General features: G+C 43.9%; 1 protein-coding gene across 1 annotated transcript; it reads left to right on the top strand.

Annotated features, from left to right (window-relative positions):
- Positions 1-29,982: 29,982 nt before the first annotated feature.
- LOC109893953 (bcl-2-modifying factor) lies at positions 29,983-56,565 on the top strand. Its single transcript, XM_020487161.2, has 4 exons — positions 29,983-30,143; positions 34,934-35,130; positions 35,549-35,739; positions 50,481-56,565. The coding sequence occupies exons 2-4, from the start codon at positions 34,959-34,961 to the stop codon at positions 50,595-50,597; spliced, it is 480 nt and encodes a 159-aa protein (XP_020342750.1). The 5' UTR covers positions 29,983-30,143; positions 34,934-34,958; the 3' UTR covers positions 50,598-56,565.
- Positions 56,566-72,089: the final 15,524 nt, after the last annotated feature.

Raw genomic sequence — 72,089 nt, 5'->3', positions numbered from 1 at the left:
TTATAGTATTTTATTTGAATTTCGTCCCACCTATCCCAGAGAGGTTTAACCTTATCCTACAGACCAGGTTGCCAATGTAACAGTATAACTTTAGACCGTCCCCTCGCCCATACCCGGGCGCAAACCAGGGACCCTCTGCACACATCAACAACAGTCACCCTCGAAGCATCGTTACCCATCGCTCCACAAAAGCCGCGGCCCTTGCAGAGCAAGGGGAACTACTACTTCAAGGTCTCAGTGCAAGTGACGTCACCGATTGAAACGCTATTTAGGACGCACCACCGCTAACTAAGCTAGCCGTTTCACATCCGTTACACCAAAATAAGAAGGCAGACGCACTGTCCAGACTGTATGACACAGAGGAGCGGCCCATGGATCAGACTGCCATACTCCCGGCCTCCTGCCTGGTAGTGCTGGTCGTGTGGGATCTGGATGCGGACATTGAGCAGGCATTGCGTACGGAGCCCGCTCCTCTCCGGTGTCCCGTTGGGCGTAAGTACATTCCGTCTGCTGTCCGTGACCAGTTGATCTCTTGGGCCCACACGTCTCCCTCCTCTGGTCATCCGGGGATCGGTCGGACGTTGCGCTGTCTGACTGGGAAGTAATGGTGGCCCACTTTGGCAAAAGACGTGAGGGTTTATGTTTCCTCCTGCTCGGTGTGTGCCCAGTGTAAGGCTCCGAGACACCTGCCCAGAGGTAAGTTTACATCCCTTTCCCGTTCCACAACAACCTTGGTCACATCTGTCAGTGGATTTCTGAACAGATCTTCCTCTCTCACAGGGAAATACCACGATCCTGGTCGTTGTGGATCGTTTTACATGTCCTGTCGTCACCTGCCTCTGCCTGGTCTCCCTACGCCCCTACTGACTGCGGAGGCCCTGTTTACACATGTTTTCCGGCACTACGGGGTGCCTGAGGATATAGCGTCGGATCGGGGTCCCCAGTTCACGTAGAGAGTTTGGAGGGCGTTCATGGAACGTCTGGGGGTCTCGATCAGCCTTACCTCAGGTTTTCACCCCGAGAGTAACGGGCAAGTGGAGAGAGTCAACCAGGATGTGGGCAGGTTTCTGCGGTCCTATTGTCAGGACAAGCCGGGGGAGTGGGTAGCGTTCGTGCCCTGGATGGTACAGAACTCGCTTCGCCACTCCTCCACTAACCCCCTTTCAGTGTGTATTGGGGTACCAGCCGGTTCTGGCACCGTGGCATCAGGGTCAGGCCGAGAAAAAAAACACTGCGGACCGTCACCGCAGTGAGACCCCTGTGTTTGCACCGGGGGACCGGGTCTGCGTAACCTGCCCCTCCGCATGCCCTGCCGGAAGCTGGGTCCGCGGTTTGTGGGGCCATTTAAAGTCCTGAGGAGGGTGAACGAGGTTACAAATTACAACTTCCCTCTGATTATCGTATTAACCCCTCGTTCCATGTGTATCTCCTCAGGCCGGAGGTGGCTGGTCCGCTCCAGGAATCTGAGGTGCGGGAGGTCCCTCCTCCCCCTTTGGACATCGAGGGGGCCCCGGCGTACATCTTTTGTTCCATCCTGGATTCAAGGTGTCGGGTAGGGGGCCTCCAGTACCTTGTGGAGTGGGAGGGGTACAGACCGGAGGAGAGGTGCTGGGTTCCGGTTGCAGATATTTTGGATCCTGAACTGCTGTGGGAGTTTCATGCAAATGAATTACTTAAAAATCCTACAATGTGATTTTCTGGATTTTTGTTTTAGATTCCGTCTCTCACAGTTGAAGTGTACCTATGATAAAAATTACAGACCTCTACATGCTTTGTAAGTAGGAAAACCTGCAAAATCGGCAGTGTATCAAATACTTGTTCTCCCAACTGTATATACAGTTCTCCCACTTAAAAAGATGAGAGAGGTCTGTAAGAAATCAACTGTGGGAGCAATTATTAGGAAATGGAAGACATACAACACCACTGATAATCTCCCTCGATCTGGGGCTCCACGCAAGATCTCACCCCGTGGGGTCAAAATGATCACAAGAACGGTGAGCAAAAATCCCAGAACCACACGAGTGAATGGCCTGCAGAGAGCTGGGACCAAATTAACAAAGCCTACCATCAGTAACACACTACGCCGCCAGGCACTCAAATCCTACAGTGCCAGACGTGTCCCCCTGCTTAAGCCAGTACATGTCCAGGCCCATCTGAAGTTTGCTAGAGAGCATTTGGATGATCCAGAAGAAGATTGGGAGAATGTCATATGGTCAGATCAATCCAAAATATAACTTTTTGGTAAAAACTCAACTCGTCGTGTTTGGAGGACAAAGAATGCTGAGTTGCATCCAAAGAACACCATACCTACTGTTAAGCATGGGGGTGGAAACATCATGCTTTGGGGCTGTTTTTCTGCAAAGGGACCAGGACGACTGATCCGTGTAAAGGAAAGAATGAATGGGGCCATGTATCGTGAGATTTTGAGTGAAAACCACTTTCCATCAGCAAGGGCATTGAAGATGAAACATGGCTGGGTCTTTCAGCATGACAATGATCCCAAACACACCGCCCGGGCAACGAAGGAGTGGCTTCGTAAGAAGCATTTCAAGGTCCTGGAGTGGCCTAGCCAGTCTCCAGATCTCAACCCCATAGAAAATCTTTGGAGGGAGTTGAAAGTTCCTGTTGCCCAGCAACAGCCCCAAAACATCACTGCTCTAGAGGAGATCTGCATGAAGGAATGGGCCAAAATACCAGCAACAGTGTGTGAAAACCTTGTGAAGACTTACGTTTGACCTCTGTCATTGCCAACAAAGGGTATATAACAAAGTATTGAGATAAACTTTTGTTATTGACCAAATACTTATTTTCCACCATAATTTGCAAATAAATTCATAAAAAATCCTACAATGAGATTTTCTGGATTTTTTTTCTCATTGTGTCTGTCATAGTTGAAGTGTACCTATGCTGAAAATTACAGGCCTCTCTCATCTTTGTTGGGAGAACTTGCACAATTGGTGGGTGACTAAATACGTTTTTGCCCCACTGTACATAGAGTTGAAGTCGAAAGTTTACATACACCTTAGCCAAATATATCTAAACTCAGTTTTTCCACAATTCCTGACATTTAATCAGAGTAAAAAGTCCCTGTCTTAGTTCAGTTAGGATCACCACTTTCTTTTAAGAATGTGAAAAGTCAGAATAATAGTAGAGAGAATGATGTATTTCAGCTTTTATTTCTTTTATCACATTTCCAGTGGGTCAGAAGTTTACATACACTCAATTAGTATTTGGTAGCATCGCCTTTAAATAGTTTAACTTGGGTCAAACATTTTTGATCGCCTTCCACAAGCTTCCCACAATAAGTTAGGTGAATTTTGGCCCATTCCTCCTGATAGAGCTGGTGTAAATGAGTCAGGTTTGTAGGCCTCCTTGTTCGCACACGCCTTTTCAGTTCTGCTCACAAATGTTCTATAGGATTGAACCAGACTTTTTATTTATTTGATTTATTTTACCTTTATTTAACCAGGTAGGCAAGTTGAGAACAAGTTCTCATATACAATTGCGACCTGGCCAAGATAAAGCAAAGCAGTTCGACAGATAAAACGACACAGAGTTACACATGGAGTAAAAACAAACATACAGTCAATAATGCAGTATAAACAAGTCTATATACAATGTGAGCAAATGGGGTGAGAAGGGAGGTAAAGGCAAAAAAGGCCATGATGGCAAAGTAAATACAATATAGCAAGTAAAATACTGGAATGGTAGTTTTGCAATGGAAGAATGTGCAAAGTAGAAATAAAAATAATGGGGTGCAAAGGAGCAAAATAAATGAATTAATTAAAATTAAATACAGTTGGGAAAGAGGTAGTTGTTTGGGCTAAATTATAGGTGGGCTATGTACAGGTGCGAGGTGGAGGTCTACAACAGTTTTTCTTAGGTCTTTGCTTATTTTTTTAGATTTTCCCATGATGACAAAGACGCACTGAGTTTGAAGGTAGGCCTTGAAATACATCCACAGGTACACCTCCAATTTACTCAAATTATGTCAATTAGATGCTTAGATGCTTCTAAAGCCATGACATCATTTTCTCAAATTTTCCAAGCTGTTTAAAGGCACAGTCAACTTAGTATATGTAAACGTCTTACCTTCTGGAATTGTGATACATTGAATTATAAGTGAAATAATCTGTCTGTAAACAATTTTTGGAAAAATGACTTGTGTCATGCACAAAGTAGATGTCCTAACCGACTTGCCAAAACTATAGTTTGTTAATAAGAAATTTGTGGAGTGGTTAAAAATGAATGACTCCAACCTAAGTGTATGTAAACTTCCGACTTCAACTGTATATACAATACAAAATGTACAATACAAAATGTATAATACCACCATACAACAATATTACAATGTATGCATATGCGTGTGTCTGTACCTTTGTATGTGTCTCGCCACAGTCCAGGTTGTTCCATAAGTTGTATTTTTACCTGTTTTTTAAAATCTGACTCTAATGCTTGCATCAGTCACCTGATGTGGAATAGAGTTCCATGTAGTTGTGGCTCCATGTAGTACTGTGCGCCTCCCATAGTCTGTTCTGGACTTGGGGGATTGTGAAGAGACCTCTGGTGGCATGTCTTGTGGGGTATACAAGGGTGTCCGAGCTGTACGCTAGTAGTTTAAACAGACAGCTCGGTACATTCAGCTTGTCAATACTTCTTACATAATCAAGGAGTGATGACGTCAATCTCTCTTCCACTTTGAGCCATGAGAGATTGACATGCAAATCATTAATGTTAGTTCTCCATGTACTTTTAAGGACCAGCCATCCTGCCCTGTTCTGAGCCAACTACAATTTTCCTAAGTCCCTCTTTGTGGCACCTGACCAAGTAGTCAAGGTGCAACAAAACTAGGGCCTGTAGGACCTTGTTGATAGTGTTGTTAAGAAGGCAGAGTAACGCTTTATTATGGACAGACTTCTCCCCACCTTAGCTACTGTTGTATCAATATGTTTTGACCATGACAGTTTACAATCGAGGGTTACTGCATCCAGTTTAGTCACCTCAACTTGCTCAATTTACACATTATTCATTACGAGATGTAGTTGAGGTTTAGGGTTTAGTGAATGATTTGTCCCAAATACAATGCTTTTAGTTTTGGAAATATTTAGGATTAACTTATTCCTTGCGACCCATTCTGAAACTAACTGCAGCTCTTTGTTAAGTGTTGCACTCATTTCAGTTGCTGTAGTAGTTGACATGTATAGTGTTGAGTGATCTGCATACATAGACACTTGCTTTACTCAAAGTCAGTGGCATGTCTTCAGTAAAGATTGAAAAAAGTAAGGGGCCTAAACAGCTACCCTGGGAAATAACTGATTCTACCAGGAATATGTTGGAGAGGCTTCCATTAAAAAACACCCTCTGTGTACTGTTAGACAAGTAACTCATTATCCACACTATAGCACAGGGTGTAAAGCCATAACACATATGTTTTTCCAGCAGCAGACTATGATTGATAATGTCAAAAGCCGCAATGAAATCTAACAAAACAGCCCCCACAATCTTTTTATCATAAATTTCTCTCTGCCAATCAACAGTCATTTGTGTAAATGCTGTGCTTGTTGAAAGTCCTTCCCTACTAGCATGCTGAAAGTCTCTTGTCTATTTGTTTACTGTAAACGAACATTGTACTGTATCTTGTCAAACACATTTTTCTAGAAGTTTCCAATGGATTGGTAACAGGCTGATTGGTCGGCTATTTCAGACAGTAAAGGGAGCTTTACTATTCTTGGAATGACTTTTGCTTACCTCCAGGCCTGAGGGCACACACTTTCTAGTAGGCTTAAATTGAAGATATGGCAAATTGGAGTGGCAATATTGTCAGCTACTACCCTCAGTAATCAAATGGCCACCAGATTATTTACATTGACCCCCCTCCCCTTTGTTTTTACACTGCTGCTACTCGCTATTTATTATCTATGCATAATCTCTTTACCCCTACCTACATGTACAAATTACCTTGACTAAGATGTACCCCCGCACATTGACTTGTAACCGATACCCCCTGTACATTGCCTCGTTATTGCTATTTTATTGTGTTACTTTTTATTATTTTTTATTATATAGTAAAAAAAAAATCTCTATTTTCTTAAAACTGCATTGTTGGTTAAGGGCTTGTAAGTAAGCATTTCAAGGTAAGGTGAAGGTAACCTGTTGTGTTCGATGCATGTGACAAATGACATTTAATTTGATATGGTTAAATTCCTTTGAAGGATGGGGATACATTTTTTGAAGGGAAAGGTCACGGCGATAATGTTGGGATCCTCACAGAAGGTAAGAAAACAAAGGTTTTAGATTCTAATTGATCTGACCAGTTAGATTAAAACAAAGAAACGTGACCACTGCTGAGCCTGTTCAGCACACAGCGCTCAGAGCTAGCTGAGGTGGGGGGTAGGGGTGGTGGGATTAGAAACACAAGAACCCTTCAGAGCATATTTGCCTGGTTTGATAAATCAATAAAGCTGCTTTCATTTGAACTTCTCAAGGAAGAGTGACCCAGAAACGGTGTCTAGCTCATTAGCAGTAGATCTGCTATGCCTGTGTTCATGTGTTCCCTGCTATAGCTACTGTGGAGAGCTATTGCCTATGGGAAAAGTGAAAGGGCAAATTGAGAGGATTTGAGTGACGTTATTATTGTGAAGGTAATTGGCACAGTAAAGAGAAGTTAGTTTGCCATCTGGCCTCCCATCATCAAATATTTAGGTTAATCCATATGTTGTAGAGGTTTTACGCATGAATATTTAACATTCCAGCAGCAGAGATGCATATGATGAGGACTCCATACCTTCTCTGACTGACACCCATGGTCATGAGAGGTTGTAAGTGCACTCCCAACCCCTCTTTTCTGATTGATTATAGCATACATTGATATTAATAAATTATGTTTTGAGAAGATAAATCGAAATACATCGATTTCAAAAAAACTGAGCAGCACTACAGAAATCAAAACTATTAAACATGACTTTGTTGGCCACCTGACACAATGCAAACCAAGCATCAAAGGCAAAGCTGGTTGTCTATGGGGAAAGGTCGACAGTTCAGGTACACAGTGGGGGATCCATACATACATCCACAGCTGTATGTGACAGATGTGGGGAACATCCAGGGGTGCGCTGCACAGGTTCAAGCCCAAGGCTACCATGAACGTAGGTTGTATCATGGTTATGTATATGGCCTTTCCACAGAATTGGTCTAACACCCGAATATTCAAGGCGCTTGTGGATGGATTTGTTCTCAAAGGATGTTACAGATCCTACAGTGCTTATTACACCTGCTGCTTACTGTATTAGGTTTGTCTGTAAAGTAATATGGAGCATACCACTATAATTGATGTGCAAAAAATATAAAATGTGCAACTGTGTCTATAGGAGATTAATTGTGTTGGTTCAATGTTCTCAACTAAATGTTGTCCTACTTTCTCTGAGAGGAGTGACTGTCCCGCTCTATTAATAATAGACATGTACTACTGATCCAACTCATCAGGCAGCACTATCATGCTTTGATGTTTTTTTTAACAACCTACCGCCACTATTGATCGTAGAGCACATAGAACTGTCATCAAAGGGATTCCTCTCAGGGCGGTCGACACCAGGTCACTTCATACACCAGGAATGTGGTAAAGCACTGGTCAAATATTCTCTTTCTATCCTATTTATCAATCTAGCTCTTCTGTCTTTGGTCCGTCCTGTTTTCCAATGCTGCTGGTATGGGTGAAAAGTTCAGAAGGATAAACAAAGAACCCACAGGCATGGAAATGACATCACCTGACCTCCAGGCATAGGATGAGTTAAACAGCAAGGCATGCTGCTGAAGGGTAATCCACCAAAAAAAGTAATTACTTCTGGAGCTTTTTTAAAGTTAACATGGCATTTTCCCTGTCATGTGCATGATCACATACCCTAACTGCACATGTCTCTGGATGATGACTTCATTAAAACGCTGATTATGGCTTGCCTAGTTAAATAAAGGTTCAATAAAAATATGGTTCACTGATCATGTTTTTTTTCCTCAAATAAACAAAATAAATCCATTTAAGTAATGTTTTTCCTTCCTGGTAGTAGTTATGTTTATGTATGGCCTTGATCCATGTGCCAAACAATTATGGACATCTATACGGTATACAGTATTAGTGCAGTAATGTACTTTATCATCAAAGGATTATGCACGATACATACCATAACATCACAAACCTTCAATGATGCCCAGAGGTTAATGTATAGCCTTATAGCAGAGATCAACTAGATTCAGCTGCAGGCTGATTCTATCAAGAGCGGCTGGTCAGGCGCCGGAACATAATTACAAATCATTTGTAGACTGCAAATTGGCCACAAGAAGCCCGAACAGATATAATATTTGACTAAAACATCAGTTCTAATCTTGATTACATTTGTATACAATCACGTGTCTCTATATTATGCGTGGGAATACATTGGAAAAGTCTTGCCAACGGGCTGCCAGTTAGGGAACCATGCTATACAGGTTACCATACACACAAGGAGTGGGAAAGAGTTTAGGCTAATTCTATATTCCATATTGATATAGAAGACGTCACACACGTTCCATATGCTCTCACATACTCACTACTGGGCACCCCATGGTTGAATCAACGTTGTTCCCATGTCATTTCAACAAAATTACTTTGAACCAACGTGGAATCGACGTTGAATTGACGTCTGTGCACAGTAGATCCATATATATTAATACATTCATCTCATGAAAATCTCATCAGTAGTTGTTGATTTGATTCCAGGATTTTTCTTTAATTGTGAAACAGCAAAACTTCCAATTGATGAAAGCACTTGCAGTGGGATGACAAGAATTACGATGTGCATATCCAATTCATCTGAAGACATAATGGTATCTAAGTACCTGTGTAAAAACACACATGGCAATATACAGTCCATTTTCCTTCGACAACACTTAAAGTCATAATCATTACTGTAAAAGCCACGCATTTTTCCATTATCAATATCACATAAGTGCAGACTTGGGGCCATGTGCTCAGAGCCTGCCTGGCCAAGTGGAATTCTCCTGTGTTGCTGTTGCTGATGTCCAGTCCAGAATGACTGACAGCACTTTTGTTTTCTGTCTATTAGTGAATCTGACTTCATCATTACCCACGAGGGGGTTCACGTAACCCAGGTTAGAGGTCACTACACCCTCCCTCCCATCTACCATGCCAACAGTCTGCTGGGCGGGCCTCTAAACCCAGTGGACGGAGTGACCCCACCCCTGCAACCACACACACATACATATACACACACAGGCACGCGCAGAAACACACACACAGCAGACCTAGTGTATGAGGTCAATGCACCCAGAGAACTGTGCATCTCGGGGCTGTCTGGGGACCTGGGGGTGGTGGGGAGCTCTTCTTGGCGTTGGTGTACATTTTTTATGGAATATACATTAAAAAGCATTCATGGACTAAAATATGATGTTGTCCACCAGCTAATATTTCAGTTGGCAGTGTATCAGTTGGCAGTGTATCAGTTGGCAGGCTTGATTTTCTATCTCTGGTGCTCCTCTTCAATGAATAATTCAGCTTTAAACCTTGTGACACCTCAAGCGTATTCCATTACAGTATCTCACCATGTTTTCCTCACCAGCTCATTTAGATTTTGGCCCCGATAATGATAACCATTATTTGAAACTGATAGAGATTAATAATGAAGTGGCTAAGATCACATTGAAGATGACAAGGTATTTTATATCATTGTGTGTATGTGCCTGCATGTGTGTCTGCGTGTGTGTTTATGAGATCTTGATGAAGACTTTCTCTGTTGGTGTGACTGTTGCCTGTTTGTGGCGATGAGGAGAAATGGGAGCTGGCTGTGTCTGAGGTCACTCTCTGATTACCTGTCCCTACTCAGGGTCAAATTACTCTTAAATGTGTTGTTTACACTTCTACTGCTATGTTTGGGCTGATACCAACTTCAGATGACAGATCTTAATTTGACCAGTTTCTCAGAGCAGGAAAATAATCCTGCAGCAACAGGAAATGTGAATTATAAATAATGGACATGTTTTTAATAAAATAAAATAAACTTTTACCCCTTTTACATGGTATCCAATTGGTAGTTACAGTCTTTTCTCATCGCTGCGTCCACACCGCACGGACATTTCCTGCAACAACAGGGTGATCAAATTAAGATCCTACACTTGTATGCTGAGCCTAAAAGACGAGATAAAGCAGTGGACAACGACTACGCAGATTTCCATATGTTTTATAATAGATGGCACCAATGTGACCGAGACAACATTCAATGACTGGGAAAAACTGGTCAAATTGGTAAAAATGAAAACTGTATTAGGGTATTACCTCAAGCAATATATCTTGTCTATGTGTTTTTCTATTAAACTATTTCAATTGACACACAGGAAATGTTTGAAATATCCATGTCATATCCATGGCATCATCCTTGTGCATTACAGGGGCTGAGTATGCCAGCCGTTTGGGTGATTGAAAATGTAAGTCATTCTATGAATAGCTCAAAAAGCATGTTTAGAAAATCCACTCTCATTCAATCAATTATTTCTCCTGAGTGAACTGATTTACCTCATAAACAGAGAAATCAGCCTAATAAGATCAGGTCTAATTGTTCTTCAAGTCACAGCTTGAAGAAAGGAGATATTGGAGTTTTTTGTTAATACTGTATCTCCTGCATCTTTCAGGAGTGGCTAAAGTTACTGCTGGCTGGAGTCCTAGAGCTGGAATGACAAGCGGAGGATAATTATCCAGGCCGGTGTAAGTACAAATTGCTGGGACCGGGGCTTGAAAGGGCCTGCTGAAGCATGTCACTGAGGTTTTGGCAGATTATACTGGAGCTCTCCAGGTGGCCCTCAGCTAACTCTCACTGATCACCCTGTATGTGTACACCAACACTCACACACATTTACACAAAAGCCCACACGAGTGCAGACGTGCACACACACATGCAGATGCTCTTATACACAAACAAGACCTATTTAATCATCCTATTTTTTTGTGATGGTAAAATAAGTATCGCCAGCATGTAGTCCTAAAAAACTGAAGATTAAATGGGATTTAAATCCTTTGCATTGGCATATTTTGCCAGATACTCTACTTATAATAGGGCCCATCAAGCCCAAGGTGGCCTGACCAAAATCATATTTTATGTCCCAATATTAGACTACTTACCCTGAGCGTGAATGACATCATGCTGTCTCTAACCTGATAACCAACCAACAAAACCGGCCGCTGTTGTTGTGTGGATAAAAGATTAAGCTTGATTATATTCTTCTGCTCTTTGAACCAGAAACTATGAGGCCAGGGTATCTGGGATAAAATAACTAACTTGCTGAGAAAGCAAAAACTTTGTGGACTTCTACACATCAAAGGCTTGAGTCACTTTTGGCTGTACTTTTGAGACTTCTGTCTGGTGGAATAGTAAAAAAGTGTGTGTGTGTGTGCGCTATTTCTGTTGGCAGGGGATGGTGTGATTTTCTTTTTCAGTGTGGGTGTTGACCATGTCGGGTGTCAGGTAAGGGTCTGTCTGCTTCCTACATTGTGTGAGATAATGAAGTGTGATTAAATATGAATCCTAGGTGTTTAGTAGCAGAAACTGGATCCACACAGCCCAGGCGGTAGAATTAGGAACTGATGACAGATGCCATCAACGATCCTTTTCTATACAGAGGCTCTTGACTTTACCTGGACCTCCACATGGGCCCACTTTCAGACAGACACAGGTAATTAACCTCCTATAAACAAACACTGATCTACTTACAGGACCATGGCGCTGGCCTGTCTCTGTCTCTACTGTAAATTCAAATGGACATATTTTGTATATAGTAGGTCTGTACTGCCCATTGACTGTCAAATCATATTTGAGATGTTTTGTTTGATCATTAACAGATTTTAGTAACTGCCTCTGGCAACTGATGTTATGAGAGAGGTTTGTAAAAAAATAATAAAGTAATAATGACAAAATAAAAAAAAACTGGAGAGAAATATCAGCATATCAAAGGTTCCCAAGAGCAGTATGACACCTTATTATTGGTGGAGATGTGTGAGAGAACAGCCTTTGTTAGTTCGAGGGCTCTTTGTATTGTTATAAGCCTAGTGTCAGATTGACTCATTCACAGGGAGTGGTCTCCATGCTGTTCATCCACTGTTCCATCCTCTCCTCCACCATGGCCACCACTGGGCTGTCTTCCCTCTACTCCCTCACTTCAGAGAGACAGTCATGTCCACAGCTGTTTGGACATGCCCGCCTTGTGGGGGAATTACTTTAATGTGTGCCTCACATCGGACAGGGTGTCTTTGTTAAGGCAGGGTGACAGGTCAACTCTCCCACAGTCATCCTCTATGTGTGTGTGTGCGTGCAGACGCCAGACGACTATGTGTGTGTATGTCTCAGATCTTCTCAGATCTTCACAGGACTAAGCAGATCACAACAGCTCCACACACCACTCAGGGTCTCACTAAGCCATTATTCAATCACTCTCCACACACTGGGTAACCAATGGCCCCAATATCTGAAAACTCTATCAACTATTTGGGAGATAGAGAAGGCATTCCAATTGATTCTGGCATCACCCGAATTCGGAGAATCTTTGGATTTTAATGGGTCTTAAATATGTCCTACAGAGCCGAGATGAAAGGAAGAGGACACGTTCCTGCAGTCACAATGGCGTTCTGATGGTGGGCAGGTCAGGGAAGGTTTAAGAGTAGCAGTCAGAGATGCTACTTCATTCTTCTCTTCACTCCTCAGGGAATCCCTGTTGTAAAGCAGCCAGAAATGTAGATGTTTGTAATGGCTGAGAAATACAAGATGCACATAGCAACAGACCTAACATACTTGGCACAGAAATCAATCATTTCATTGAAACAACGTGGAAACGTTGATTCAACCAGTGTGTGCCCAGTTGGAAGGCTCTATTTTCAAGTAACATAGAGCGTGTCTGACAACAACTGTGTGTTGTTGCTGTCCTGTCTGGTTTAAGTCATGCTGTTTTGTGTATCATGCATTCTCTCCTGAGGTTGATTTGACCTGATTGAAGAGGCCAATAAGCCAGATCTAATAGTTTGGATGTCAACAGGAAGATCATAACAATGTCACATAATTCTCCAAAACAATATAGAAATCCATGTTAAGGTCTTCTGTTGGACGGTATTCATAATCATGAGCAGGACTTCTTCTGATGGACACTGACAGATCTTAGGTCAAATCTTAGGTCAAAGCCACTGAAATGATTTCCACTCTGATGGACTGATATGCAGTACATTAGTAAAGACATTGACAAATGGCTGCACACTAAGTGACTCCGGTGATCTCATAGACTCTACCGGGATTATATTAGCGGCTTAAAAGTGCAAACATAGAATACATTCAAGATACCGCAGTAGCTTAGATTGCAATTCAGGCTAAAGATGTTACATATCTCAACAGCTCCTACAAACCGTAGACACCCACAGCAAGGCAGTGTGATGGTTTTGACGTGGGTGGAACAGGGTCTGGCAGTGACACTTTAGGGGACAAGACTCAAACTGGGAAAGAATGACCTCCAAAACAGAACAAGGCCCTTTGTATAAAACAACTGCTGCGAAGAGCTAGGGATGGATGTATGTTTACCTGACAGAGTGAAAAGCTGTCCGTTTGTGTCTGGCCTCTCAGTTACCAGGCCAGATCATGTGTCATTGCTTCATAACCAGGCAGTCCGTCCTCCTCACCTTCATGATTTCCCTTTCGCTCTGTCTGAAGAGGCTGGGGTCAGACACACATTACCCCCTACCCCCCACTGCCTGTTACATTATTCAACCTGTCTTCACCTGAGAACACCTGCAAAGGGCTGCAGTGCAGACAGACAAGCACCTTGTCATTTCTGTCTCCAGCTAAAGAAAACCAACCTGGAAATAAATACCATGACTATAGGCTAACAAAAAAAATTCTGGGCTGTAACATTTGATATCCGATTTTCTGATACAGTATGTCTGGTATGATGCCACGGGCCTAACTAAAAGCAGCAGTGAGTTGGAATAATAATAGTGGTGCATTACAAAGCAATATGATCTTTGAAAATCCTTATCACAGGTTTTTATTAAACCTTTGGCATGTTAAATCACAGTAACTGTAATAAAGCTTTAGATGTTGCATTTAAATGTCTGCCGGTCATTCAGCTCTCAACAAAAACAACAGATCACTGATGGTATGACAACAGACTGATCCAGCAGAAGGCTTATGCAGAACAGTGTGTGTGTGTGTGTGTGTGTGTGTGTGTGTGTGTATGTGTGTGTGTGTGTGTGTGTGTGTGTGTGTGTGTGTGTGTGTGTGTGTGTGTGTGTGTGTGTGTGTGTGTGTGTGTGTGTTTGCATGTGCACCATACTGCTCTATCTTGTTATGTTTTCCCTGATTCTGCTCCAGGTCCTTCAAGCTTGAGCCTCCCGCCCTTCACACCTCATCTTACATTGTCGACATTGAGTGTTCTTGACCCTGTCACGCAGTCGCGAGACACCCCTCAGCACAAACCCTACCTGTTTTGATGAATTCTTGGAGGAATCCTGAAATAAGGGGGATGGCAGAGTAAAAACGTGTGGTGTGTGCACTTAGAGAAAGGACAGAGAGCTCTGGGTGTTTCCTAGCGCCAATGACACAAGGGCAAGTCACTGGGGGAACAGCCTCTGAGGACAAGTGGAAAGCCCCCTCAGTTACCAGGGCTTCTTGAATGTGATCTCTGCCATTGGGTCAGTTTACCTTACTTGCCTCTTCTAACTGGCTGGCCATGCAGATGCAGTTGCTATGGAACATGTCCATTTTCTAGGCAGGATGCACATGCTGGACATGTTTTGGTGGGCAACGGAATCTGTGTGTGAGAGAGTGAGATAAATAGATAAGGTACGATGGGTTTTTGAAGTTGTTGAGGAAGTGGAGAATTTGATTGTGCAGCCGTCTGTGTGTGTGTGTGTGTGTGTGTGTGTGTGTGTGTGTGTGTGTGTGTGTGTGTGTGTGTGTGTGTGTGTGTGTGTGTGTGTGTGTGTGTGTGTGTGTGTGTGTGTGTGTGTGTGCGTGTGTGTGACTGCTCTTCTCAGTCTTTTACAGAGAGCTGTCAGAAAGTGATGCTGGCTTTGCCTCTCCCATTCACAGTTTCCTTAGGAACTGAGTACCCTGACTCTGTTGTAAAGCTCTACGAATGACAGTATTTTCATAATCATTCATAGAAAGCCTTTATGCAACATAGCTTGTATCAATAAACAGAAATATAGATTGTGAAGGAAATATGCCCATAAACAGGTGCCACTAGAGATTTAAAATGTTTTGTTGACTGCAATATTTATGCTCCTAGATAGCGTAGCCGGAGAGATGCAGCTCTATTAAAGCAACATGCCTATATGTATGCCTCTTGGGAGTAGCTTGGGGACTAAATGAACCTGACTGCTCTTCATGTCTGATACATCACACTGAATGGCATACAAATCAAATCAAATCAAATGTATTTATATAGCCCTTCGTACATCAGCTGATATCTCAAAGTGCTGTACAGAAACCCAGCCTAAAACCCCAAACAGCAAGCAATGCAGGTGTAGAAGCACGGTGGCTAGGAAAAACTCCCTAGAAAGGCCAATACCTAGGAAGAAACCTAGAGAGGAACCAGGCTATGTGGGGTGGCCAGTCCTCTTCTGGCTGTGCCGGGTGGAGATTATAACAGAACATGGCCAAGATGTTCAAATGTTCATAAATGACCAGCATGGTCGAATAATAATAAGGCAGAACAGTTGAAACTAGAGCAGCAGCACAGTCAGGTGGAAGTTGAAACTGGAGCAGCAGCATGGCCAGGTGGACTGGGGACAGCAAGGAGTCATCATGTCAGGTAGTCCTGGGGCATGGTCCTAGGGCTCAGGTCCTCCGAGAGAGAGAAAGAAAGAGAGAAGGAGAGAATTAGAGAACGCACACTTAGATTCACACAGGACACCGAATAGGACAGGAGAAGTACTCCAGATATAACAAACTGACCCCAGCCCCCCGACACATAAACTACTGCAGCATAAATACTGGAGGCTGAGACAGGAGGGGTCAGGAGACAACCCTATTATCATTCATTACTACTTGTTTAATCATCCAACATTTTATTTTACTTTTCTCCATTGAACTGGTTAACAGAGGACTTAAACCATGAGATTAACCATTGATGTAAAGGCAGATATTTATCCATCACCTCAGAGTGAGGAGATAAATATTGGTGGCCGCCTCGTGAGCCTGGTGATAGCTTGATGAACTGGCAGAGGGCCAGCAAACTCAGCATTAACTCTGGGTGGAGTTGTCCCTGTCTCTGGGGTTCAAGACAGAGAGCACAACTCTGGGTTCAGCTCAGGCCTTCTGTGGACCAACATAATCATATTTATCTGTTTATACATCAGCTTTAGAAAATAAATCAAATTAATCCCAGGCAAAAATATAACCACTTCATCTGGCAACAAAAGTATAAACACAGGCTATAAAATGTAATGGCAGACTAAGCCACTCTGCTTCCTAAAATTACATGGTGTTGTAGACAAAAACAAGAGGCTATTTAAGGATCTGACATAATACAGAACTGTTGTCAAAGCTGTCAAATAGAGTGCTGTTTGGTTTCCAGAGAACAAGACATTCAAAGAAATTAAATTAACCGTTTGTAAGGCATGACTCATTTCCCTCAAAGAGAGTTTGCTGACTCAATTGGAAAGGTGCCGGCATAAACACTTCTCATGACAGCTGCACTGTCAAAAGGTTACTTCTCAAATGACAATGGGCAGGCAAGAATAAAATGACAGTTTTAAACCCCTGTGTGTTTATGTTTTCTTATGGGACAATATTCTACTTCCACTGGTTTGGCAGGGGCCAATGATGACCTATTATGTCGCAATTACTACATGTGTATGTACTAGATTCTTTTTGCTGTCCTACAAACTTGAAAGTGATTAATTGAAAACTCCTGTTTTGTTTTGTTGATGCACGAAGCATGTTGCCATCATCAAAGCTTCATCCCCTCTCAGCTTTGTTTTTTTCAGTGGTCGCTCATGCAAGAGTGTTCAAATTCCATTATAATCTGGGTGGTTCGAGCCCTGAATGCTGATTGGATGAAAGCCGTGGCATATCAGACCGTATACCATGGGTACGTCAAACATTTATTTTTCCTGCTCCAATTGCGTTGGTAACCAGTTTATAATAGCAATAAGGCACCTCAGGGGTTTGTGGTACATTGCCAATATACCACCTCTAAGGGCTGTTTCCAGGCACTCCGTGTTGCGTTGTGTTTAAGAACCGCCCTTAGCCTTGGTATATTGGTCATATACCACACCCTCCCAAGACTTGTTGCTTAAATATCACACTGGGAAAAAAGCCAACCTCTTTTCCACGGAACATCTCCACCTCCCTGAATACACTGCAGGAGGGACAAAGACCAGGCAGAAAGTCCAACTCATTCAAAGTGGACAGAGCGAACCGCGACTTCTCACACAGCCCCCTTCCTGGGACATCACAGTTGATAGAGTTGAGAGCTAGAGGAGTTGGGGGCAGGGTGATTGTCTTGTTCTATGAGAGAATTCAGGGTCACGCTCTGCCCCAGCTGTCCAAGTGTTTATTGATCAGTGATACCCCTGAGGGGAGGAGGGGAAGCAGATCATAACAACCGGCACCTGCCCATGTCAGCTCTGCCCTGGTCAGCCCTGCCCTGGTCAGCCCTGCAAACTGAGCTGAGCCCAGGACTCAATGCGCACTGCATCCCAATTGGCCAAAATAGTGGATGTCAAATAAAGGTAACATGACAGGCTGGCCTGATATGTTTTGTCAGGATCCCAGTCCCAGCGAGTTCTGTTAGAGAGATGGGAACTCTAAAAGCATTGCCAAATTCAATGGCAGACTTTTGGGTAATATGATCATAGCAAACAACCATAGTTTATGTGTGAAATAAATTAAAGACATTTTTATCTCTCTGCTGATTTCATAAGGGAGGGAGGCAGTGCCGTCTCTGCCTATACGCAGACTAGTGCTGCATGTAGGGCCCCAAACACTAAAGGCGTCCGCATGCTTCCCAGAAGAAAACAATATGGAAGAATTTCTGTATATATTATGACAGCATTTTTTTATGTTTTTGTTTATTTTGGACTTTTGGACTGTCCAGGCACACAACATTTTTTCTGGAGGCAAGCCGAAGTCGGTAGTCGAAGTCTACACCCCTTCGTCAGTGATTGGTCAACAGTAGGGAGTCTTCAATAAAATCTTTGTTGTCATTCAACAACAGACAACTAATTTTCATGCACATTTTTTCATTGAGAAATACTGCACCAAACATCTTAGCTAGATGTAAAATTGCTCAACTAAAATGTGCTCTGCAAACACGTCAAAATTAATTATAGATTTTGTAATATTATTATATATTTTTTACCCCTTTGTCATGAGATCTTCTGTTGAATCTGACAATTCATCTTAATGGTTGTTCAGTCGTCTCAAATAAAACTGTGAAGGACCTCGGCGTTACTCTGGACCCTGATCTCTCTTTTGACGAACATATCAAGACTGTTTCAAGGACAGCTTTTTTCCATCTACGTAACATTGCAAAAATCAGAAACTTTCTGTCCAAAAATGATGCAGAAAAATTTATCCATGCTTTTGTTACTTCTAGGTTAGACTACTGCAAAGCTCTACTTTCCGGCTACCCAGATAAAGCACTAAATAAACTTCAGTTAGTGCTAAATACGGCTGCTAGAATCCTGACTAGAACAAAAAATGTTGATCATATTACTCCAGTGCTAGCCTCCCTACACTGGCTTCCTGTCAAGGCAAGGGCTGATTTCAAGGTTTTACTGCTAACCTACAAAGCATTACATGAGCTTACTCCTACCTATCTCTCTGATTTGGTCCTGCTGTACATACCTACACGTACATACCTTCACAAGACGCAGGCCTCCTAATTGTCCATAGAATTTCTAAGCAAACAGCTGGAGGCAGGGCTTTCTCCTATAGAGCTCCATTTTTATGGAATGGTCTGCCTACCCATGTGAGAGACGCAAACTCGGTCTCAACCTTTAAGTCTTTACTGAAGACTCATCTCTTCAGTGGGTCATATGATTGAGTGTAGTCTGGCCCAGGAGTGTGAAGGTGAACGGAAAGGCTCTGGAGCAACGAACCGCCCTTGCTGTCTCTGCCTGGCCGGTTCCCCTCTTTCCACTGGGATTCTCTGCCTCTAACCCTATTACAGGGGCTGAGTCACTGGCTTAATGGTGCTCTTTCATGCCGTCCCTAGGAGGGGTGCGTCACTTGAGTGGGTTGAGTCACTGATGTGATCTTCCTGTCTGGGTTGGCGCCTCCCCTTGGGTTGTGGCGTGGCGGAGATCTTTGTGGGCTATACTCGGAATTGTCTCAGGATGGTAAGTTGGTGGTTGAAGATATCCCGCTAGTGGTGTGGGGGCTGTGGCAAAGTGGGTGGGGTTATATCCTTCCTGTTTGGCCCTGTCCTGGGGTATTATCGGATGGGGCCACAGTGTCTTCTGACCCCTCCTGTCTCAACCTCCAGTATTTATGCTGCAGTAGTTTATGTGTCGGGGGGCTAGGGTCAGTGTGTTATATCTGGAGTACTTCTCCTGTCTTATCCGGTGTCCTGTGTGAATTTAAGTATGCTCTCTCTAATTCTCTCTTTCTCTCTTTCTTTCTCTCTCTCGGAGGACCTGAGCCCTAGGACCATGCCTCAGGACTATCTGACATGATGACTCCTTTCTGTCCCCAGTCCACCTGGCCGTGCTGCTGCTCCAGTCTCAACTGTTCTGCTTGCGGCTATGGAATCCTGACCTGTTCACCGGACGTGCTACCTGTCCCAGACCTATTATTTGACCATGCTGGTCATTTATGAACATTTGAACATCTTGGCCATGTTCTGTTATAATCTCCACCTGGCACAGCCAGAAGAGGACTGGCCACCCCTCATAGCCTGGTTCCTCTCTAGGTTTCTTCGTAGGTTTTGGCCTTTCTATGGAGATTTTTCTAGCCAACCTGCTTCAACACCTGCATTGCTTGCTGTTTGGGGTTTTAGGCTGGGTTTCTGTACAGCACTTTAAGATATCAGCTGATGTACGAAGGGCTATATAAATACATTTGATTTGATTTTATATCCAATTGGTAGTTACAGTCTTGTCCCATCGCTGCAACTCCCATATGGATTCGGGAGAGGTGAGGGTTGAGAGCCATGCATCCTCCGAAACACGACCCTGCCAAACCACACTGCTTCTTGACACACTGCTCGCTTAACCCGGAAGCCAGCTGCACCAATGTGTCGGAGGAAACACCGTAAAACTGGTGACCAAAGTCAACTCGCCACAACGAGTTGCTAGAGCGCGATGGGACAAGGACATCCCGGCCGGCCAAAGCCTCAGCTAACCCTGGCGACGCTGCGCCAATTGTGCGTCGCCTAATTTTTCAAGCGATCTTTTATTGATTTATTTTATTTTTATTAGTTGGCCATGATGGTATGAGGGCCAGATTGGGAATTTAGCCAGGACACCGGAGTTAACACCCCTACATTTCATAATGTGCGAGTGCATCAGCAGTTGGGGCCCCCCAACCAAATCTCCCTTTACAAAACATGGCCCCGGAGGTAGGTTAGGGAGGTTAAGGGTTGGGGGCTATAATCTACTTAAATTTTCTTGCAAGATGCATGAACACACTTTTCTATTTCTGGTAGTGTCAGAACAAACCCAATAATGTCATCCTAAATATGAACACAACATTTTGCCACAGACAAGTATTACATCTGTTTAGAAAAAGAGCTGCCAACTCTCACGCATTGGACGTGAGACACGCATTTGACCCTCTTCTGACACTCACGGCACATCTCTTATATCTCATGCATTGAAAAGTACTGCTTTATTTTTCTAATTCGTCCATTCTATAGTCAGCACGTTGACCTTTCAACTGTGCTCAAAATCATATTGAGATCTGAGCATCAGTGCCTTCAATTTAACATCATCATGAGCAGAAATTCTATCATTGTCCTGTCTTGACACAGCACTGTGAACTGCAGCACATTGAAGAATATTGGTTTAGATTGGTTTAGTTATATAACGCATCAAGGGGATTGGACGCATGTTTTATAGAAACTCCCCTCAAGATTAGAGTAAAAAGAGCATCATGATAGCGCTGTTTTATGTACAGTCGTGGCCAAAAGTTTTGAGAATGACACAAATATTAATTTTCACAAAGTCTGCTGCCTCAGTGTGTATGAAGGCAATTTGCGTATACTCCAGAATGTTATGAAGAGTGATCAGATGAATTGCAATTAATTGCAAAGTCCCTCTTTGCCATGCAAATGAACTGAATCGCCCAAAAACATTTCCACTGCATTTCAGCCCTGCCACAAAAGGACCAGCTGACATCATGTCAGTGATTCTCTCGTTAACACGTGTGAGTGTTGACGATGACATGGCTGGAGATCACTCTGTCATGCTAATTGAGTTTGAATAACAGACTGGAAGCTTCAAAAGGAGGGTGGTGCTTGGAATCATTGTTCTTCCTCTGCCAACCATGGTTACCTGCAAGGAAAACCGTGCCGTCATGATTGCTTTGCAAAAAAAGGGCTTCACAGGCAAGGATATTGCTGCCAGTAAGATTGCACCGAAATCAACTATTTATTGGATCATCAAGAACTTCAAGGAGAGCGGTGCAATTGTTGTGAAGAAGGATTCAGGGCACCCAAGAAAGTCCAGCAAGCGCCAGGTCCGACTCCTAAAGTTGAATCAGCTGCGGGATCGGGGCACCACCAGTACAGAACTTACTCAGGAATGGCAGCAGGCAAGTGTGAGTGCATCTGCACGCACAGTGAGGCAAAGACTTTTGGAGGATGGCCTGGTGTCAAGAAGGGCAACAAAGAAGCCACTTCTCTCCAGGACAAACATCAGGGACAGACTGATATTCTGCAAAAGGTACAGGGATTGGACTGCTGAGGACTGGGGTAAAGTCATTTTCTCTGATGAATCCCCCTGATGAATCCGGAAAAAAGCTTGTCCGGAGAAGGCAAGGTGAGCGCTACCATCAGTCCTGTGTCATGCCAACAGTAAAGCATCCTGAGACCATTCATGTGTGGGGTTGCTTCTCAGCCAAGGGCTGAGCTCACTCACAATTTTGCCTAAGAACACAGCCATGAACAAAGAAAGGTACCAACACATCCTCTGAGAGAAACTTCTCCCAACCATCCAGGAACAGTTTGGTGACGAACAATGCCTTTTCCAGCACTTCCTTGACACTATCCTTCATCAGAGTTCTGCTCAACAGCTCTGCACTGCTTCGCAATGTACAAGAAGTATGAATGCCCTGATTTCTGCAGAGGCCGTATCACCATAAACATGACCAATACAGATGCCAGATTGCCCATGTAGCACCTTTTAGGATGTGACAACGAAAAGGAAGCAGACAGACCTAAAATGTAAGGGTTTTCTTCTGGTGAAAGAGAGGCGGACCAAAATGCAGCGTGGTGGTTATTCATGTTTTTAATAAAGACGACTATACATGAACAGACTAAACAAAACAACAAAAGTGAAAACCTAAACAGTCCTATCTGGTGTAAACACAGAGACAGGAACAATCACCCACAAAACCCAACACAAAACAGGCTACCTAAATATGGTTCCCAATCAGAGACAATGACTAACACCTGCCTCTGATTGAGAACCATATCAGGCCACCCAGCTCACGTCCTGACCAACACTAAAACAAGGAAAACACATACGAACGATGGTCAGAACGTGACATAAACAGTATGTTTTAGTTGGGAAGTTTTGTTGGGTGACCTGATTTGGAACTATGAAAATAATTTTGTCAAACAGACAAATCAGAATCTGTTTGGACAATTTGTGTCTTTTGAAAATGAATTATATGAGGCTATGTATTATTGCAACCAATCATGTACAGCTTTTAATAAACCATACAAATTAGCATTGGCTATTAAAATGCTCCAGTAATCAAGTTTTTGACATTTTAGTATTGTGCACATGATGGTGGGGGGTAGGCAGAGACGGTAGGGGGACTCACAACTCAAACGCATCATCTTTTGTCTATGTAGAGTACAATGATGGCAAGGTTCTTTAACTAGTAGTCACAAACCACCTGAATATTGATATTCTTTATACAGTGCCTTCGGAAAGTATTCAGACCCCTTGACTTTTTCTACATTTTTTTACAGCCTTATTCTTGTTACAGCCTTATTCTAAAATTGATTAAATGCATAAAAATCGTCAGCAATCTACAAACAATACCCCATATTCGTGGTACCCATCGAAGACTCGAAAGGTGCTTCAACAAAGTATGTGATATTTCTGTTTTTTATTTTTTTTATATAAATTTGCTACTTTTTCTAAAAACATTTTTTTGCTTTGTCTTTATGGTGTATTGTGTGTAGATTGTTGAGGAAAAAAAATATGTTATACATTTTAGAATAAGGCTGTAACCTAACGAAATGTGGATACATTTAAGGGGTCTGTGTTCTTTCTAAAGGCACTTTATGTTTCTCGAAGGTTGGGTGATTGAGAAATGAATTGTTATAACAAAAACATTTTCAAACACCCTGCACTTGGGAAACATAGACTATGGGTGGCCAACCCTCCTGGAGAGCATGCAGGATTTTCTTCTAGCCCTATTTTAAATGGAGTTCACCCAAATGACAAAATACAAAATGTTTGTGTCCTTAACTTGAAAGCAATCTATGGAGAAGGAGACTGCAATCTATGATTTGGTTACCCACTGCAATCAACTATTAATATTAACATTACCTGTGCAGAGTCTTGGTGTAGTGGAACACCTGAGAACGGAGAGCAATCTCTTCTTCCAACCTTCCCACTGCTCCTCCCTAAGTCTGAATAAAGTGTCAAACCAGCTAAAAAATGTGTTTTAAAAATAATATTAGCATACTTTAAATGTCATCCTCCAAAAATGTCGAAGTAACAAAGTCATCGAATTTTGAGTGTCCATTTAATGTTCAAAGCATCCTGAATACACCTGAATATACCTTTATTTTACACTCTTCCACCCTGGTCATAGGCCTAAGCCATGTCAAAATACCTAGAATTGCAAGAAATTAGCTTTAATCATCCAGAAGTGGTGCTACTAGTGGCCGGGGACTTTAATGCAGGAAAACTTATATCAGTTTTATCTCATTTCTACCAGCATGTCACATGTGCAACCAGAGGGGACAAAAACTCTAGACTACCTTTAATCCACACACAGAGATGCATACAAAGCTCTCTACCACCCTCCATTTGGCAAATCTGTCCATAATTCTCTCCTCCTGATATCTGCTTACAAGCAAAAACTAAAGCAGGAAGTACCAGTGACTTGCTCAATATGGAAGTGGTCAGATGGATACCAAGATGGCGTAGCAGTGAAGACGTGTTTGTTTGTCCTCTCGTGTACTTTTGTATTTTTCATATTTTTTATATATATATATTTCAATTTATTTTCAATCTCTTTTCGATTTTTTATTCGATTATACCTTCCGGTAACCTGCCTCACCCAATGTGATACGGAATCGCAATTATTTTAAATTTTAGAACACATTCAAGAACCTCCAGAAGCTAACCAGCTAATTAGCTACAACCTATTTAGTCATTGTTAGCCACTGCTAGCGGCTTTTACCTTCTGCAGAGATACCAGCCCTGTTTTTAGCCTGGATAATACTCGCTAGTCTACCAGTATCGGACTGTCTCTCCACAACAACGTTGGATTCCTGCCGTAATCCCTGGACCACTACTTCTGATCTTCACAGCTAGCTTGCAGCTAGCTAGCTCACAGCTTGCACTCACCGTGGTACCCAGTACCGAAGTTATCCCTGAGGCCCACCTACAGGCCTACTCAGCTGTTCACCCGAACCCCACTCATACACGGCTAGAGCCCTCCACCGGATCCTTGCTGTAAACTCTGGACCTTGGCACCGGATCACCGCTGCTACCGATTGGATATAGTGGCTAACGCCACTGCCACGAAGCTAGCACCAGTTAGCCGTGAGCCAGGCACATCTCCCGGCTAGCAAACAAAATTCCACAATACCTCTTTCGCCATCTGGCTTGGATTCTCTGTCGACGCGGCGCCCCGCCGCACCACCACGACTGGTCTGCCGATGAATACTGCATCCGCTGTGCCTTCGTCCGGCCTCCGTCGGAGCAGACGCTCCTACTAGCCCAGGGCTACTAACTATAACTTAGCTTTTTTTTTCAAGCAGAAATTTGCATCCTGTAGCTCCAACTCCAAAAAGTTCTGGGACACTGTAAAGTCCATGGAGAACAAGAGCACCTCCTCCCAGCTGCCCACTGCACTGAGGCTAGGTAACACGGTCACCACCGATAAATCCATGATAACCGAAAACTTCAACAAGCATTTCTCAACGGCTGGCAGTGCCTTCCTCCTGGCTACTCCAACCTCGGCCATCATCTCTCCCCACCCCGGCAGCTACTCGCCCAAGCCTCCCCAGCTTCTCCTTTACCCAAATCCAGATAGCAGATGTTCTGAAAGAGCTGCAAAACCTGGACCTGTACAAATCAGTTGGGCTTGACAATCTGGACCCTCTATTTCTGAAACTATCCGCCGCCATTGTCGCAACCCCTATTACCAGCCTGTTCAACCTCTCTTTCATATCGTCTGAGATCCCCAAGGACTGGAAAGCTGCCATCCTGCCCTGCCTATCTAAGGTCTTCGAAAGCCAAGTCAACAAACAGATCACTGACCATCTCGAATCCCACCGTATCTTCTCCGCTGTGCAATCTGCTTTCCGAGCCGGTCACGGGTGCACCTCAGCCACGCTCAAGGTACTAAAAGATATCATAACTGCCTTCGATAAAAGACAGTACTGTGCAGCCGTCTTCATCGACCTGACCAAGGCTTTCGACTCTGTCAATCACCATATTCTTATCGGCAGACTCAGTAGCCTCGGTTTTTCTAATGGCTTGCCTGCCTTGCCTGTTTCACCAACTACTTTACAGACAGAGTTCAGTGTGTCAAATCGGAGGGCATGTTGTCCGGTCCTCTGGCAGTCTCTATGGGGGTGCCACAGGGTTCAATTATCGGGCCGACTCTTTTCTCTGTATATATCAATGATGTTGCTCTTGCTGCGGGCGATTCCCTGATCCACCTCTTCGCAGACGACACCATTCTGTATACTTCTTGCCCTTCCTTGGACACTGTGCTATCTAACCTCCAAACGAGCTTCAATGCCATACAACACTCCTTCCGTGGCCTCCAACTGCTCTTAAACGCTAGTAAAACCAAATGCATGCTTTTCAACCGTTCGCTGCCTGCACCCGCACGCCCGACTAGCATCACCACCCTGGATGGTTCTGATCTAGAATATGTGGACATCTATAAGTACCTAGGTGTCTGGCTAGACTGTAAACTCTCCTTCCAGACTCATATCAAACATCTCCAATCCAAAATCAAATCTAGAATCGGCTTTCTATTTCGCAACAAAACCTCCTTCACTCACGCCTCCAAACTTACCCTAGTAAAACTGACTATCCTACCGATCCTCGACTTCGGCGATGTCATCTACAAAATAGCTTCCAATACTTTACTCAGCAAACTGAATGCAGTTTATCACAGTGTCATCCATTTTGTTACTAAAGCACCTTATACCACCCACCACTGCGACCTGTATGCTCTAGTCGGCTGGCCCTCACTACATATTCGTTGCCAGACCCACTGGCTCCAGGTCATCTACAAGTCCATGCTAGGTAAAGCTCCACTTTATCTCAGTTCACTGGTCACGATGGCAACAACCACCCGTAGCACGCGCTCCAGCAGGTGTATCTCACTGATCAGACTTTTTGGAGACTTTTATCTCCCTCACCAACTTTAAACATTTGCTATCTGAGCAGCTAACCGATCGCTGCAGCTGTACATAGTCTATCGGTAAATAGCCCACCCAATTTACCTACCTCATCCCCATACTGTTTTTATTTATTTACTTTTCTGCTCTTTTGCACACCAGTATCTCTACCTGCACATGACCATCTGATCATTTATCACTCCAGTGTTAATCTGCTAAATTGTAATTATTCGCCTACCTCCTCATGCCTTTTGCACACAATGTATATAGACTCTTTTTTTTCTTTTTCTTTTTTTCTACTGTGTTATTGACTTGTTTATTGTTTACTCCATGTGTAACTCTGTGTTGTTGTCTGTTCACACTGCTATGCTTTATCTTGGCCAGGTTCGCAGTAGTAAATGAGAACTAGTTCTCAACTAGCCTACCTGGTTAAATAAAGGTGAAATATATATATATATATTTTAAGATGACGCAGATACTACACTACAGGACTGTTTCGCTAGCACAAACTGGAATATGTTCTGGGATTCATCAAATGGCATTGAGGAGTATACCACCTCAGTCAGCAGCTTCATCAATAAGTGCATTGACAAAGTCGAACCCACAGTGACCGTAAATACATATCCCAACCAGAAACCATGGATTACAGGCAACATCATCATAGAGCTAGAAGCTAGAGCTGCTACTTTCAAGGAGCGGGACCCTAATCCGGAAGCTTATAAGAAATCCCACTATGCCCTCAGACGGACCATCAAACAAGCAAAACTTCAATACAGGATTAGGATTGAATCCTACTACACTGGCTCTGACGCTCTTCGGATGTGGCAGGGCTTGAAAACTGTTACAGACTACAAAGAGAAACCCAGCCACGAGCTGCCCAGTGACGCGAGCCTACCAGACGAGCTAAATGCCTTTTATGCTCGCTTCGAGGCAAGCAACACTGAAGCATGCATGAGAGCACCAGCTGTTCTGGATGAAAGTGTGATCACGACCTCGGAAGCCAATGTAAGCAAGACCTTTAAACAGGTCAACATTCACAAAGCCGGGGGCCAGATGGATTACCAGGACATGTACTCAGAGCATGCGCGGTCCAACTGGCAAGTGTCTTCACTGACATTTTCAACCTATCCCTGACTGAGTTTGTAATACCTACATGTTTCAAGCAGACCATCATAGTCCCTGTGCCCAGGGAAGCGAAGGTAACCTGCCTAAATGATTACCGCCCGTAGCGCTCATGTCTGTAGCCATGAAGTGATTTCAAAGGCTGGTTATGGCTAACATCAACAGCATCCTCCCGGATACCCTAGACCCACTCCATTTCGCATACCGCCCAACAGATCCACAGATGATGCAATCTCAATCACACGCCACACTGCCCTTTCAACCTGGACAAGAGGAACACCTATGTGAGAATGCTGTTCATTGACTACAGCTCAACATTCAACACCATAATGCCCACAAAGCTCATCACTAAGCTAAGGACCCTGGGACTAAACACCTCCCTCTGCAACTGGATCCTGGACTTCCTGACGGACCGCCCCCAGGTGGTAAGGGTAGGCAACAACACGTCTGCTATGCTGATCCTCAACACTGGGGCCCCTCAGGGGTGTTTCCGTAGTCCCCTCTTGTACTCCCTGTTCACCTACGACTGCGTGACCAAACACGACTCCAACACCACCATTAAGTTTGCTGACGACACAACAGTGAGTAAGCCTGTTCACCGACAACAATGAGACAGCCTATAGGGAGGAGGTCAGAGACAACAACTTTTCCCTCAATGTGAGCAAGACAAAGGAGCTGATCGAGGACTATAGGACAAGGTGGGCCAAACAGGGCCCCATTGACTTCGACAGGGCTGTAGGGGAGTGGGTCTAGAGTTTCAAGTTTGTTGTTGTCCACATCACCAACTAACTATCATGGTCCAAACACACCAAGACAGTCGTGAAGAGGGCATGACAACACATTTTCACCCTCAGGAGTCTGAAAATATTTGGCATGGGTCCCAAAAATCCTCAAAGGGTTCTACTGCTGAACCATCGAGAGCATCTGACTGTAAGGCTCTACAGAGGGTAGTGCGTACGACCCAGTACATCACTGGGGCCAAGCTTCCTGCCATCCAGGACCTATATAGTAGGCGGTGTCAGAGGAAAGCCCAAAAAATTGTCTGAGACTCCAGTCGCCCAAGTCATAGACTGTTTTCTCTGCTACTGCACATCAAGCGGTACCGGAGCCCCACGTCGAGGACCAAAAGGCTCCTTAACAGCTTCTACCCCCAAGCCTCAAGACTGCTGAACAATTAATCAAATGGCAACCCGGATTATTTACATTGGCACCCCCTCCAATAGTTTTTTACACTGCTGCTACTCACTGTTTATCATCTATTCATAGTCACCTCACCCCTACCTGCATGTAAAAATTACCTTGACTAACTTGTACCCCCGCACATTGATTTAGTACTGGTATCCCATGTATATTGCCTCGTTATTGTTATTTTATGGTGTTAGTGTTTATAGTTCTTTACTTTAGTTTGATAAATATTTTCTTAACTCTTTCTTTAACTGCACTGTTGGTTAAGGGCTTGTAAGTAAGCATTTCACAGTAAGGTCTACACATGTTGTATTCGGAGCAGGTGACAAATAAAGTTTGATAGGGGGCAATGAAATTCACATAGAAAAGATCACTCCAAGCTTTCAAAATTTGGCAGCCCTGGACTCTGGTCATTGCAAAACTATTGAGTGGGCATAGTGTAACCTATAACATTCAATGTTTTTTGTCACTCATAATACTACTGACATTACTCTTATTATACAGATTATACAGTAATACAGTAGTAGTCTATAAACCCTTTGTGCTCACTTGTTCTTATTTTCATTGATAGCAGCTCAATCAGCTAAGAATAATCAATAAACCGAAACAGTTTCGTGCACGAGGGAATTTCAAAACTGAAGCTGTCTCGTGCACAAGGGAATTTCCCGTCCACGTGTCTGAACACACTATTTTGAAGGCGGGATCAAAACAAACACTCTGATTGGTTATGAGAACAAAACGCGAAAAATATCTTAAAGGGCCATACACGAGTCACGTTATAAAACAATAAAAATGGCCTAACGTACCGATGCTTCTTTAAGACCACTTCAATTTAGCCTATTTTTTTTCTGTGTTCACGCCCTGTTTGAGGGCGGGTGATTTTCTAGCTGACGTCTGTGAAATGAAATCAGCTTGTTGCTATTTGTCTCACACAGAATAAAAGTTTGCGTGGGGTGATACTGAGTACGGACTAAATCCATTTGGGTTTACAGTGAAAATATACCCTTTTCATTTTTCTATACACTAAGGACTATCTTGTGGTGAGTTCCGAGTCTTAATGTATCAAATAAGATTGAACACTGTCATTAACCTGTTGTTTTTTACATTGTTGTTTTGCTGGTCTGCATAGTTTGAAAGACCTGCCTGTGCTGTAAAATCTTGGGCATTGTGTGTCATCATTGAGCCGCTACATTGTCTCTCACAACATCCCTGTATAGCCACTGGGATAAAGTGACTTTACCGACCCATTATGTGGCTATTTCTCACCGATATATGCCATCGGATGAATATTTTACTAACTTTTGTCTTGACAGTAGTTGTGGGGTGTTGTATTATGGCAACAATCGTAGCCAACCTTGTAGGCTGTTTTACTTTTCGCGCTGCGATCTCTGTAGAGCTACGGTCTGTCGGCACTGTGTCGGCATTTCCAGCTTCTGGTTGGTTTACTCAAACTCTAAACAAGCACGCAATTTAACCAGGGACTCACACTGGAAAAGAGCACATCTATATTGTCGACTATGTAATTCGTTCAACTTTGATTATTAACGTGCATGGCTTATAAACAAAGAAATAAGCAAGTGTAGTAAGACAGCTATTACAGGTTGTTCTGCAATAATCAGAGCGCGTTACGATAAAGAAGAGAATAAAGATTATCTGCGGCCGCACAATAAATGAGTTGAGAGAGACGGTTGTCATTGACATATCTCACAGTTCAGTGTCTCTGGGGTAGTATAGCCCATATAATGTCAGTTACCCGAATGGTTTTAGTGTCCTTTGCCTGACCCACCCGTCTTGACCACACTCCTTATCCGAAACCTCACTTTCCCAAATAACTATATGCAGGGACACAGATAAAGAACTAGTTGTCACTGTCAGATTTCCAAATAGTGGGATATAGTGTGATGGGGGTAGAGAATTATTACAGGGGGCTGCATTTGTGTCTCTGTGAGTGTGTATGTACACTGTACGTGTGTAGTGTTTTTGGGGGGGTGATGGTCTTCTTTGTGGTGTAGGGTCTTCTTTGTGGTGTAGGGTCTTCTTTGTGATGGAGAGTATTATTTGTGGTGTGTACATGACTCTGAGTATAACGTTCAACTATGTGTTGTTTATGAAATTAGTGCTGTGCTCAAGAGGTGTATGGGTGTGAATGTTAAGCTGAGCTGATGTGAGTGTGTTGTCAGTATCTGTGAAGGTGGTGTTTAGAGTTGTATTAAGTGATAGTAGGCTATTTGTAAATCCATGAACCCAATGCAGTAGGGGGAGCCACTGGCTGACACACTCTTAAAAGGGCAGACTTTGGTCTGTGGCAGAGAACTGAATGGAAGTAGTAAGACAAATAACCTAAGTATATCTTTTCCACATTTTGTTATGTTACAGCCTTGTTCTAAAATGGATACAATCATTTCTTACTCTCATCAATCTACACACAATACCCCATAATGACAAAGCAAAAACAGGTTTTCAATTTATTTTGCAAATGTATTACAAACAAAAAAACAGAAATACCTTATTTACATAAGTATTCAGACCCTTTGCTATGAGACTCGAAATTGAGCTTAAGTGCATCCTGTTTCCATTGATCATCCTTGAGATGTTTCTACAACTTGATTGCGGTCCACCTATGGTAAATTCAACTGATTTGACAGGATTTGGAAAGGCACAAACCTGTCTATATAAGGTCGCCCAGTTGACAGTGCATGTCAGAACAAAAACCAAGCCATGAAGTCGAAGGAATTGTCCGTAGAACTCCGAGACAGGATTGTGTCGAGGCACAGATCTGGGGAGGGGTACCAAAAAATGTCTGCTGCATTGAAGGTCCCCAAGAACACAGTGGTCTTCATCATTCTTAAATGGAAGAAGTTTGGAACCACCAAGACTCTTCCTAGAGCTGGCCGCCTGGCCAAACTGAACAATCGGGGAGAAGGCCCTTGGTCAGGGTGGTGACCAAGATGGTCACTCTGACAGAGCTCCAGGGTTCCTCTGTGGAGATGGGAGAATCATATCAGAAGGACAACCATCTCTGCAGCACTCCACCAATCAGGCCTTTACGGTAGAGTGGCCAGATGGAAGCCACTCCTCAGTAGAAGGCACATGACAGCCCGCTTGGAGTTTGCCAAAAGGCACCTGGAGGAATCTCAGACCATGAGAAACAAGATTCTCTGGTCAAATGAAACCAAGATGGAACTCTTATTGCCTGAATGTGTTTGGAGGAAACCTGGCACCATTCCTACGGTAAAGCATGGTGGTGGCAGAATCATGCTGTTGGGATATTTTCAACGGCAGGGACTGGGAGACTAGTCAGGATTGGGGGAAAGATGAGAGGAGCAAAATACCCAAGAAGACTCAAGGCTGTAATTGCTGCCAAATATACTTCAACAAAGTACTGAGTAAAGGGTCTGAAAACTTATGTAAATGTGATATTTCAGTTGTATGTTTTTTTAATACATTTTCAAAAATGTATAAAAACCTGTATTTGCTTTGTCATTATGGAGAATTGTGTGTATATTGATGCAATGTGGAAAAAGTCAAGGGGTCTGAACTTTCTGAATACACTGTATTTTCTTGCAACTTCCATGTTCTTGTCTTGTTTGCCAGAACAAAGCACCAAGTGGTTTTCCACATAGGGCTTATTGTGAATGCATACAGCGTGGCATAGCAAACCCCAGAATAATAGGCACTAAAGAGACTGAGGCAAATCTCTTTGGGTGAATAAATTAAAAAGTGTCCTCAGAAGCTGGCATGTTGACAAATCCAAGGAGAGAAGAGGAGAGTGGCTCTGTCTCTCTTCCTCCAAGGCTGTCATTACTCATTTGTTGCACTCTCATTTGGAAGTGGTGTGTTAGTAGCCTAACCCTGCATTAAAGGCTTGATGGAGAGTTCTGAAAGGGTTCACAAAGGTTACTTACATTTCAGAAGTATTTTTATAACTCGTTTGACCCCCATATTGCTGAAGGTTGCAATGCTGTGAATCAACCAAGCAGGGAGATTGTTGTCTGCTAATCTCTTGTGGACAGATTACGTAAGCATAAATGGTACAGTAGAGCTGTCATGCGTGGAGCAAATCAAATCAAATCCAATTTTATTGGCCACATACACATGGTTAGCAGATGTTGATGCAAGTGTAGTGAAATGCTTGTGCTTCTAGTTCTGACTAAGCAGCAAAACCTAACAATTAATCCAACAAATTCACAGCAACTACCTTATACACACAAATGTAAAGGGATGAACAAGAATATGTACTGTACATGTAAATATATGGATGAGCGATGCATTAGATGGTGTCGAATACAGTATATACATATGAGATAAGTAATGTAAGATTTGTAAACATTCTTAAAGTGGCGTTATTTAAAGTGACTAGTGATACTTTTATTACGTCAGTTTATTTAATAAGTGCCCAGAGATTTGAGTCTGTATGTTGGCAGCAGCCTCTCTATGTTAGTGATGGCTGTTTAACAGTCTGATGGCCTTGAGATAGAAGCTGTTTTTCAGTCTCTCGGTCCCAGATTTGATGCACCTGTACTGACCTCGCCTTCTGGATGATAGCGGGGTGAACAGGCAGTGGCTCGGGTGGTTGTTGTCCTTGATGGTCTTTTTGGCCTTCCTGTGACATTGGGTGCTGTAGGTGTCCTGGAGGGCAGGCGGTTTGCTCCCGGTGATGCGTTGTGCAGACCGCACCACCCTCTGGTGAGCCTTGTGGTTGAGGGCAGTGCAATTGCAGTACCAGGTGGTGATACAGCCTGACAGGATGCTCTCGATTGACAACATATCCCAAGTGAGCCATGTTTCCGTGAAACAGAGACTGTTACAATCTCTGTCTCTCTGGAAGGCAACTTGTGCCCTAATTCCATCCACCTTGTTATCTAGAGATTGGACAGTATTAGTTCCGGTGCTTTGGACAAATCACATTTTCACAGGTGTTAGCATCTTTTGAATTTCGGAAGAGGAAGGGATATTTGGCCGCCAGTCTAGTTTCCGATCTCTTCTCAACACATATGAACCCAGAACTTAATCGAGCATCTGACCGATTACACAATACTTTAGTTCTGGGTTAACCAATATTATTTTCTCTGCTAGCCTAGGGCCTGCAACACTGGAAGTACTGGGACGATCCTTAAGTGTGATCTTGAAGCAATGTTGTACATAATCTTTTAACTTTTTTGTTGTTTTTTACAACTGTCATGAACTATTTATTATAAGCAAGTCTTTAGAGACCAAGCTTCAGTTTTGCCATATAAACCTATTAGTCAGATATGCAAATAATTTGTTGTCTAGGCTACTCTGCATGTTGTAGTCTCAATCCTTTGGACTGTATGAGGGACCAAGCTAGCCACAGGTCTGCTGGGTTGAGATCGGAGAGAGATGGAGACTGCCTCTCGCTCAACCAAACCCCCGATTTAGGTACATTTAGCCAACAAGCCTCTTAGCCGCAGCCAATTGTGTGGTTTGATGACTGTGATGAGCTGAACGATTTGTCTAAATCAGCAGTGTGCTTCACAACCACAGACTGAGCAGATCTCTGCTAGTTTTCTGTTCCACATAGATATCCCCCACTGACCTGGGTCTGCTCTGTCTGGATCAGCCAGAGTGGGTTTTATTTATGGAAGGGTAGTTATTATGGATTAGAAAGTTGTCTTTAATGATAATTAAATGTTAAATGTACTCTGCCTGAGGTCCAGCCTGAGGTCATCTCATTAGTACAGAGACAGACATGTTTAGAATCCACATTGATTTGAAGGTAATGATCTCAATTTATCAAAACAGTAGTCAAAGGAAGTCTTAGCAGAGCAATAGGCCCAACTCCCTCTCAATTTCTCTCTTCTCCCCCTAGGCAGGTCTTGGCAGATCGCCGCCGTATGGACGATGAGGAGGATGATGTGTTTGAGCCAGACTCCCGCTGCTGGCGCACAGCCTTCAGGGAGATAAAGTACGAGGACAGGGGAACCCAGACACCCAGCCCTGTCCTGCCACTGCCCAATAATATGCTGCCCTGCGGGGTGGCCCAGGAGCCCAGACCACTCTTCTACGGTACGGCCACACACACTATGTTAACACACACCCACGCAAACACAGTGTGAGGAATAGATAAGAGTGGAGCTCTGCTGTACTCCGCTCTTGGCGCCTGATAGTCCCAGCCACAGCAGCTTTTATGACCTGTGTGTAGTGTACCCAGCTGCTTTCCCATTCAGATGGCGCCATTAGGTGATTTAGCCTGGCCCTGATGTGACAACAGGCCATACCTGTATAACTGACCCTTTACTAGAACACCAAGGATAGCTGTCTGTCAGTGATGCTCTCTCTGTCCTGTCACACTACAGATAGCACTGGTAATGGAAAAGATTACTGTATCTGAACTTTGGTGTTGTTATGAGTTGCAGAGCATATGGCACTCTCAATGAACATTAAGATATTGACATGACCAGTATCTATGGCTTTTTTCCCACAGGCAACGCAGGCTTTCGATTGCACTTTCCAGCACAGTTTGAGCGTGTTGGAGACCAGGGGCCTCTGGGAGAGCGAGGGGGGATGGAGCGGCTCAATCGGCAGCCCCAGCTGCCAGCACGCAGCATAGAGGTCTGCATTGGACAGAAACTCCAACTCATCGGAGACCAGTTCCACCAAGAACACCTTCAAGTGGTGAGAATACCAACCGTGACTGACTGCACAGCACAGCTAAAGTCCACTGAGCAGGCCTACTGTACTCAGAGGTCTGCTGAGAGAGAGACTGAGCAGCAGAAGTGGCTTCTTTACGGGCATCCATTGTGGTCATGTCTCAGTGTCCCGTGTTTGTTTTGGCTAGTCAGTGAGCATGCATTAGCCCAGTGTTCTGACCTCTCATTCTACCCCCCCAAGACGTAGCTTAACCAGGGCAGCCTTTCCCACACTCACCCCTTCCCTCCCGGTCTCAGCTTCCTGTTTATTTCTCTCTGCCTTTCTCACCCCATTTCCTCCCTATGCTGCCCCGGCGCCACAGGGGGTATGGAGGAGTCCACATCAAACACTGTATACTATGGTCGGGGTGACACTTTTAGTTCATATACTGGCTGCATTGAAGTAGTCAGACTATTCTCTCTTGACATACTATAGGTTAGGTTGTATTGGTGGTAGAACCGTGGATCATTGAGAGTTTCTTTCTGCAGAGCACCAATGGCACATTTAGAGGGAAAGGAAAACACAGAGTCAAAGACACACTCACACACACTCTTACACACATAAACACACTCAACACATTCTCACAGAGAGACTAAGCTGAAGTGACCGGACTAGGTAAACATGTTGTACTTGCTACGATTATGATATATGATTGTCTCACCCAGCTATCTTAAGATGAATGCACTAATTGTAAGTCGCTCTGGATATGAGCGTCGGCTAAATAACTAAAATGAAAAAACTAATATTGTAACCCGAAGCTTGGCGCGTGAGCCCAGGTGAACAGCTGTGGTTAGGGAGTCTGACCAACTTAAGAAAACCGTCTTGCATTTCCTTAAAATCTCTTTCATGAATTGGACCTCTTGAGTCTTAAGCATGAAACACACAGAGAATCTCACTGCCGATAGACTGCTGACTAGGTACTTACCACAGTGGGAGGTCATTCCTTCACTTGCTAGAACAAAAGCGGTACCTGCTGCATTCCGCCCCAGTAGCAACGAACCTGCCATTTCTATTTGTAGAATCGCAATGCTCGTCAGTGGCCAACTACTTGACTTTGAGCCAATCAGAGAGCACAAATCCCCACGTGGGGAAGCCATCAGGAGTGACAACAAAAAGGAAAAAATAACACATTTCCTCTGTACATTCATGGTTAAATGTCATGAGCCAGTCATACTTCATATGCAATGTAGGCTATGGGATGGTAACTAGTTAAGTACACAGACGCAATGCAATGCACACAACACTAAATACTTCCTCCAAACTAGCTAACACTGTAGTTAGTATTGACATAATTAAAGCTGCAATATGTAACTTTTTGGGGGACCCAACCAAATTCACATAGAAATGTAAGTTATAGATCTGTCATTTTTATGGAAAACAAGTCTAAGAAGGGGTAGATCGGTTCTATGTGCACTATGCCTATGCTTCCCTGTCTTGTACACCACCACAAGTTTTGTGAAAATAAATGTTTGGTTATGGAAAATATATTTCACAGCAGTTTAGATGGCACAAGAATCTCTACACTATACTTGCTTGTTTTGTCACAACTGAAATTAGGTGAACTATTCAAATTTTAGCAACCAGGAAATGGCTGAGCGATTTCTCTGTAGTGCACCTTTAAATCACAATGAATTAGTGTCTGTGAAACAGCTGCCTGTGTTAGCTGCCAAGTTAGTGCAGTGTCCTTAGCTAGCTAGAACGCTATATTGTGCTAGCTAGCGAATATGCTAACATTAGGTAGCTAGCAAAAAAATTGGCTATGGGCCGTCACTGGCAGTATGAGATTATGGAGAGGGAATTAAGTAGTTTCTTCATCATTTTGCTAGGTAGTTATCTAGCTGTGGCCATCTGGGATTTCTACAAAATAGCAATATTTAACGTAGCTATCTAGATTTCATTGGAATCTAAACCATAAATTAAGCAACACTCACAGACATGCGTTTTTCAAACAATGCTACTGCCACCATCTGTTTTGGAGTATTTTAACAAGGCTGTGGATGACGACTTCAAGGTCTTTGCTGTGTGAACACAAAATAGATTGACTGCCGACACTGTTCAGAGGTGCTAAGGCAGGCATGTGACAATCCTACCAGTGTGTCTGAGCTACAGTGCATTCTGAAAGTATTCAATCTACACACAATACCCATAATGACGAAGCAAAAACAGGTTTTTAGAACTTTGTGCACATTTATAAAAAATATTACGTATATATAAGTATTCAGACCCTTTACTCAGTACTTTATTAAAGCACCTTTGGCAGGGATTACAGCCTCAAGTCTTCTTGGGTATGACGCTACAAGCTTGGCACACCTGTATTTGGGGAGTTTCTCTCATTCTAATCTGCAGATCCACTCAAGCTTTGTCATGTTGGATGGAGAGTGTCGCTGCACAGCGATTTTTCTGGTCTTTCCAGAGATGTTTGATCGGGTTCAAGTCCGGGCTCTGCCTGGGCCACTCAATGACTTTCAGAGACTTGTCCCGAAGCCACTCCGTCATTGTCTTGGATCTCTTCTTTGGGTCGTTGTCCTGTTGGAAGGTGAAACTTCGCTCCAGTCTGAGGTCCTGAGAGCAGGTTTTCATCAAGGATTTCTCTGTACTTTGCTCCGTTCATCTTTCCGTCGATCCTGACTAGTCTCCCAGTCACTGCCGCTGAAAAACATCCACACAGCATGATCCTGCCACCACCATGCTTCACCGTAGGGATGATGCCAGGATTCCTCCAGACATGGCGCTTGGCATTCAGGTCAAAGAGTTCCATCTTGGTTTCATCAGACCAGAGAATCTTGTGTCTCATCGTCTGAGAGTCTTTTAGATGCCTTTTAGCAAACTCCAAGCGGGCTGTAATGTGCCTTTTACTGAGGAGTGGCTTCCATCTGGCTGATTGGTGGAGTGCTGCAGAGATGGTTGTGCTTCTGGAAGGTTCTCCCATCTCCACAGAGGAACTGTGGAGCTCTGTCAGAGTGAACATCGGCCAAGGCCCTTTTCCACCGGTTGCTCATTTTGGCTGGGCGGCCAGCTCTGGGAAGAGTCTTGGTGGTTCCAAAATGCTTCCATTTAAGATTGATGGAAGCCACTGTGTTCTTGGGGACCTTCAGTGCTGCAGACATTTTTTGGTACCCTTCCCCAGATCTGTACTGCGACACAATTCTGTCTCTGAGCTCTACGGCCAATTCCTTCGACCTCATGGCTTGGTTTGTGTTCTGACATGCACTGTCAACTGTGGGACCTTATATAGACAGGTGTGTGCCTTTCCAAATCATGTCCAAACAATTTGAATATGACCACAGGTAGACACCAATAAAGATGTAGAAACATCTCAAGGATGATTCATGGAAACAGAATGCATTTTTTCTCCCACACTCACGCTGAGATTTTATTAATACCACAGACTTCTGTCCTGCAGCCACAGTGCACTGTGACTCATCTGATATGACACAGGACATTGCAGGCAGGCGTTATTACACTAGGGCTATGATACACTGACTGGCACAGAGCTTAGCCTCAGCAGAGACAGGCCAGGGCAGGGTATAAGGGAAGTGTCTCTCTCTCTCTCTCGTTTCTCACTGGGTAAACACAACAAGTAACATCAGTTAGTATGAGAACAATGTGATGTCATATTCTGAAGCTACAGAGCGATATGGTCCAATTTACAATAGGCTTTATGGCGAAAGCATAGCATTTGATTGTCTGAGGACAGCGCCTCACGTACTTCCTGCATTAATATAAATTCATAACCTAACCCTAGCGCTAAAATAAATCACTTACCTTTGAAGATCTTCATCTTTTTGCAATCCAAAGGTCCCCAGTTACACAATGAATGGTCGTTTTGTTCGATAAAGTCCCTCTTTATATCCCAAAAACTCTGTTTGGTTGGCGCGATTTGTTCAGTAATCCACTGGCTCAAAGGCGGTCAAAACATGCAGACGAATACATCCTAATAGTACTGGTAAAGTGAGTCAAAACATGTCAAACGATGTTTATAATGAATCCTCAATTTTCTAAATAATCAATAATATTTCAACTGGACAATTGTGTATTCAATAGAAAGGAAAAACAACGAAGGACGCGCACACGGTCACGCACGCAAACCAGCACTTCATGTAATCAGTGTCCACTAACCAAAATGTTTGTATTTTTTTCAAAATACAAGCCTGAAACCATGTCTAAAGACTGTTGACATCTAGTGGAAGCCGTAGGAACTGCAACCCGAGTCCTAGTTATGAGACTTTCGCATAGAAAACCATAGGAAAGTCAAATGACCAAAAAAATAAATATTCCTGGATGGATTGTCCTCGGGGTTTCACCTGCAAAATCAGTTCCGTTATACCCACAGACAATATTTTAACAGTTTTAGAAACTGAGAGTTTTCTATGCAATACTACCAATTTTATGCATATCCTAGCTTCTGGGCCTGAGTAACAGGCAGTTTACTTTGGGCACGTTTGTCATCCAAACTTCAAAATACTGCCCCCTGCCCCAGAGAGGCTAAGGAAAAAATCAACCGTGTGAGGCATTGTTTTTTAGATTTCCGAATCCCAGAGAATAGTGGATCTGGAATATTGACTTTGATTACCTACATAGTAAGCAACAATTAGGTGTTAATTCAGTTCTTGAAGTACTTGATTTACTCTCTTGTCATTCGAGTGGACAGAATTACTGTTCTTGTGTGCAGAGCCCACTCAGCCCTGGGAGTTATACAGGCCTGAGTCTCTTGAGAGTTTATCTCTGCCTGTCTGGCTGCTGTTGAGTGATGGTTGGACAGACTAACCCAAAACAGATCCGTGTGGTTTGTATGCGTGATCTCAAGTTTAGCCCATGTCTGCTATTCCTGGCACTGTGGTTTTGTTGTGTATATAAGTCTTCAACAGTGAGGTAGGTACACTCATTTCCGTGCTGCATGTATGCACGCACCCACAAACTCAGAAAAAGACAGGACCCTGTCTTTCAAAGATAATTCATAAAAATCCAAATACCTTCACAGATTTTCATTGTAAAGGGTTTTTAACACTTTTTCCAATGCTTGTTCAATGAACCATTAACAATTAATGAACATGCACCTGTGGAACGGTCATTAAGACACTACCAGCTAACGGGCCTCCCGGGTGGTTAAGGGCGCTGTACTGCAGCTGTGCCACCAGAGACTCTGGGTTCGCGCCCAGGCTCTGTCGTAACCGGCCGCGACCGGGAGTTCTGTGGGGCGACGCACAATTGGCCTAGCGTCATCCGGTTTAGAGAGGATTTTGCCGGTAGGGATATCCTTGTCTCATCGCGCACCAGCGACTCCTGTGGCGGGCCGGGCGCAGTGCACGCTAACCAAGGTTGCCAGGTGCACAGTGTTTCCTCCGTCACATTGGTGTACTGCACTGGCTTCCGGGTTGGATGCGTTAAGAAGCAGTGCGGCTTGGTTGGGTTGTGTATCGAAGGACGCATGACTTTCAACCTTCGTCTCTCCCGAGCCCGTACGGGAGTTGTAGCGATGAGACAAGATAGTAGCTACTAACAATTGGATACCACGGAATTGGGGAGAAAAAAGGGGTAAAAAAAGAAAAAAAGATATTAAAAAAAGACACTACCAGCTTACAGGCGGTAGGTCACAGTTATGAAAACTTAGGACACTAAAGAGGTCTTACTACTGACTCTGAAAAACACCAAAAGAAAGATGCCCAGGGTCCCTGCTCATCTGCGTGAGCGTGCCTTAGGCATGCTGCAAGGAAGCAAGAGGACTGCAGATGTGGCCAGGGCAATACATTGCAATGTCTGTACTGTGAGACGCCTAAGACAGAGCTACAGGAAGACAGGACGGACAGATGATCGTCCTCACAGTGGCAGACCACGTGTAACAACAACTGCACAGGATCGGTACATCCAAACATCACACCTGCGGGACATGTACAGGATGGCAAAAACAACTGCCCGAGTTACACTAGGAACGCACAATCCCTCCATCAATGCTCAGACTGTCCACAACAGCAGGTCCTCACCAGACATCACCGGCAACAACGTCACCTATGGGCACAAACCCATCGTCTCTGGACCAGACAGGACTGGCAAAAAGTGCTCTTCACTGACGAGTCACAGTTTTGTCTCAACAGGGGTGATGGTCGGATGCGCGTCTATCGTCTAAGGAATGAGCGTTACACCAAGGCCTGTACTCTGGATTGGGATCGATTTGGAGTTGGAGGGTCCATCATGGTTTTGGGCGGTGTGTCACAGCATCATCAGACTGAGCTTGTTGTCATTGCAGGCAATCTCAACGCTGTGCGTTACAGGGAAGACATCCTCCACCCTCATATGGTACCCTTCCTGCAGGCTCATCCTGACATGACCCTCCAGCATGACAATGCCACCAGCCATACTGCTCGTTCTGTGCGTGATTTCCGGCAAGACAGGAATGTCAGTGTTCTGCAATGGCCAGCGAAGAGCCTTGGATCTCAATCCCATCTGGGACCTGTTGGATCGGAGGGTGAGGGCTAGGGCCATTCCCCCCCAAAAATGTCCAGGAACTTGCAGGTGAGTTGGTGGAAGAGTGCGGTAACATCTCACAGCAAGAACTGGCAAATCTGGTGCAGTCCATGAGGAGGAGATGCACTGCAGTACTTAATGCAGCTGGTGGCCACTCCAGATACTGACTGTTACTTTTGATTTTTACCCCCCCCCCCCCTTTGTTCAGGGATACATTATTCCATTTCTGTTAGTCACATGTCTGTGGAACTTGTTCAGTTTATGTCTCAGTTGTTGAATCTTGTTATGGTCATACAAATATTTACACATGTTAAGTTTGCTGAAAATAAACACAGTTGACAGTGAGAGTACGTTTTCTTTTTTTGCTGAGTTTACGAACATGCTGTGTGCGTGTGTGTGTGCATGCATGCATGAGACTGAGTATGTGTGTGTGTGAGTGTGATCTCGTCTTTCAGACTCACTTGGACTGCCACTTTTCAATGTTGCTATGTCTCTCTCGCCATCCCTCCATTTCTCCCTCTTGTTGGGTTATTGCAATTATGTAGGGCATCAGCAGGCTTTCAAACACAGTTTGACATTCATCTCTTTGATTGACTCATAAATGAAGAGACATGGCATACTGTGTATTATGGCTCAACATCCTCCCATTTCCATATCATCCTACCATTGTGGCAGGGGAAGGGCTTAAGGTGCTTAAGAGTATAAGAGGAGCATTGGTGCTGACAGATAAATTGCTCCTCCGTATGAGAAGGCTGGAGGGGACGGAGCAGAGGTCCCCAGAGCAGAGTAGGCTGACATGACAGTAATGACACAATGACAGGAAGACTGCCACAGTCTGCATGGGGGCGAGGAGCAGAGTTGAGTTACAATAGTGTGTTTTTCTAAAGACTACTCCTGGTGCTTTCGATGAGTGTTGAAAGCGTAAGCATTGAATGTCCCTAGGGTGTGTGTGTGTGTGTGTGTGTGTTTCCTTTCCTTATCTTCTCACTGTTCTATAAGCGCACTCTATTTTCTTTACAGCACACATGAGGGGGTGGGCATTGTGGTTGTTGAGATGTGCATGTCTGTATTCCTGTCCACTTCTGCCTCTTGGTTGCACTCCTGTCCTGAGCTGTGAGTCTCTGGCCACTGGTCGCTGCCTGTCTGTGTAGCTGATAAGCTAATGCTTGTGTGAGCCATTGGGCCGACAGACAGACAGGTTGCCTGCATCATGAGGCTTTGACAAAACACATCAGGCTTATGTTAAAGTGATGATGCTCGGCACACGCATACTCAGGCTGACTGGCTCTCGTTCAGGCAAATGAGAAATAAGAGCACTCAGGATTTCCGGAAGGCCAAAGTTAGTTACTTTAAGGAGCAGTTCTCTCACTGTGGGTCTAACCCCAAGAAGTTCTGGAAAATTGTTAAAGACCTGGAGAATAAATCCTCCTCCTCACAGCTGCCCATGTCCCTTAATGTTGATGATGTGGTTGTTACTGACAAAGAGCACATGGCTGAGCTGTTTACTCACTACTTCATTAAGTCCGGATTCCTATTTGACTCTGCCATGCCTCCTTGCCCGTCCAACATGTCCTCATCTCCTACCCCTTCTAATGCGACTAGCCCCGATGCTCCTACCTCTTTTCCCCCTGCCCTGCTACAAATTTTCTCCCTGCAGTGTCCAAGGTGCTAAACGAGCTGATTAAACCTGACCCCAAAAACCATCTGGGTCAGTTGCTGCCCCTATCATCGCCAAGCCTATCTCTGACCTTTTTAACCTGTCTCTCCTCTCTGGGGAAGTTCCCATTACTTGGAAGGTAACCACGGTGCGTCCTTTATTTAAAAGGGGATATCAAGCTGATCCTAACTGTTATAGGCCTATTTCTATGTTGCCCTGTTTATCAAAAGTGTTGGACAAACTGACTGGCTTTCTTGATGTCTATAGTATTCTCTCTGGTATGTGGTTTCCGCTCAGGTTATGGATGTGTCACTGCAACCTTAATGGTCCTCAATGATGTCACCATTGCCATTGCCAAGCAATGTTGTGCTGCTATTTTTATTGACTTGGCCAATGCTTTTGATACGGCAGACCATTCCATTATTGTGGGCCGGCTAAGGAGTATTGGTGTCGCTGAGGGGTCTTTGGCCTGGTTTGCTACCTCTCTCAAAGAGTGCAGTGTCTCAGCCACTGCCTGTCACCAAGGGAGTACCCCAAGGCTCGATCCTAGGCCCCACGCTCTTCTCAATTTACATCAACAACATAGCTCAGGCAATAGGAAGCTCTCTCATCCATTTATATGCAGATGATTCAGTCTTACACTCAGCTGGCCCCTCTCTGGATTTTGTGTTCAACACTCTACAGCAAAGCTTTCTTAGTGTCCAACAAGCTTTCTTTGCCCCTAACCTTGTTCTGAACACCTCCAAAACAAAGGTCATGTGATTTGGTAAGAAGAATGCTCCTCTCCCCACAGGTGTGATTACTACCTCTGAGGGTTTAGAGCTTGAAGTAGTCACCTTATACAAGTAATTGGGAGTATGGCTAGAAGGTACATTGTCCTTCTCTCAGCACAAGCTGCAGGCTAAGGTTAAATCTAGACTTGGTGTCCTCTATCGTAATCGCTCCTCTTTCATCCCAGCTGCCAAACTAACCCTGATTCAGATGACCATCCTACCCATGGTAGATTACGTAGACGTAATTTATAGTTTGGCAGGTAAGGGTGCTCTCCAGCGGCTAAATGTTATTTACCATTCGGCCATCAGATTTGCCTTCAATGATCCTTATAGGACACATCACTGCACTCAATACTCCCCTGTAAACTGGTCATCTCCGTATACCCGTCGTAAGACCCACTGGTTGATGCTTATTTATAAAACCCTTTTAGGCCTCACTCCCCCCTATCTGACACAAACAACACCCGTTCTGCCAGTCACATTCTGTTAAAGGTCCCCAAAACACACACATCCCTGGGTCACTCATCTTTTCAGTTCGCTGTAGCTAGAGACTGGAACTTTCTTGCCCTTTGTGCTGTTGTCTGTCCCCAATAACGTTTGTAGCATGTTTTGTGCTGCTACCATGTTGTGCTGCTGCCATGTTATGTTGCTACCATGTTATGTTGTCATGTGTTTCTGTCTTCGGTCTCTCTTTATGTCGTTTTGTGGTGTCTCTCTTGTTGTGATGTGTGTTTTTGTCCTATATTTATATTTTATTTTTAATCCCAGCCCCCGTCCCCGCAGGAGGCCTTTTGCCTTCTTGTAGGCCGTCGTTGTAAAGAAGAATGTTTCTTAACTGACTTGCCTAGTTAAATAAAGGTTAAATAAAATGCGTTAAAAAGGTCTGGCAAGTGTCTGTTCTCGATCACTGGCTAAATTTAGACCCTGACTGAGTCATTTTAGACAGTTGGTAGTGTGACTATTGACCAATGAGGGAGCTACAGGGTGGGCCCACACCTTGTCACCCTCTCTGTGCTGAGCAGGGTGGAGGAACCAGAGGAGGAGACAAGGTCACTGCTGCCGTTTTTACAGGACATTATGGCTGTGAGAATGTACACATTAGAGGTCGACCGATTAATCAGAATGGCCGATTAATTAGGGCCGATTTCAAGTTTTCATAACAATCGGAAATCTGTATTTTTGGACGCCGATGTTGCCGATTTTGCCTCTTTTTTTTAACGAGGCAAGTCAGTCAAGAACACATTCTTATTTTCAATGACGGCCTAGGAACGGTGGGTTAACTGCCTTGTTCAGGGGCAGAATGACAGATTTTTATGTTGTCAGCTCAGGGATTCAATCTTGCAACCTTACAGTTAACTAGTCCAACGCTCTAACCACCTGCCTCACGAGGAGCCTGCCTGTTACGCGAATGCTGTAAGAAGCCAACGTAAGTTGATAGCTAGCATTAAACTTATCTTATAAAAAGCAATCAATCAATCAATCATAATCACTAGTTATAACTACACATGGTTGATGATATTACTAGTTTATCTAGCATGTCCTGCGTTGTATATAATCGATGCGGTGCGCATTCGCGAAAAAGGACTGTCGTTGCTCCAACGTGTAACCATAAGCATCAATGTCTTTCTTAAAATCAATACACAGAAGTATATATTTTTAAACCTGCAATATTAACCAGGTGAAATTGTGTCATTTCTCTTACGTTCATTGCACGCAGAGTCAGCGTATATGCAACAGTTTGGGCCGCCTGGCTCATTGCGAACTAATTTGCCAGATTTTTACGTAATTATGACATAACATTGAAAGTTGTACAATGTAACAGCAATATTTAGACTTAGAGATGCCACCCGTTAGATAAAATACGGACTAGTTCCGTATTTCACTGAAAGAATAAACGTTTTGTTTACGAAATGATCGTTTCCGGATTCGACCATATTAATGACCAAAGGCTTGTATTTCTGTGTGTTATTATGTTATAATTAAGTCTATGATTTGATAGAGCAGTCTGACTGAGTGGTGGTAGGCACCAGCAGGCTTGTAAGCATTCATTCAAACAGCATTTTTGTGCGTTTTGCCAGCAGCTCAAGCATTGCGCTGTTTATGACTTCAAGCCTATCAACTCCCGAGATTAGGCTGGTGTAACTGATGTGAAATGGCTAGCTAATAGCGTTTCAAACGTGACTCGCTCTGAGACTTGAAGTAGTGTTCCCCTTGCTCTGCATGTGTAACGCTAATTCGAGGGTGGCTGTTGTCGATGTGTTCCTGGTTCGAGCCGAGGTAGCGGCGAGGAGAGGGATGGAAGCTGTTATACTGTATACTGTTACACTGGCAATACTAAAGTGCCTATAAGAACATCCAATAGTCAAAGGTATATGAAATACAAATCGTATAGACAGAAATAGTCCTATAATTCCTATAATAACTACCACCTAAAATGTCTTACCTGGGAATATTGAAGTCTCCTGTTAAAAGGAACCACCAGCTTTCATATGTTCTCATGTTCTGAGCAAGGAACTTAAACGTTAGCTTTCTTACATGGCAAATATTGCACTTTTACTTTCTTCTCCAACACTTTGTTTTCGCGTTATTTAAACCAAATTGAACAGGTTTCATAATTTATTTGAGGCTAAATTGATTTTATTGATGTATTATATTAAGTTAAAATAAGTGTTCATTCAGTATTGTTGTAATTGTCATTATTACAAATAAATCAAAACAATCGGTCGATTTAATCGGTATCGGCTTTTTTTTGGTCCTCCAATAATCGGTATGGGCGTTGAAAAATCATAATCGGTCGACCTCACATTAATGTAATTGTGTGGCGTAGCAGTGTTTGTTGATCAAATATATTGTGTTCACCTAGTCAGTTGTACAACTGAATGCATCAACTGAAATGTGTCTTCCTCATTTAACCCAACCCATCTGAATAAAAGAGGTGTGGGGGGGCTGCCTTAATCGACATGCACGTCATCAGCGCCCAGGGAGCAGTTGTCGTTGGGGGTTAACTGCCTTGCTCAAGGGCAGAATGGCAGATTTTTCCACCTTTCCGGCTCGGGTATTCAAACCAGGCGTACATACAGCATTACTGACTGTCACAATTGCCTATAATAGGCTTTGCCCTCTGTCAGAGTTGGCCAGTTCAGGTGTAATCACAGACAGATTGATGGGCTTGGTTATGTGCTTTCTAGATGTAAAGGCACAACTTTCATAAGTGCTGCTACCCTAGCTGATGTTAGCGCTGTGTCTCTAGGTGAACCAAACTGAACAAAAATATAAACGCAACATGCAACAATTTTAAAGATTGTACTGAGTTAAAGTTCATATAAGGAAATCAGTTAATTGAAGTAAATTCATTAGGCCCTAATCAATGGATTTCACATGACGGAGAATACAGATATGCATCTGTTAGTCACAGATACCTTTTTAAAAAAAGGTAGGGGCATGGATCAGAAAACCAGTCAGTATATGGTGTGACCAGAAATTGCCTCATGCCATGCATCACATCTCCTTTGATTAGAGTTCAGGCGGTTGGTTGTGGCCTGTGGAATGTTGTCTTACTAATATTGGCGGGAACTGGAACACGTTGTCGTACACGTCAATCCAGAGCATCCCAAACATGCTCAATGGGTGATGTCTGGTGTGTATGCAGGCCATGGAAGAACTGGGACATTTTCAGCTTCCAGGAATTGTGTACAAATCCTTGCGACATGGTGCCGTGAATTATCATGCTGAAACATGATGTGATGGTGGTGAATGAATGGCACGACAATGGACCTCAGGATCTCATCACGGTATCTCAGTGCATTCAAATTGCTATTGATAAAATGCAATTGTGTTCGTTGCTCGTAGCTTTTGCCTTCCCATTCCATAACCGTACCGCCACCATGGGGCTTTCTGTTCACAACATTGACATCAGCAAACCGTTCGCCCACACGACGCCATACACGATGTCTGCCATCTGTCCAGTACAGTTGAAACCGGGATTCATCTGTGAAGAGGACACTTCTCCAGCTTGCCAGTGACTATCGAAGGTGAGCATTTACCCACTGAAGTCGGTTACGACGCGGAACTGCAGTCAGGTCAAGACCCTGGTGAGGACGACAAGCACGCAGATGAGCTTCCCTGAAAAGGTTTCTGACAGTTTGTCCAGAAATTCTTCGGTTGTGCAAACCCACAGTTTAATCAGTTGTCTGGGTGGCTGGTCTCAGACGATCCCGCAGGTGAAGAAGCCGGATGTGGAGGTCCTGGGTAGGCGTGGTTACACATGGTCTGTGGTTATGAGGCCGTTTGGAAGTACTGCCAAATTAGAGAAAGGAACATTCAATTATCTGCAGTCAGCATGCTAATTGCACGCTCCCTCAAAACTAGAGACATCTGTGGTATTGTGTTGTGTGACAAAACTGCACATTTAAGAGTGGCCTTTTATTGTCCCCAGCAAAGGGTGCACCTGTGTAATGATCATGCTTTTTAATCAGCTTATTGATATGCCACACCTGTCGGGTGGATGGATTATCTTGTCAAAAGAGAAATGCTCACTAACAGGGATGTAAACAAATTTGTGCACAACATTTGAGAGAAATACGCTTTGTGTCAGTATGGAAAATTTTGGGGATATTTTACTTCAGCCCATGAAACATGGGAACAACACTTTACATGTTGCATTTATATTTTTGTTCAGTATAGTTCAATTTGTGCATTGGATAATATATATTTATGAAGCAGACTTCTTTCGTTGTTATGCAATTATCAAAATATCCCCAGCTTAACTTTTGATAAATGCTATATCACAAAAATAGTGCTATCAATATTCCCAGTCGTACCTCAAATATCCGATGGCTATACAATAATGTATTTCTTTCTTTTACAAAAACGTGTGCGGGTGTGGAAAGTGCATGATCCTGTTTGAAACTGGCACCAGCTTATGCAACGATCTGCAAAGTTCATCTCACTGTATGGGGGCTAGTGGAAACCTGGGTCTTATCACATTGCAAAGTGCAGGCTAGTTGTAAACAGGTTGATTTCTGGGCTTGCACACAAATGCTGCATCAGATGTCATGTTAAGAAACAAGTCAACTCGGCAGTCACACTTTGGTGGAATTGGTTTACAACGGGAGAATGTTGTCTGACACTGGCAATGTGCTAAGCTTTTTTTTGTCAAAGCTTTTTATCCAGCCTATTGTTGCTCTTTGTTGATGTGTGACGTGTATCTGAAATAGCTGTGGTGTTATCAGGTCCGGTAGTGTCTGTGTTTCGTCTGTGGAGCTAAGCTCAGCTCTCATACTGAGATATGTTCCTGTGGATCCACGCCCCTCCTCAAGTGCTCTCTAGTCCTATATAGTGCAATTATCTTATCTCCTCCTCTATGGCAGAGATAGCTTTATCCTCCAAATCACACACCATCCAGTTGGCTCTCCAGCCTGAGGGGGAGAGGGAGGCTGCTCCTGATGTGCTGTTGATTCTGTTTCCATAGACTTGCTGTGCAATGACTGTGTCTGTGGCATGGGGTGGGGTGGACGTTAGTGTTACATTGGCTGGGGTTAGGGTTCTCAATCCTGCACACAAAGAACCTGCATTAATAAGTAGTGCTGGACACACACACAGACTGTTGTGAGAATATCATAGCCGTTCCGGTGTCTGGTTATGACCTTTCCCTCCTCAATTCACCATGTTGATCTCTCTCAATCACTATCACCACCCATCACACACCAACACATATCCACAGCTCCAACTGGAGACCCTGGTAAAGGAATGATGACATTTTTTAATTGACTAGGCAAGTTCCCTGTCCTTATGCTGTTCTGATTCGGTTGTTTTTCTCCCTTGTTTTGTTGCAGTATCACCGAAACCAAAGGAACATGAGGCCCTTGTGGTGGCGCCTGGCCTCGGCTCTGCTCACCCTGCTGTTTGAGCAGGAGGCCATCGCTGGAGGGGGGAGAGCAGGGTGGAGGTGATGGAGAGGACCAGCCCAGCCCAGACTACCCCTCTCCCACAGGAACTGGACTCCATTGGCACTGTCAAATTTAACACGGGTCTGTTGGGGAAAAATTACAAAAGAGAAAAGGTCCCCGCGGGACGGAGACAACCATTTTTTACGAGGTTGTTTTTTTCCAAGAAGATGCCATGTTGTTTCACGAGATTCCTCTACTGCACGATGTCCTTATTTTGGTAATTGTTTGATGTAGTATTTTGTACAGTACATTATTCCTGTTGAATTTGTTTGCACTTCCGTATGTGTACATCTTGAATGACCTCCATGGTCCCGGGAATGCCTTGTCAATGTCTTCTACCACAACCCAATGACTGTTGACAAGAACCAAGCAGAAGAAAGAGATGGATGGATCTGAAGAAGGGAAAGAAGAGTGGTTCATAGGGTTTTCTTTTCTGAAGTTTCCAGGAAATAATTGGTCAAACTTGATAACTTACTAATTTCCAAAGATTCTCTCAGAACAAAGCATTTTTCACCTCAACCTTCTCCTCAATGGGGTTGTGTATACTGTTATATTACATGTTGATTATTCTTTGCTCTTCCAGTCACTTTTATTGTTTTGATTTCAATAATTGTTGTTTTTCCCATTGTCACCAAAAATAATGAAACATCCAGTGGCTTCCGATGTGGTAAATGCCACTTTGTGGTGTGAAGGTAGATCCAGTACATAGCCGTGGGAAATAGGGGTGCTACAGCACCCCCTGATAAAAAAAAAGTGTATACATATATATATATACATATATATAACATTTTCTCATAACATTTGTGAACTAGGCTTTTATTACTGCTGTATTAGCAGAGAAGAATACTCTTTAGGACCCCCCCACCCCCCACCCACCTTCAACAGCACTCCCAAAACATCTACCCGCAGCCATGATACAACTTCCAAAGCAAAAGTGGATCCCACGAGTTACTCAGAGAGAACACCAGGTTTTCAATCATAGTTTATTTCAGAGTTATCTTTTACTAATTTCATAAATCCCCGAACTGGACCCCAGTCATTGTAAGAGAGATTGTGCTGATCATTTTTTTGTTTTAAGACTACCAGGCCCTTCAAGTGGAGCTATGTATCCACACTGTTTGCACTATAGTACATCAGTCAGGAGTAGATTCGGTTACAAAGCCAACCTCTGTCATTTAATGAAGGTTTTTAACTGTATCTGATTTGCAATGGTAACATTACAATGTTTTCATTCACATGACCAGGCTATATCTTCCCAGGAAGTGACTGAATATGGCCTGTTATCATTAGAATAAAACATCTGAGGTACAAGTGATGCTGGTTAAATGAATGCCTCATTGAAATTCCAATGTTTTTTAGCCCTCCAATCGATGTGCTCTCTAACCCACTGCCAGAGATGCACTTGTATTCTGGACACCAAAACAAACATGTGAAACAACAACATCTTCCCTCCTCTCAGGATTGTTGCATGGGCTTTTATATATATATTTTTTAACCTGTGGAGTGATCTTGTATTAGTTCTTTGTCCTCAGATCCTGTGGTGTAACTTTTTAATAGAAATCACCACTGATAATCCAATTGACAAGAGAACGTGTCTGAGTTTAGAAATTAACTGGTAGTATGCAAGACTGTAATTACTATTGAAATATGAATCTTTTTGAAGACACTGCTGTATTCTTGAAGATGCTGTTTGTTGTACATTTTATTGCCTTTTTACTTCACTTTTTGTCCATTTTGAAGTAGCAGTATATATCATGAGGCTGTAATTTCAGACACAACTCCTGTTAATACGGTTATGTTTGGTCCTACAGTACTTTACTTTTTGCCCATTTTGAAGGAGAAGTATACATCATGAGGCTGTAATTTCAGACACAACTCTTGGTAATTTGGTCCTACAGCCATCTTCTGTGTCATCTTCTGTCTGTATAATCAGTGCTTTCTTTCAACCCTTAATTTAGAATGCTGGAGAAACAGGTAACTGCCAAAATCAAGGAAACACCCATATAAAGTGTCTTCATAGGGTGGTGTTGGGCCACCACGAGCCAGAACAGCTTCAATGCCCCTTGGCATAGATTCTACAAGTGCTTGGAATAATATGGTGTTTTGTTGATGGTGGTGGAAAACGCTGTCTCAGGCGCCCCTCCAGAATCTCCCATAAGTGTTCAATTGGGTTGAGATCTGGTGACAGTGATGGCCATTTCATATGGTTTACATCATTTTCATGCTCATCAAACCATTCAGCGGCCACTCGTGTCCTGTGGATGGGGACATTGTCATCCTATGGGGGCATAGCCATGGTAGCCAAAATAATGGCCTGCCCAACCTTTTTAAACATATTCCTTTAGCATAATGGGATATTAATTCCTTTATTAACTCAGGAACCACACCTGTGTGGAAATACCTGATTTAAATATACTTTGCATCCCTCATTTACTCAAGTGTTTCAATTATTTTGGCAGTTACCTGTATGTTTTTGTGCCAGGGAAAATACAAATAACAGTTTCCCATGTAGAGTAGGATGACAAAGGAATGGAGTGGTTCGGTCCAATTCTGTTGTCTGCATCAGTTGAAATATATTAGATACATAACCATAGATATAAAGGTATACTTTAGACAGACTGGTCAGATGATGACGCTTGCTCTGTCTGTTGAGGCAGGGACTAATTTAGAACCATGTGGGGCAGTGAGAGATGAGTTGAACATCGTTGTTGTTGTTGTTTGTTGTTGTTTTTTCCTGCAGATCCTGAATGCTGAGCCAGTCACCGTAGCCTCCTGTCTCACTGTAGCCCTTAAACCGTCCCTAAACTCGCTTCTCTCGCTCTACTGTAGCCTACATCTATGTGTACTGCTCATCCATTTCCTTAAGGACTTTTAGCGTTGCTTTCCGTTTTTTTATTTTTTATTTATTTTTTGTATATTCACCCTTTTCTACCGTATGGATTTTGTGTGCAATTTCTCTTCCTTTTGTTTTTTAAAAATGTGTATATAATTCATTTGTGTGACTGTATAGAGCGATGGTTATCTGCGCTGTGTTTTCCCTGAGGGTAGTCATCTCCAGAAATGGGCCCAATCGGTTAAGGCATTTATATGAATCAACCATGTCACGTTAGCCATTCAGCAGATAGCAGTAGAATCTCAGTGTTCATTCTGGAAAGATCACAGATCAGTTTAGCTACAGTTGAAGTCAGAAGTTTACATACATTTAGGTTGGAGTCATTGAAACTCATTTTTCAACCACTCTACAAATGTCTTGTTAACAAACTATAATTTAGGCAAGTCGGTTAGGACATCTACTTTGTGCATGACACAAGTTATTTGTCCAACAATTATTTGACTTATAATTTACTGTATCACAATTCCAGTGGGTCAGAAGTTTACATACACTAAGTTGACTATGCCTTTAAACAGCTTGGAAAATTCCCAAAAATGGCATGGCTTTAGAAGCTTCTGATAGGCTAATTGACATCATCTGAGTCAATTGGAGGTGTACCTGTGGACATATTCAAGGCATACCTTCAAACTCAGTGCGTCTTTGCTTGTCATCATGGGAAAATCTAAAGAAATCAGCCAAGACCTCAGAAAATAAATTGTAGACCTCCACAAGTCTGGTTCATCCTTGGGAGCAATTTCCAAATGCCTGAAGGTACCACGTTCATCTGTACAAACAATATTACGCAAGTATAAACACCATGGGACCAAGCACCTGTCATACCAATCAGAAAGGATACGTGTTCAGTCGCCTAGAGATGAATGTACTTTGGTGCCAAAAGTGCAAATCAATCCCAGAACAACAGCAAAGGACCTTTGTAAAGGAAACAGGTACAAAAGTATCTATATCCACAGTAAAACGTATTCTATATCGACATAACCTGAAAGGCAGCTCAGCAAGGAAGAAGCTACTGCTCCTAAACCGCAATAAAAAGCAAGACTACGGTTTGCAACTGCACATGGGGACAAAGATCGCACTTTTTGGAGAAATGTCCTCTGGTCTGATGAAACAATAATAGAACTGTTTGGCCATAGTGACCATTATTATGTTTGGAGGAAAGAGGGGGAGGCTTGCAAGCAGAAGAAACACCAATCCAACTGTGAAGCACGGGGGTGGCAGCATCATGTTGTGGGGGTGCTTTGCTGCAGGAGGGACTGGTGCACTTCACAAAGTAGATGGCATCATGAAGAGGAAAATTATGTGGATATATTGAAGCAACATCTCAAGACATCAGTCAGGAAGTTAATGCTTGGTCGCAAATGGGTCTTCCAAATAGACAATGACCCCAATCATACTTCCAAAGTTGTGGCAAAATGGCTTAAGGACAACAAAGTCAAGGTATTGGAGTGGCCATCGTAAAGCCCTGACCTCAATCCTTTAGAAAAATTGTGGGCAGAACTGAGAAAGTGTGTGCGAGCAAGGAGGCCTTACAATCCTGACTCAGTTACACCAGTTCTGTCAGGAGGAATGGGCCAAAATTCACCCAACTTATTGTGGGAAGCTTGTGGAAGGCTACCCGAAACGTTTGACCCAAGTTAAACAATTTAAAGGCAATGCTACCAAATACTAATTGAGTGTATGTAAACTTCTGACCCACTGGAAATGTGATGAAAGAAATAAAAGCTGAAATACATCATTCTCTCTACTATTATTCTGACTTTTCACATTTTTTAAATAAAGTGGTGATCCTAACTGACCTAAAACAGGGAATTTTTACTCTGAATAAATGTCAGGAATTGTGAAAAACTGAGTTTAAATGTGTTTGGCTAAGGTGTATGTAAACTTCCGACTTCAACTGTACATAACTACAGTATGACCATTGTCTGGTCAGTGCTTTGGAGCTGGATCAGTACCATGCAGATAATTTGCCAAAACATTTTTTTTGTCGCTGGGCATTGGTTATGGGTTCAATCCTTTTAGTCTACTTTAGCATTCTTCTGTAATAAACATGCACTGGAAAGTACTTTGTGTCTGTAGATCTGATGCGTCCCTGAGCAGTCCCTGTGATATTGTACAGTGTACTCTGGTTCGTTCTTTCAAATCTGTCATGTGCTGAACTAACTGAGTGTCTGTAGTATTGCAGACCATTGACGATGCATAGAACAGTCTTTTGATTTATTTGAAAGAGAAAAAAGCCACCATGGTGCCCAGAAATGATTTTTCAGAGGGGGTTCTGAAGCTGTGTACTGGAGATTAGACATATACTTGCCATATCTCAGCACTGTGCATAGCTACAGGAACTCTATACAGTGAGTTTTGTATATTATCGAAAAACCGTCAGTGTCTTGATTTGTTTTGTCCACTTTCTTTAAATGTACCTTTTTTATGAGACCATTTCTTACTCATTGTCTTTCCTAACTTTTTTAATGTCTTTTCATATGAAAGGGTCAGCTTTTATAGGGACAGTTTTGAGGCTTTTGAATCGTTTTTAATACCTGTTCGATCTTTTTAACAAGTCCAATGAGATCAAGGGCTTTTTTTGTATATAAATGAGCTTGAAACATTCCTTCTTTGACTGGTTCTGGTGTAAACATGTTTTCAGCGATACCGTCAAAACGGAAACATTTATTTTCGTGTTGTGCTCCATATGATCTCTGAGGTTAAATCATAACCAAGAAACATTGTCCTGTTTTAGGAACCGATGAACTGTACATGTATTACTGACACCTGGAAAATGCCTTTAACTGCTCAGTTTCAACTAAGTCTTGATTATCACACACTCTCTGTACTCCCAAGAAAAGAGACCCAGCGAAAATGTAGCATTTTTGTGAACATTGACTGTGTGTTTTCAAGACTGTACTGTGCACTCATTTCTTTTTTTGTGTTTTATTTTTGTTGATACATTATGGAAGTAAGGACAATTTGTTATGTAGTGCAATATGCTGTACATATAAGAGCTTTGCTCAACAAATCTTTTTCTGAATGACTTGTTCTGTTTTATTGGTACTTTTTTTTTCAATAAAATTATATTGAAAGTGTAAATGGCTTCAATTGTTTTCTCCCCAAAAAAGGTCCCCTGGTAAAACTACATGTTACAGTTAAATTCAGAAGTTTACATACACTTACAGTTGAAGTCGGAAGTTTACATACAGTGGGGAGAACAAGTATTTGATACACTGCCGATTTTTCAGGTTTTTCTACTTACAAAGCATGAAGAGGTCTGTAATTTTTATCATAGGTACACTTCAACTGCGAGAGACAGAATCTAAAACAAAAATCCAGAAAATCACATTGTATGATTTTTAAGTAATTAATTTGCATTTGATTGCATGCCATAAGTATTTGATACATCAGAAAAGCAGAACTTAATATTTGGTACAGAAACCTTTGTTTGCAATTACAGAGATCATACATTTCCTGTAGTTCTTGACCAGGTTTGCACACACTGCAGCAGGGATTGTGGCCCACTCCTCCATACAGACCTTCTCCAGATCCTTCAGGTTTCGGGGCTGGCGCTGGGCAATACGGACTTTCAGCTCCCTCCAAAGATGTTCTATTGGGTTCAGGTCTGGAGACTGGCGAGGCCTCTCCAGGACCTTGAGATGCTTCTTACGGAGCCACTCCTTAGTTTCCCTGGCTGTGTGTTTCGGGTCGTTGTCATGCTGGAAGACCCAGCCACGACCCATCTTCAATGCTCTTACTGAGGGAAGGAGGTTGCTAACAGATCTTGCGATACATGGCCCCATCCATCCTCCCCTCAATACGGTGCAGTCGTCCTGTCCCCTTTGCAGAAAAGCATCCCCAAAGAATGATGTTTCCACCTTCATGCTTCACGGTTGGGATGGTGTTCTTGGGGTTGTACCCATCCTTCTTCCTCCAAACATCGGCGAGTGGAGTTTAGACCAAAAAGCTCTATTTTTGTCTCATCAAACCACATGACCTTCTCCCATTCCTCCTCTGGATCATCCAGATGGTCATTGGCAAACTTCAGACGGGCCTGGACATGCGCTGGCTTGAGCAGGGGGACCTTGCGTGCGCTGCAGGATTTTAATCCATGACGGTGTAGTGTGTTACTAATGGTTTTCTTTGAGACTGTGGTCCCAGCTCTCTTCAGGTCATTGACCATGTCCTGCCGTCTAGTTCTGGGCTGATCCCTCACCTTCTGCTGCTCTGACATCTGTGCTTAAAGCTAGTGAGGGAGATATGAGTCTCCAGCTTCAGTGATTTTTGCAGTTCGTTCCAGTCATTGGCAGCAGAGAACTGGAAGGAAAGGAAGAATTGGTTTTGGGGGTGACCAGTGAGATATGTATTTGGCTAAGGTGTATGTAAACTTCCGACTTCAACTGTACATAACTACAGTATGACCATTGTCTGGTCAGTGCTTTGGAGCTGGATCAGTACCATGCAGATCATTTGCCAAACATTTTTTGTCACCGGGCATTGGTTATGGATTCAATCCTTTTTGTCTACTTTTGCATTCTTTTGTAATCAACATGAACTGGAAAGTGTGTTTTGTCTGTAGATCTGATGCGTCCCTGAGCAATCCCTGTGATATTGTACAGTGTACTCTGGTTCGTTCTTTCAAATCTGTCATGTGCTGAACTAGCTGTGTGTCTGTAGTATAGCAGACCATTGACGATGCAATAACCTGCATAGAACAGTCTTTGATTTCTTTGAAAGAGAAACAAGACACCATGGTGCCCAGAAATTATTTTTTAAAGTGGTGATCCTATCTGACCTAAGACAGGGAATATTTACTTGGATTAAATGTCAGAAATTGTGAAAAACTGAGTTTAAATGTATTTGGATAAAGTGTTTGTAAACTTCCGACTTCAGCTGTGTGGTTACTTGATAAATTATTTGCTTCGATGCAAGTACTGTAGTGCTGAGGTAGAAGTTATTATTCTCTTCCCTCCAACATCCAACATCAAGTTGTCCATTTGTTATAAGCATCATTGTGAAATGAAGCCACTTAAAACTAGCCAAGCATCTGAGGATTGCCAGCCATCCATTAGAAGTTCGCCAGGTGTTTGTCAGTGGGAGTGCCCATCACATCCCTCCTGCTGAGTGCTCATTCATTCATTGGGAGCGATGGGGCCTTCAGCCTACACTTATGACTGTCTAACTAGCAGTACTGTATACATACACACACACACACACACACACACACACACACACACACACACACACACACACACACACACACACACACACACACACACACACACACACACACACACACACACACACACACACACACACACACACACACACAGGCCTGTCTAGCAGGGCATTGGTAATACTGAGGATGAGTAGCAACTACAGACGACCTGTGCCCTGGTCTCCAGCAGAGCCTTGGTTAGGAGGATGTGTCCATGAAGTCCCCTCACTCTGCATTACTGTCACTTCTACAAAGGTCAGAGCCACGGCTGCCATGCCTGCAGATGACTTACAGTACTACTGGGACTGTCAGACCAGGGGGCTTGATATTTTATTTTATTTTTATTTCACCTTTATTTAACCAGGTAGGCAAGTTGAGAACAAGTTCTCATTTACAATTGCGACCTGGCGACCTATACTGCGACTACAATTGCGACCTATACTACTGATGACAAATATATGCACGAATGTCCCTTATGCATAACAGTGGTGGAATATCAGTGTGTGGTTCCTAACATGGTGTTTATAATGACTATATAATCACTTGTGAATGTTCTTGTGAGATAAAGGTGTTGTTTTTATAGATACATGACATACACAAGTACCACAACATAAAATAAACCTCACATTCAATATGTGAGGTTTATGTCAATTTCTTTGCACCATATCTTACAAGGGATCATCATTACAACAAATTGCAGTAAAACCCAGTGTTATTTTGCTCTTCAGCTCAGGCTGAGTTGAATAGACTAGTTAACGCTGTGTGCTGTGTGTAAAGTCACCTCCCCCAGGTCTGACGTGTGGCAAGCGTATTGTCATGGCTGCCAAGTAAGATTTCACACCTCACTGACACCCGACTCACCTGTTTGGCCACTTTCAGCAGGAGAACTCCCAGGCCTGTGTGCATCAGAGGATGTGGTGGGTTCTCACTTCTAGCTACTATAGGTTTGTCATTTAAAGTATCTCTTCAAATCTCTTCAAATCCTCCAAAAAGCAACAAGAGACTAAGAAAAGATAAAAGTGATAAAAGATGTGTGATCAAAACAAGTAAAGCAGCCAGACCAGGTGTTATCAGTGCAATGATTGCTTTGTTAGCATGGCTCTGCTCTGAGGGGGGAGGTGACAATCCTCTCCTGGGTTAACTCTCCCTCAGGGAGTGGAAGGCTGAGGCTCTGCCTTGCAGCAGGAGGAGGAGGAGGAAGGGCCCATAGTTCCCTGGCTCTCTAGCCTGCTCCTCTTGGCTCAGCACTTTTGTGGGCTTGAGTCTTGGCTGTTCCTGGCACAAACAATGGCTTCTCTGTTCCACGGACCGCCCGCTGAAAGAGACACCCATTAGAGGGAGCGTCTATCTCTGGGGTCAGGCTCATGGGTCACTTGCAAGTGCAGCTCTTGTTTATGTCTGCAAAGCCAATCGATGCAGTGCAGCCTCCGTGACTGGAGCCTTTGGCTGAGTGGGGCGGCTCACAAGAGAACCGAGAAAAGAAGACTGATTGTGCTCAGCTGATGAACACAACAAAACCAGCACAGAGTCAATCTCTACATGTCATTCGGTCTGGCCTCTGCCTAGTACTGTTAAGTTCGGTTTTCTCTCTGTAGAGGCTGACAGTTGTGCTAAAGGCATCAGATAGGCACGGTATCATTAAGTGAATAAAGTAGCTATGAGCTGGAGAATAACAGCAAATTAGCGCTGACAGGCACCTCATCACCCCACCCAGCCACAGAATCCCCCCCAGGACTGTACTCTCACCCAACACCATCTCATCTCACACCATCTCACCCAAACACATAGGTAATTACTAAATTATCACCTATGAGCAGCACACTCATTTCATGAACCTATAATTTCAGACAGACATTTACTGGGGGAGCAACTAGTGACTACAGCTCATTTTAATGTGTCTACTATGACATGAATTACTCCTTAACAATAGCAATTTTACCCTATTATCAGGGACAAAGCAGACCATATAGAGCTGGATAGGCTACATGGATAGGTCGGTTTGTTAGTACATCAATTGTTTGTATTCTCTGCCAGGCAATGAGGCACCCTGTCTGGCTGTTGTGAAAAAAAAAGACTTTTCTGTAAATGTATATGTTCCAAGTTTATGTGTAACATTTTCTAGTTTTTCTTTGTTCTGTTTGTTGATATTGTGCTTCTGTAAAGACATCCCTCCTAGTCTGAAAGGATCTGCAAAGTGGGCTGTAAAGAGGGGGGCTAGGACGAGAACAAGGGGGGGTTGGGAGGTACCTCCTGATTGAGTGACAGCACCAAAACAACTCTGTGGCTCTCCTGATTGCATGCCAGATGAAGTTGATGGCAGGGGACTAGTGCTGTCTGGGAAGACATATTAAAATGGAGATAAACCAACCTCATGATTACAGCACTTTTCTCTTTTGTTTAAGATGGTTCTTTAGATAGCATTGTGTATTTTGGCATTGTTTGTTTTTGCCTTTAATTGTCTTGTCTGTGCTTTGGCTAAAATAATATTGGAGGTGCCCATGGCCTCTGACTCACTACCTGAAGTACTGTTGTGTTGTTGTTTGAGTAAGAGGCAGTGATCCACCAAATGAACATTATTACTAAGAGTTTATAATAGTCCATTGACAGTGAATAGTAACACCATCCTGTTGCTTGACACGTTATACCAGAGTTATTTCCATGCTACTTCTGCAGAAAGGCAATAGTCTACATATCAAATAACAACCTCAGCCATGTCATAGCAAACACAAACACTGAAGTATTCTCACATTCTCTACTCTTCTCTGTACACATCTGGCTCCAGGAAAGTCTACAGTTGTCCTGGGAACACCAGCTAAGTCAACAAAGCCAGAGTGCATAGGCTGAGCTAAGTTGTAATGGGTATGCTGGGGGCAACAGAGCCCCCTCCAACACAGCTAACCTCCCAGTCGGCACAGACTCATTGCTGGGCGATATGAACAAAAATCCATATCACGATAAATGTAATGAATTATCACAAAACTATAAATAGAACAATATGTTTATTTCAGTGATAATGCCTGAAAATCCATACCAATATATCCTCAAAACACCGGCTTCGAGGGAATTATCACTTTTACACAACAGGTTACGAACATATTCAAATAATGATTTACATACAGTGCCTTGCAAAAGTATTCATCCCCCTGCACGCCCTGACCATAGAGAGACATTTTATTTCTCTACTTGGTGAGGTCAGGGTGTGATGTGGGGTGGGCATTCTATGTTTTATATTTCTTTGGTTTTGGACGAGTGTGGTTCCCAATCAGAGGCAGCTGTCTATCATTGTCTCTGATTGGGAATCATACTTAGGTATATCATACACAGGCTGGAGAATATCGACGTCCTAAGGGGGAGCTAGAAGCAGCAACGGCGGAATGGCGAAGATACGAGGAGTTGGCACGACGAAGCAGGCACGAGAGGCAGCCCCAAAACAATTTGGGGGGGCACACGGGGGGATTGGCGGAGTCAGGTTATAGACCTGAGCCAACTCCACGTGCTTACCGTGGGGAAGGAGTCACCATGTTATGCGGCTCTGCGCCGTGTGTCACCGGTGCGCTCTGTGCCAGCTCCTCGAGCTAGAGTGGGTATTCAGCCAGGACGGATGGTGCCGGCTCAGCGCATCTGGCCTCCAGTGCGTCTCTACGGTCCAGGATAACCTTTGCCGGCTCTGCGCACTGTGTCTCCGGTGCGTCTCCACAGCCCAGTACGTCCTGTGCCAGCGCCCCAGCAGTTGCTAGGGCTAGGGTGGGCATCCAGCCAGGAGGGGTGGTGCCAGCTCTACGCTCCAGACCTCCAGTGCGCCTCCTCGGCCCAGTATATCCTGCGCCGGCTCTACGCACAGTGTCTCCGGTGCGCTTTCACAGTCCAGTGCATCCTGTTCCAACGTCCCGCAGTTGCCGGGCTAGGGTGAGCATCCAGCCAGGACGGGTTGTGACAGCTCTGCTGTCTAGACCGCCAGTGCGTCTCCACGGCCTAGTATATCCTGTGCCAGCTCCATGAACCCAGCCTCCAGTGATGATCCAAGCCACAAAGCCTCCAGTGATGATCCATTGCCCGAAGCCTCCAGTGATGACCCATGGCACGAAGCCTCCAGTGATGATCCATGGCACGAAGCCTCCAGTGATGATCCATGGAACGAAGCCTCCAGTGATGATCCATGGCACGAAGCCTCCAGTGATGATCCATGGAACGAAGCCTCCAGTGATGATCCATGGCACGAAGCCTCCAGTGATGATCGATGCTCCCCAGTCCGGAGCCTCTAGCGATGGTCCCCAGTCCGGAGCCTCCAGCGATGCCCACCCGGACCCTCCCCTATAGGTTCAGGTTTGTGGCCGGGAGTCCACACCTGGGGGGGGGGGGGTACTGTCTACCACTGTCTACCACCGTAGCATACTCCTGAGCTACAATACCCGGGCCCACGACCGGTCTATCGATGTCACCGCATGAAGAGGAATAAACAGACTCACCCCATCGCGACGTCCCCCAAAGGCTAACTCTCTAGCCCTCGCTATCTCCCTGCTTGCTAATTCGGCCTGCTAACTGCTAGCTTGTCCAGCTCCGGTCCGCTAACTGCTACCTTGTCTAGCCCGGGCCTACAAACTGTTAGCTTGTTAGCACAGGCCTGCTAACCGCCTGAATCGCCGCGTCCCAAACGCCCTCCGGACCCATATTTACTTTCTATCTCTTTTGACTTTTAATTTGTTTATACCTTCCGGAAACCTGCCTCACCCAATGTGATACGGAATCGCTATTATTTTTTATTTATTTTTAGAACACACTCAAGAACCTCCAGAAGCTAACCAGCTAACTAGCTACAAGCTATTTAGTCATTGTTCGTTTTTTTAACCTGGATAACACTCGCCAGTCCAGCTTCCCTTCCCCATCCACCGCTGCCCCCTGGACACTGATCTCTTGGCTACATAGCTGATGCACGCTGGACTGTCCATAAATCACGGTACTCCATTCTGCTTGTTTGTTTTATCTGTTGGCCCCGTTGCCTAGTCTACGCCATTTTACCTGCTGTTGTTGTGCTAGCTGATTAGCTGTTGTCTCACCTACTGTTTTAGCTAGCTTTCCCAATTCAACACCTGTGATTACTGTATGCCTCGCTGTATGTCTCTCTCAAATGTCAATATGCCTTGTATACTGTTGTTCAGGTTAGTTATCATTGTTTTAGTCCACAATGGAGCCCCTAGTTCCACTCTTCATACCCCTGATAACTCCTTTGTCCCACCTCCCACACATGCGGTGACCTCACCCATTACTACCAGCATGTCCAGAGATACAACCTCTCTCATCATCACCCAGTGCCTGGGCTTACCTCCGCTGTACCCGCACCCCACCATACCCCTGTCTGCGCATTATGCCCTGAATATATTCTACCATGCCCAGAAACCTGCTCCTCTTATTCTCTGTCCCCAACGCTCTAGGCGACCAGTTTTGATAGCCTTTAGCCGCACCCTCATACTACTCCTTCTCTGTTCCGCGGGTGATGTGGAGGTAAACCCAGGCCCTGCATGTCCCCAGGCACCCTCATTTGTTGACTTCTGTGTTCGAAAAAGCCTTGGTTTCATGCATGTCAACATCAGAAGCCTCCTCCCTAAGTTTGTCTTACTCACTGCTTTAGCACACTCTGCTAACCCTGATGTCCTTGCTGTGTCTGAATCCTGGCTCAGGAAGGCCACCAAAAATTCAGAGATTTCCATACCCAACTATAACATCTTCCGTCAAGATAGAACTGCCAAAGGGGGAGGAGTTGCAGTTTACTGCAGAGATGGCCTGCAAAGTAATGTCATACTTTCCAGGTCCATACCCAAACAGTTCGAACTACTAATTTTGAAAATTACTCTCTCCAGAAATAAGTCTCTCACGGTTGCCGCCTGCTACCGACCCCCCTCAGCTCCCAGCTGTGCCCTGGACACCATTTGTGAATTGATCGCCCCCCATCTAGCTTCAGAGTTTGTTCTGTTAGGTGACCTAAACTGGGATATGCTTAACACCCCGCCAGTCCTACAATCTAAGCTAGATGCCCTCAATCTCACACAAATCATCAAGGAACCCACCAGGTACAACCCTAACTCTGTAAACAAGGGCACCCTCATAGACGTCATCCTGACCAACTGGCCCTCCAAATACACCTCCGCTGTCTTCAACCAGGATCTCAGCGATCACTGCCTCATTGCCTGTATCCGCTACGGAGCCGCAGTCAAACGACCACCCCTCATCACTGTCAAGCGCTCCCTAAAACACTTCTGTGAGCAGGCCTTTCTAATCGACCTGGCCCGGGTATCCTGGAAGGACATTGACCTCATCCCGTCAGTTGAGGATGCCTGGTCATTCTTTAAAAGCAACTTCCTCACCATTTTAGATAAGCATGCTCCGTTCAAAAAATGCAGAACTAAGAACAGATACAGCCCTTGGTTCACCCCAGACCTGACTGCCCTCGACCAGCACAAAAACATCCTGTGGCGGACTGCAATAGCATCGAATAGTCCCCGTGATATGCAACTGTTCAGGGAAGTCCGGAACCAATACACGCAGTCAGTCAGGAAAGCTAAGGCCAGCTTCTTCAGGCAGAAGTTTGCATCCTGTAGCTCCAACTCCAAAAAGTTCTGGGACACTGTGAAGTCCATGGAGAACAAGAGCACCTCCTCCCAGCTGCCCACTGCACTGAGGCTAGGTAACACGGTCACCACTGATAAATCCATGATTATCGAAAACTTCAATAAGCATTTCTCAACGGCTGGCCATGCCTTCCGCCTGGCTACTTCAACCTCGGCCAACAGCTCCGCCCCCCCCGCAGCTCCTCGCCCAAGCCTCTCCAGGTTCTCCTTTACCCAAATCCAGATAGCAGATGTTCTGAAAGAGCTGCAAAACCTGGACCCGTACAAATCAGCTGGGCTTGACAATCTGGACCCTCTATTTCTGAAACTATCTGCCACCATTGTCGCAACCCCTATTACCAGCCTGTTCAACCTCTCTTTCATCTCGTCTGAGATCCCCAAGGATTGGAAAGCTGCCGCAGTCATCCCCCTCTTCAAAGGGGGAGACACCCTGGACCCAAACTGTTACAGACCTATATCCATCCTGCCCTGCCTATCTAAGGTCTTCGAAAGCCAAGTCAACAAACAGGTCACTGACCATCTCGAATCCCACCGTACCTTCTCCGCTGTGCAATCTGGTTTCCGAGCCGGTCATGGCTGCACCTCAGCCACACTCAAGGTACTAAACGACATCATAACCGCCATCGATAAAAGACAGTACTGTGCAGCCGTCTTCATCGACCTCGCCAAGGCTTTCGACTCTGTCAATCACCATATTCTTATCGGCAGACTCAGTAGCCTCGGTTTTTCGGATGACTGCCTTGCCTGGTTCACCAATTACTTTGCAGACAGAGTTCAGTGTGTCAAATCGGAGGGCATGCTGTCCGGTCCTCTGGCAGTCTCTATGGGGGTGCCACAGGGTTCAATTCTCGGGCCGACTCTTTTCTCTGTGTATATCAATGATGTTGCTCTTGCTGCGGGCGATTCCCTGATCCACCTCTACGCAGACGACACCATTCTATATACTTTCGGCCCGTCTCTGGACACTGTGCTATCTAACCTCCAAACAAGCTTCAATGCCATACAACACTCCTTCCGTGGCCTCCAACTGCTCTTAAACGCTAGTAAGACCAAATGCATGCTTTTCAACCGGTCGCTGCCTGCACCTGCATGCCCGACTAGCATCACCACCCTGGATGGTTCCGACCTAGAATATGTGGACGTCTATAAGTACCTAGGTGTCTGGCTAGACCGCAAACTCTCCTTCCAGACTCATATCAAACATCTCCAATCGAAAATCAAATCAAGAGTCGGCTTTCTATTCCGCAACAAAGCCTCCTTCACTCAAGCCGCCAAGCTTACCCTAGTAAAACTGACTATCCTACCGATCCTCGACTTCGGCGATGTCATCTACAAAATGGCTTCCAACACTCTACTCAGCAAACTGGATGCAGTCTATCACAGTGCCATCCGTTTTGTCACTAAAGCACCTTATACTACCCACCACTGCGACTTGTATGCTCTAGTCGGCTGGCCCTCGCTACATATTCGTCGCCAGACCCACTGGCTCCAGGTCATCTACAAGTCTATGCTAGGTAAAGCTCCGCCTTATCTCAGCTCACTGGTCACGATGGCAACATCCATCCGTAGCACGCGCTCCAGCAGGTGTATCTCACTGATCATCCCTAAAGCCAACACCTCATTTGGCCGCCTTTCGTTCCAGTACTCTGCTGCCTGTGACTGGAACGAATTGCAAAAATCGCTGAAGTTGGAGACTTTTATCTCCCTCACCAACTTCAAACATCAGCTATCTGAGCAGCTAACCGATCGCTGCAGCTGTACATAGTCTATTGGTAAATAGCCCACCCTTTTCACCTACCTCATCCCCGTACTGTTTCTATTTATTTACTTTTCTGCTCTTCTGCACACCAATATCTCTACCTGTACATGACCATCTGATCTTTTATCACTCCAGTGTTAATCTGCAAAATTGTAATTATTTGCCTACCTCCTCATGCCTTTTGCACACATTGTATATAGACCCCCCCTTCGTTTTCTACTGTGTTATTGACTTGTTAATTGTTTACTCCATGTGTAACTCTTTGTTGTATGCTCACACTGCTATGCTTTATCTTGGCCAGGTCGCAGTTGCAAATGAGAACTTGTTCTCAACTAGCCTACCTGGTTAAATAAAGGTGAAATAAAAAATAAAAAAAAATTAAATAAAACTGTCACGCCCTGACCTTAGAGAGTCGTTTTATTTCTCTATTTGGTGAGGTCAGTGTGATGTGGGGTGGGCATTCTATGATTTGTATTTCTTTGGTTTTGGCCGGGTGTGGTTCCCAATCAGAGGCAGCTGTCTATCGTTGTCTACTATCGTTGTCTACTTATTAAAGATCATGAACACTTACCATGCTGCACCTTGGTCTACTTCTTCAGACGAGCGTTACACTCCCTTGGCATATTTCCTATTTTGTTGCATTACAATCTGTAATTAAATGGATTTTTATTTATATTTCATGTGATGGACATAAAAAAAGAGTCAAAATCGGTGAAGTGAAATGAAAAAAATTGCGGAAAATTACGGAAAAGTGGTGCTGTGTTTTCACCCCCTTTGTTTTCACCCCCTTTGCTATGAAGCCCCTAAATAAGATCTGGTGCAACAAATTACCTTCAGAAATCACATAATTAGTTAAATAAAGTCCACCTCTGTTCAATCTAATTGTCACATGATCTGTCTCATGATCCCAGTATATATACACCTGTTCCGAAAGGCCCCAGAGTCTGCAACACCACTAAGCAAGGGGCACCACCAAGCAAGTGGCACCATGAAGACCAAGGAGCTCTCCAAACAGGTCAGGGACAAAGTTGTGGAGAAGTACAGATCAGGGTTGGGTTAAAAAAAAATATCAGAAACTTTGAACATCCCACTGAGCACCATTATAAAAAAATTAAAAGATTATGGCTCAACAACAAACCTGCCAAGAAAGGGCCGCCCACCAAAACTCACGGACCAGGCAAGGAGGGCATTAATCAGAGAGGCAACAAAGAGACCAAAGATAACCCTGAATGATCTGCAAAGTTCCACAGCGGAGATTGGAGTATCTGTCCATAGGACCACTTTAAGAAGTATATTCCACAGAGCTGGGCTTTACAGAAGAGTGGCCAGAAAAAAAGCCATTGCTTAATAAAGAAAAAATAAGCAAACACGTTTGGTGTTCGCCAAAAGGCATGTGGGAGACTCCCCAAACATATGGATGAAGGAAAAAAATTGAAGAAAATGGGCAGATGAGACTAAAATGTAGCTTTTTGGCCATCAAGTTAAACGCTGTCTGGCACAAACCCAACACCTCTCACCCCCCTGAGAAAACCATCAGCATCATGCTGTGGGTATGTTTTTCAGGGACTGGGAAACTGGTCAGAATTGAAGGAATGATGGATGGCGCTAAATACAGGGATATTTTTTAGGGAAACCTGTTTCAGTCTTCCAGAGATTTGTGACTAGGGCGGAGGTTTACCTTCCAGCAGGACAATGAGCATACTAAGCATACTGCTAAAGCAACACTTGTGGTGGTTTAACGGGAAACAGTTAAATGTCTTGGAATGGCCTAATCAGAGCCCAGACCTCAATCCAATTGAGAATCTGTGGTATGACTTAAAGACTGCTGTACACCAGTGGAACCCATCCGACTTGAAGGAGCTGGAGGAGTTTTTCCTTGAAGAATGGGCAACAATCCCAGTGGCTAGATGTGCCAAGCTTTAAAAAAATTTTTTTTAAAACTTTATTTAACTAGGCAAGTCAGTTAAGAACAAATTCTTATTTTCAATGACAGCCTAGGAACAGTTGGTTAACTGCCTGTTCAGGGGCAGAATGACAGATTTGTACCTTGTCAGCTGGGGGGTTTGAACTTGCAACCTTCCGGTTACTAGTCCAACGCTCTAACCACTAGACATACCCTAAGAGTCTTGCAGCTGAAATTGCTACCAAATGTGGAATAGTTATGAATAGTTATGCACGCTCAAGTTTTCAGTTTATTTTGTGTTATTTCTTGTTTGTCTCACAATAAAAAATATTTTGCATCGTTAAAGTGGTAGGCATGTTGTGTTAGTCAAATGATACAAACCCCCCCAAAACCTATTTTAATTCCAGGTTGTAATGCAACAAAATAGGAAACATGCCAAGGGGGTGAATTCTTTGCAAGCCACTGTATTTTCATTAAAACTTTACTTTTATTAATTTATTCATACTATTTCATCCTTCCACAATAAAGAGTCCTGACACAGATCAAGGGTTGCTACCCAAGCCGGCTGGTCATTCGTTCTATCGGTTCGGTTGCCAGAGACACGACCCAGTTCAGTCCTTTGGTTCTGTATCTATGGACCCAGTGGTTCTTTCTAAATGTTCGATTGCCATACTGGATGGCAATTTTCTTGCCCCTTGCTTGCTATCTAGCCAACTATGGCTAAATTACAGTAACGTCAAACATTGCAGCCAGAATAACAGCAAAGTATCTGCATTTAGGTTTGCTTTTGCTGTTTTGGCCATTTGGATACATCCATAACAATGACCTAATAATGCTCAATTTCACACGGCGTAGAAATGTGCTCTCTCATCAGGACACTATTGTTCAGAGGAGCTAGCCCACAACACAGCTAACACAATCACTTCAAAATGAAGATGGAAAGACAGCAAAATAGCTGCACTTCATTTCATTTTCCCTGTTGATAGTTCTATTGATAGTTCTTTGTATATATCATAAAACATTATGCTGATTCATGATTTCAATTGGCTGAGAAAAGCTGCCTGCCTATCTGTCTCATCCAGACTCCCAACATGTTCATTACCACAGCTGGAGATCGAATTTGAATATTGAAAAAATATTGCAAATGTCGGAGACAGGCAGCAAGGTTTATACAAATCTCCACTGTTGAAAACGAAATGTTAGTCTAAAAGAAAAATTGCCTGGCTGGGATGATGAGACAGTGGATTGCGCAATCAGACGGAACAGAGTAAATGGGCATTTTAACGTCAAAGATTTAGCCGGTGGTAACTTGTGGAATAGAAACCGGCTGGAATGTGGTTTAAACTAATCAAATCAAATTTATTTGAATTTTATTACATGCTTACTTACGAGCCCCTAACCAACAATGCAGTTGAAAAAATATATGGTTAAGAATAAGTAAATAAAAGTAACAAGTAATTAAAGAGAAGCAGTAAAATAATAATAACGTGACTATATACAGAGTCAATGTGCGGGGGCACTGGTTATTTCGGGCAATATGTAAACTCAGCAAAAAAATAAACGTCCTCTCACTGACAACTGCTTTTATTTTCAGCAAACTTAACATGTGTAAATATTTGTATGAACATAACAAGATTCAACAACTGAGACATAAACTGAACAAGATCCACAGATGTGACTAACAGAAATGGAATAATGTGACCTTGAACAAAGTGGGGTCAAAATCAAAAGTAACAGTCCGTATCTGGTGTGGCCACCAGCTGCATGAAGTAATGCAGTGCATCTCCCCCTCATGGACTGCACCAGATTTGCCAGTTCTTGCTGTGAGATGTTACCCCACTCTTCCACCAAGGTACCTGCAAGTTCCTGGACATTTCTGAGGGAATGGCCCTAGCCCTCACCCTCCGATCCAGGGTTCTTCACTGGCCTCGTCGCTGGTATCTTCGCTGGCAACACTGACATTCCTGTCTTGCAGGAAATCACACACAGAATGAGCAGTATGGCTGGTGGCAATGTCATGCAGGAGGGTCATGTCAGGATGAGCCTGCAGGAAGGGTACCACATGAGGGAGGAGAATTTCTTCCCTGTAACGCATAACGTTGAGATTGCATGCAATAACAACAAGCTTAGTCCGATGATGCTGTGACACACCACCCCAGACCATGACGGACCCTCCACCTCCAAATCGATCCCACTCCAGAGTACAGGCCTCTGTGTAACGCTCATTCCTTAGATGACAGACGCGCATCCGACCATCACCCCTGTTGAGACAAAACCGCGGCTCGTCAGTGAAGAGCACTTTTTGCCAGTCCTGTCTGGTCCAGAGATGTGGGTTTGTCCGCATAGGTGACGTTGTTGCCGGTGATGTCTGGTGAGGAGCTGCCTTACAACAGGCCTACAAGCCTTCAGTCCAGCCTCTCTCAGCCGATTGCGGACAGTCTGAGCACTGATAGAGGTATTGTGCGTTCCTGGTGTAACTCGGGCAGTTGTTGTTGCCATCCTGTACCTGTCCTGCAGGTGTGGTGTTTGGATGTACCGATCCTGTGCAGGTGTTGTTAGACGTGGTGTGCCACTGCGAGGATGATAAGCTGTCCGTCCTGTCTCCCTGTAGCCCTAGCCACATCTGCAGGTTTCATTCCTCCTTGCAGCATGCCTAAGGCACGTTCACGCAGATGAGCAGGGACCCTGGGCATCTTTCTTTTGGTGTTTTTCAGTAGAAAGTCAGTAGAAAGGCCTCTTTAGTGTCCTAAGTTTTCATCACTGTGACCTTAATTGCCTACCATCTGTAAGTTGTTAGTGTCTTTACGACCATTCCACAGGTATTTGTTCATTAATTGTTTATGGTTCATTGAACAAGCATGGAAACAGTGTTTAAACCCTTTACAATGAACATCTGTGAAGTTATTTGTATTTTTACAAACTATCTTTGAAAGACAGGGTCCTGAAAAGGGACGTTACTGTTTTTGTTGAGTTTATATGAAGGTAGAGTTATAAAAGTAACTATGCATAGATGATAACAACAGAGAGTATGAGCGGTGTAAGAGAGGGGGAGGGGGGGCAACGCAAAAAGTCTGGGAAGCCATTTGCCAGGAGCCAGGAGTCTTATGGCTTGGGGGTAGA

The sequence above is a fragment of the Oncorhynchus kisutch genome, linkage group LG7 (genome assembly GCF_002021735.2).
Source record: "Oncorhynchus kisutch isolate 150728-3 linkage group LG7, Okis_V2, whole genome shotgun sequence".
Taxonomy (NCBI): Eukaryota; Metazoa; Chordata; class Actinopteri; order Salmoniformes; family Salmonidae; genus Oncorhynchus; species Oncorhynchus kisutch.
Note: the sequence above shows the minus strand (reverse complement) of the source record. Positions and strands in the feature narration are given on the sequence as shown.

What these genes read in the sequence shown, in the direction of transcription:
- LOC109893953 (XM_020487161.2), top strand. Translation starts at nt 34,959, where the DNA reads ATGGACGATGAGGAGGATGATGTGTTTGAGCCAGACTCCCGCTGCTGG. An exon ending in GCCCAGACCACTCTTCTACG is followed by an intron (nt 35,131 to 35,548) that starts GTACGGCCACAC and finishes TTTTTCCCACAG; the next exon opens with GCAACGCAGGCTTTCGATTG. An exon ending in ACCAAGAACACCTTCAAGTG is followed by an intron (nt 35,740 to 50,480) that starts GTGAGAATACCA and finishes GTTTTGTTGCAG; the next exon opens with TATCACCGAAACCAAAGGAA.